The sequence below is a fragment of the Coptis chinensis genome, chromosome 7 (assembly GCF_015680905.1).
Source record: "Coptis chinensis isolate HL-2020 chromosome 7, ASM1568090v1, whole genome shotgun sequence".
Taxonomy (NCBI): Eukaryota; Viridiplantae; Streptophyta; class Magnoliopsida; order Ranunculales; family Ranunculaceae; genus Coptis; species Coptis chinensis.
In genome coordinates this window covers 77784931-77857019 of record NC_141462.1, presented here as the reverse complement: position 1 = coordinate 77857019, position 72089 = coordinate 77784931, and the positions used below count along the sequence as shown (strand labels likewise).

Below are 72089 nucleotides of genomic sequence, written 5' to 3'. Positions count from 1 at the left end.
AATGTCACCCACTTTATCCTTTACTGTATAATAGAGGTTATCACGTGTCGTGTTTCTCCTCGAGTATTACTATTTTTTGCTTATCTTTTAGTATTAATCCAAGTGTTTTAGCCTTAGTATTTTAGTAAGACTCTATTGTCTTGCCTATGTGGAGGCATCTTTACCTGATCACTAGTCAATCTAAGGTCATTTGAACAATTAATGTTCCCAAAAGTTTCACCTGTGACTTCTATATAGCAGTAATTGTCAAAGGGATTTATAATTTCCATAGCTCCTCATACTTACTTGTCCATGTGTTCAGCTTCTCAGCATAACCTGGAGTGTATGGAGTAATGTTGCCCCCTAATGGTTCCAAGCACGATGTTCCAAAATCCGCTAAAAGCGGCTTGAAGTCCTGTCAAAATACCAAAACAGTAAGTTCATCTTCTTCTATTTTGAATGCATTCTTATATGTAGTTTATGTAGATGAAGTGCTCACTGCATTAAGTAAGATGTCCTCTGACTTCAGATCACGAATAACATATCCTCTTCTATGCACATGATTAATGGCTGATGCAGTCTCCTTGATGATGCGTACTCTGGTTGCCCATGGTATGATACCATGTACTTCTGCAGCAATGGGTTAAAAGTGGTGTGAACTAAGCTGGATTTTATAACGTTATGGTCTGAAACAAGTTTTTTTAAAAAGCGAGACACATATATGCTAAAGCAAGAAGAGAAGTAGCATAGGAAGCATATATGTGTTATACCTTTCAGAATGTTATCCCACAAATTCCCGTAAGATGCATAGCTTAATATTAAAGCCTGGAAGCCTTCCCCAGAGGCCACACCCACGAGACGGACGATGTTGTCATGATGCCCAAGACCCTCAAATACACTGATTTCAGTCTATAGGTAACTTCTTTTAGTAACTTTCCGGTACATATATAACAATATGTAATATTATTGATAAAAAGTAGATTATGTACTTGTAATGTAGGGGCAGGAAGGCCTGGCTTCTCACTCTTGATAGCTACTTCTTCTGAAATCATACCTTTACAGTTATCTGGGGGGATAAAGCCATGGAAGACTTCGGCACAGCTACCTTCGGCAAAAGGGAGGTGAGCCATTATATCTTGGACCTCAGCTACAGTGAGTACAGCTACTCCAGTTGGGATTGGTGCTGTCCATGCTGAGTGACAAATGATTTAATTAAGCAGATATAAATTTGCCAAGTAAAACCGCTGGTAGTTTAACTTACGGGGGATGCTGGGGTTTGAAGATTCCCCACGTTCTAGTTTTTTTAATGGGGCGAGACACCCTGTCATCTTCTTCTTTAACCAACTCATCCTGTTAGTCATACAGTGAAATTAATTGAGACAACAGTATTGCAACTGTAAATATGGTTTTAACTGAAATTAATATGTGTTCCATCTGGTTAATTACTTGTAAAAGAAACAAGATAAATTAGCATCCAACAGTTCAACAAATGCGATTATTTTCAAGACCGTCATACTAAAAAATCACCTAGAAAAAAATAGTGTTTTGTTACGAGGATCTCGTTGGTGTTGAGATGAGATCAACATCTCCCAATGTAAAACAAAATTCCATTTCACATGTATTTTCAGTGATTTATGTAACGATTTTACAATTTTATCCCTAAAATAGTTAAGAGATATCCAGATATAGTGTTCCCCAACATAGAAATAGAAATGGACACTAACATTAAGTAGCAAAAGGAAACTATCATTTATTACTTGATCTGTGCTGGTGCCTTAGTTACTGCATTTCCTATCAATGCAACAGTTCCCAAGTACATGTGCTCAACACTCTTTTTTATTTTCGATAACCATATGTCCATATGCGCTCAACACTCAATATACGATAAGTTGATTTCGTTATTATATAGATGGATCTTTGGTTACTATTATAGACTTTTTTTATTCAGGTCAAAAAAGGCAACAAAATGATTAACATTTGTATGACAACAAATAAACAAAATAAACGGAACACATATACACAATGCTGCAGCTCTAAATAACATGAGAACGAGTATTAAAATGGAAGCTTTTATCATTATTACTTGAATCTGTTATGGTGACGGCGGTTTGCGGCTGATAGCTGAGGAGACTTGAGAGAGACTCTTCACACTGAGCTGGTAGAATCAATAAACCCTAGTATTATATATTCCTCTTACTTTTTGTCCTTACTCTCTTTTCCCATGCATGTTTTTCCACGCCACGATCAAATACCTTTTCTTCTAATCATTGGCTATCATTTCATCACAAGGAATGTTCTTTTAGATATTCTCCACGTGGCGTCATTTTCTACTGTCCGTACAAAACATTTTGTTCATTCAAATCATGATGATGACATGATTGAGCTCAAAAGTTGCACATGGAGTAAATCACTGTAAATAACGACACGTGGTCTTAGGGTCTGATGGGCCCAATAACAAAAGATCATAATTGATCGGCCCACAAATGGGATCCTGATGGGCCCGTGCCCAAATGTGCTTTTGCTTACATTACTAAGTCCACGCGGTATTGTAAAAATGCAATCCGGGGAAATGGGATGACAAATGTTGCCTATGCTTCAACTGAAATGTTGTGTTTAGACTTTAGTAGAGTGGGTTGTTTTATTAGTCCAGTCCCCAACCATTTTCAGAACAGAAACTTACTTGAACCTTCTAGACTACAATTTATTTTGTCGGAGGGAAATTAGTGAGCTCTTTATGGTTGTAGATCCCCTAATCAGTTTGCAGTTGTTATAGATGAATCAACAAAAGACTTTCATTCAGGGATGCAGTCGTCTATTATTCTTCTTTTATGTCAGACGACATAAAGGTAAACAGTAGAAATGCACATAGATGCGCCATAACCAAATAAAAGATGATTAAATATTACTAGGACTAAGGCCAAACATATATAATGTAACTTTAATAAAAGTTTATGTATTTGTCAAGAACAAATAAATGAACATTTTGAATGGGGGTGTTGGTAATTGAATTGCTCATTCAAGAATTAAGAATTAACCAGAGATGCAAGCAAAGGAGGATGCAGGATTTTGAACAATGGGGCTTGCTACCACAAATTTTAAATAATAATTTTTTTTGGGAGGTGAAATAGTGTATATTATTAATTTATTATAACTACTATTCTTTTTTTCGACTGAAAAGTTGTGTGGGGGGCTAGATCCGACCCTAGATACAAGAATGATCCCTCCTTTCTAAACACTGAACTGCACTTTCTGTCACGTCTCCACTTTTGCTAAGACTTAACTCCAGCAGCTTGAGGAGACTACTCCCACTCTAGCAAGTCTTTCTCAATAGTTCACCTTGACGCTTTTGATATTTTCATATTCCAATCAAACACACCCCCATTCTAAATATGATTCAATAGTGCAACCAAAAAATTCCCAGTGGATAAATAAATAATTGTAAAAGATAGGTTCTTACAATAACAAGTGCTCTGTCGCGCGGATAATTGTTTGGTTTATTCAAAATAAAACTGAAACGTACTTAAAAGTAACATCACATCCCTAAACAGTTGTGGACTGACAAAGTCACATGAAAGAGCAAGAAGCAAGCTGTTGTAGCTTGATCAAGTGCCGAAGCAGAATATCGTGCAATGGGTTCTACCACAAATGAATTGATTTGGCTCAAGACCACAACTTCCAATGGACATGTACTGCGACAATCAGTCAGCAATCCATATTGCTTCCAATCTTGTATTCCATGAGCGAACCAAACACATAGAAGTTAACTGCCATTTTATTAGGAATAAAATTCAAGCCAAGATTATTTGTACACAGTATTATCAGAGGCAGTGATCAATTGGGCTCATAGATGGAGACAGGGGGCAAAGGTTTTGAAGAACCATTATGTTCTATGTATTATTAGTATGAATTTTTTTGGATACGTAGAGGCTCGCCCCCCTCAAAATAAGTTTAAATATTTTACTACCGCCCCCTCAAAATTTTCGACTATATTTTTTAAACGTGAAGCCACAACATAGTCTTCTTATAATAGGTGTAGGAGCGTCATATCAAACCCAAGTGTTTTATCATTAATCTATTCAAGATTCCCTTACCAATGGGCATCATTTTTGAGTTGAAATTTTCATGGGTACAATTGATTCACAGCTGCAAGAATTAAATCACAGGTTTAAGGAAGATGTAATGAGATTGCTTGTTCTTAGCTCGGCTTTAGATCCCAGGAACAATTATAGATCATTCAAAATTAATGATATTTGCGAGCTTGCAAATAATTATTATCCGATGGATTTCACCGAGCAAGAAAATTTTCATTTGAGATACCAGTTGCAAAACTATGAGAATGACATTCTCATACACTCTGAGTTTCAAAATTTGTCACCCATTTCCAAGTTGTGTTAAGTTTTGATAGAAACAAGAAAGACAACAATTTATCATCTTATAGATAAACTGATTCTGATTCGTCTTGTGTTGACTTTACCTATTTCAATTGCTATATCGGAACATGCACTTTCAGCGATGAGGATTGTAAAGACCAGGCTACGTAATAGGATGAAAGATACTTATCTAGCAAATTATTTGATTGTGTTTATTGAGAAAGATATTGCTAGACAATTTGATAAAGATTCTACCATAGATGCTTTTGATATCTTGAAGAAAACTCGACGAAAGCGGCTTCAAATGCCTGACTTGGCTACTTGAGCTCCTTGTTCGATCTTTTTGTATAGGAGGATATAGGCTAACAAACCAATAGCTTCTTTTTGTTTGTAAATGTGGTATGTGGATACAAGTGATCATGATTAATTGTATATCCTCTTTGATTTTGCAATCATACTTTTTGATGACAAATATATGTATGCAGAAACTGTCATTCCAATTGTGGTGTTGTTTACTTACTGTCCATTACTATAGACAGTGTATAAGTCATTTTATGGTTAATTTATATGTTGGACTATAGTGTAGCATGAGTGAATTTGTAGTAGAAGAATGAAAAAATATAAGTGGTGAATTTGGGTTAACTAGTATTACCATATCCCCCTCCCCCTAGATGAGCCAATTACGATTTTTTTTTTTTTTTTTTTTTTTTTTTTTTGTACCTAGGGAGAGACCCTAATTTCCCCATCTAGGGGGGGGGGGATTGATCCTAATTGGCTCATCTGGGGGGATGTGGTAATATTTGTTTTCAGGCCTTGATGTGGTGATGACCATAATTGTTATAGTTACTTACAAACCATCCGATCGGATATGCCAATTCAACGATTTGGCTTAGTTTTTTGGAGACGAAAAGAGTCGAGTGCACGTAATATATGGAATAGACCTCTTAAAACAGTCTATATAAGTGACTGTGGGGAGCTTAAAGTGGCCAAGCCTTTGCTTTCTCCTAGTCTGCCTTGATTGTTCCTTTTCGAGATCCATGGGGTATATTCAGAATTTGAATGTTTTACTTCATCCACTAATACGTTTTGTTATCCCTTGTTAATTACATGGTCAAAGTGGTAAACACGCTTCAAGCTATTTCATTTTCTGAAGTAGTATAAGCACTCCCCCCTAGGTCAGATTTTTGGCTCCGTCTGGCCGTCTTGTATTTTGATTGTGTATATACACTCGCCCCCCTAGGTCAGATTCCTAGCTCCGTCCCTAATTAGGCTGATATAGTTACCAAAGAGTTGCCTTTGGAGAAGTTCTACGAGATTCTCTCCAAGTTGGGTTCGATCAATATCTTCTCCCCAACTTGATGTATTGTGAGGATGAGGATTTATGTAGAAGATTCTTTCTATATTATGGGATTGTATTTTTAGTAGTTTCTTGATAAGCAAGAATTGTATTCCTATTTATTGAGGAGCTCTAAAGATGAGCGACCAAATCATATTGTCATTGTGTGTGCTTGTGCTATTTTTCTCTACACCTATCATTGTATTGTTGACAGATCCCCTAGATTGAAGAGACTAATTATACCAAAATGGAGACCCGAACTTACAATTAATAGAATTGCTACAGCGTCTCTAAAATTGGAGTAAACTAGAAGCTATCTCAGGATGGGTATTTGATTGTAGTTTTCACTGTGGAACACAAAAGCATATGTTTTTAGAAAGGTTTATTGAAACAGATCGGTCTTAACTTTAAAAAGTTTAAGGAACTCAAATTATAATATTATATGGTGACATTCGTGGTCCAGACGCCTCGTCCACAAAGAACAACCTCCCTCCCAAACTCAGAATTTTGAATTTAAGCTTGTCATACTTATCCGAAGAAAGCCTCTCTGCCTTTCTGGAAAAATGTTCAAAGCTCAAGTACTTGCATATTTCACATATCAACACAAGTTGATGAAATGCAATCAATCCATTATCCGAAGTACGAGCAAAAGGTGTTTGACCCATAGGCCATATCGCATGCCGAGAGTAGCTTCAAATTTTTTTTTGGTAATCAAAGTCTTATTTATATATATCTATCAGGCTGAAGCTGATGAGATTACATATGTATTATCCTTTTCCAGGCATCTAGTTAGCCAAGATGGAGGGATAATAGTCCATAGAGTAGATAAAAGGTTTGTTGCATAAGCTGCAAGAAGATGTGCAGAACAGTTTGCACTACGTTTAATATATACAATAGTTGATAGAGGTAGATCATTTAGTTCTTCAGTCGCGTCACCGAGAATAGCTTCAGATTCAAACGCTAAGCTTCCTTGTTTCTTCTCCAAAAAGGTGACCATAGCTTGTACATCTATCTCTATAACTAGCTTTGATGAGGGTGCAGCTTGCACCAAAGGATTGCCCTGAGTAAACCCTTACATTCTCCTCGATTCACCATTTGATGCCCAGCCTCTATCAATTCCTACAGCAATGAATTTTCCATAAGAGTCTCTTAATAAGTACCCATAACCAGCTAAGTTTCCATTTTTTTTTAAAACAGGATGCCACATTTAATTTATAGAAGTTAGCTGGTGGTTTTATCCAAGATGATATCCCTGCAGTTCTTTGCTGCTTTCTCTTTTGTTCCTGCAAATGATTAGTTGGCTTGTCAAAATGGTCTTGCAAAAAGTTTTGAATCTTGAGTAGAGAAGGTTTTAAATTGTTATACAGTATATTGCATCTTTCCAGCCAAATACTATTATATAGCAGTAGACATATATTGGTCCAAGTAATTTGTTCAATTTGCCAAGCAGATGGTGGTATGAACCAGAAGTATATCCATTCCTTTGTAGTTAGATGTTGCGAACCTTCCAACCTGAAATGCCAAGGAGAGTTAAACCATACAGCTCTTGTGAAATTACAGTCAAGTAGAATATGATGCAAACTTTCTGTTTGAGTTCCACATAGCAAACAATTCCTGTCTTGGATATGAAAAAGGGTGGATAGGTGTTCTCTGGTTGGTATAATGTTGTGGTAACATTTCCAGGCAAAAAGGGCATGACGAGGTCGATAGGCGTTGTTCCAAAAAACCATGTTTATTTTTTGATGGTGGTGATTGTTGGTTGTAAAGGAACTCAAACTACAGTACATGGATTTCACTGTATGTTTCCCTTTTTTTGTGAGGTTCCAATAGAGCTTATCAGTTTGTCTGTTTTTGGATAGGTGGATAGCTTGGATTTGGCTCACTGTGATTTGATCAAAAAGTTCACAAAGAATATTTGAGTTCCAAGATTTGGTGGTTTGATTAATGAGTTGTGATACTGACATATATATATTGTTGATGGTGGTGTGAGTGGGTGGTTTCCCTCCTATTGTATTTGGTATCCAAGGATCTTCCCAAAATGTTTATGTCACTACCAGATCCTACTTGCCAGGTGGTATGTTTCATGAGGTGGGGCAAAATTTCCATCATCCCTTGCCAAAACCATGAAGTATCTTGTTTCTTGATAGTTTTATTTAATCTTGTGAAGGGGAAATACTTACCTTTAAGCTGTGTTGCTAGCAAGGATTGAGGTTTTGTCCAGATGTCCCAGAGGATCCTACTTAGATGAGCTAAGTTGTTTAAATGCATGTCTCATATACCCAGCCCACCCTTTCTTTTGGATTTACAGATGAAGGACCAATTTTTTAGATAAAGAGGATGTTTCTTGTCTCTGTTTTTCCCCCACCAGAAATCCCTTTGCAGAGCATTAAGTTTGTTGGTGACAGACAAGGGAATGAGGAAGGTGCTCATATGGTAGACGGGGATAGCTGAGGTTATGGATTTTAGAAGGATAGTACGAGTTGCTTGTGAGAGAATTTTACTCTTCCAGCCGGCTACTTTCTTGTTAATCTTTTGAATGAGATTATCAAAGATTTCAAATTTTGGTTGCCCCATAAAAAGAGTTGAACCCAAGTATTTCTCACCGGGGGTAATCCTTCTCATGTTGAGAATCCTCTTTAAAGAATCAGTTTGATGAGATGACATGTTTTTACTAAAGTGGACTCCTAATTTGGTGTAGTTTATTTCTTGTTTTGACCTGTTATTTGACAAAACTCATTGAGTATATCAATAACAGTTTCAGCTTCAAACTGATTAGTCTGATAGAAAATGAAAGCATCATCCGCAAATAGAAGGTGGGTGAGAGCCTCACTATTCCTAGAGATCTTTATGCCATTTATCTTTTTTTCCGCACTTTTTTTATTTATGATTCTAGTAAGAACTTCCATACAGCAAATAAAGAGAAGGGGTGATAGGGCGCCCTGATGGAGACCTCTAGATGACTTGAAGAAACCATGCGGAGAGCCATTTATGAGAACAGAGAATTGGAGAAAGGATATACAAAGATGGACCAAATTTACAAAGTGTGGGTCAATACCAATAGACTCAAGAATGAGAAGAAGAGATTTCCAATTGACCCTGTCAAAAGCTTTTGCCATATCTAGTTTGATTGCCATGAGACCTGAGTTCCCCTTTTTTTTTTCATAGTGTGAAAAATCTCATATGCTAGGATGACATTATCAGATATTTGTTTACCAGAAACAAAAGCACTTTGGTAAGGGGAGATACAAGGAAAGATGAGAATTTTTAGTTTATTAGAAAGAGTTTTAGAAATGATTTTATACACTATATTACACAGACTGATGGGTCTGAAATCTGTACAGCATTCAGGATTAGAGGTCTTAGGTATCAAAACTATATTAGTTTGATTGATCCTATCTAGGGAGAGACCTTGATAGAAGAATTTTGAGACTAGAAGAAGCACATCTTGTTTGATGATATCCCAAGAGGATTGATAGGACAAAGCCGAAACCTATTTGGCCCCTCGATGCTTTTAAGGCCAATGCTAAAAAGAATCTCTTCGATTTCAATCATGGTAACAGACCGATTAAGGTCACGATTTTCTTCCGGAGTGATGGACTATGGGAAAAGATCATGAATGGAACTTGTATTCACAATGCATTGTTCATTTAGGAAAGAATTGAAGTGATTTACAAAGGTTTTGCCAATCTGATTATTGTTTTGTTCCCAAGATCCATCCATATTTCTTATCCCTTCAATCCTGTTAAACTTTCTGTTTTTTAAAGTTTTGATATGAAAATATTTTGTGTTTCTATCGCCTTCGACAATCTCTTGATCCCTAGATTTTTGTTTCCATAATTTTTCCTCATGATCAAGGAGAGTGTCAAGGTTGATCAAGGCTTCTCTTTCAAGAGCGACATTTATAATATTAGGTACCCTAGATTGGATATGAGTTATTTTGATTTTGAGAGCATTTATTTGGTGGAAGATGTTGCCAAAAGTTGTTTTGTTCCAGATTTTGAGAGCTTTCTTTGTTGAGTTGAGCTTATACGAGATATGAAGAGGATTGTGTGGTAGTGAATGGTGAGGAATGCGTGTTGGCCAGCTATTTGAAATGATATGGTTGTAGTCTTTATGATCTGTCCACATAGACTAAAACTTGAAAGGTTTTGGAGAATTGATTGAAGTAGGATTGGTATTTAGGAGAATTGGACAATGGTCAGAAGCAATGGCAGGTTTGTTGTGAACTATGGACTCAGGAAAAAGCAGGAGCCACTCTTTATTAACTAGAACTCTGTCTAATCTTTTTTGGATGTTGTCTGGCTCTACTCTCTTATTGGACCAAGTGAAGGGATAGCCCATGAAACCAAGATCTATAAGTCCTAGGTTATTTACAATGGTATGGGCTTGTTCACCATCTGAGAATTCATAAGTTTTACCACCTGGATGTTCATGTGATGAGAGAATGACATTGAGATCCCCAATGATCATAGTGGGTGAATTGAGATATTCCAAATCCCATATAGGATTCCAACTGAGATCTCTATTTTCTTTGTACGGGTAGCATCCGACCCATTCCCCGTGGGCGCCACTATTTACAACAGTTGTGATAGAGTGTTTGGTGGAAGAGAGAATATTGATATTTATGCCGGCTTTCCAAAGAAGGCATAGACCTCCGGCGAGATGGACAGGGTGAACTATATGTTGATGAGGGTAGTTTAACTGATTGATTAAGTAAGTGATGGAGTTCGGTGAAGTTTTGGTTTCAGATAAGAAGAGAATGTCTGGGTTTATGTTATTGATTAGATCTTTGAGATGACGGATAGTTGATGGATTACTACAACCTCTACAATTCCATGAGATTGTCTTCATATATAATAACTACTGGTGACTGGTCTGGTTCAGTCACTAACCCAATGGTGTTAACTTCTAACTTACTGAGAACCAAAAAAGCTACACAAACCATGCACCATAGATATATATAGTAGTTTAAATACCCAATACTATCAAAGCAGCCATAATAGTCATCACCGAATTTTTTTACATACAGCTTAGTTTCAATTTTAAAGATAGATGAACAAAGTATAACTGTGATGAAGAAAAGATTTGGATATGATACACAAATATATTTAGGAAGTGAGACACTAACTTTCAAAGAGACATTTCTATACCTAGCATGATATATTTGGATGAAAAAAGTGTATAGGAAATTGGAATAAAGATATGGACAACATATATACAAAATGTTATAGAGGGATGGTTTGATGGTGTGTACCTGGTCAAAAGAATTGGCAAAAGGATCATTTGTTTCCCTCTGCTGTAGCCCTGGTGTGCTCATAGAAGGCAAGCTTTGGTCCACATACTGCATGTTGTCGAAGGATTGGTTGTAGATTGGCATGTCGACATCATAGTTCATGTAGTTTTGGTTGAAATTTGTAGCCGGTGGAGGTGGGTAGTGAATCAGTGGTAGTGTGAGATTTTCTATTGGATTTGACAGTGTGTTAATCTGATGTTCATTTCCATTACCCCTGCTTTGGGTTTTCCATATGGGTTGGAGCATATAGCCATGAGCTTGAAGGATATTTGTAAATATTGGGCTATTGAAGAGCTCCCAAACTATATCCTTTGATAAATCAGCAACTCTAGGAATATGAGCTAGATTTGCAAGAGCTTGTATTGGATCCATACTTGGAATAATTCTAGAGTTGAGATAATCGATGGTTTGTTGATTTATTGTTGGTGGTTGTGGTGGTGGGGAGTGTGGAATATAGAAGGTAGGCTCCTCCTTGTTGATGAGGTGGAATGGGCTTGGTGGTGCACATGTTTCAATTGTTTGTTGATGAATTTTCCTCTTTTTTGGTGGTTTCAGGTCAGAGAGCTTGCCTTTTGCTTTGGTTTTCCTTGTTGGTCTCTGTTTGGAAGAAGTTGGAGAGGATTCGATGATAGTTTTTGGTGGTGGAAATTGTGTAGGTGATGGCGGTGGATTTGGCAAGGAAAGATTGTTTTTGTTTTCGATGGTTAGGTTTCTTATTTGTTTTTTTGGGCCATATTTGGTTGGGCTTTTGGAGTTTTTGGTTCTCTTTTTCTCTCTCGGTTCCCCGGCCCGCCCACATTTGCTTTTGCAAATTGATATTTTGAGATATTTTGTGGGTTAACCTCGTGCTCCTCACCTGAAGTGGGACCTAGTTGAGAACCGATAATCATCGCATACACCAAAAAGAGTATCGCTTTTGGTGGTTTTCATCTGTTTCTGAGAGGATGGAGGTTGTTGTTGGTTGCTTTGCCGGTGGTGCATCAAGCAACATGAGAGTTGCCGTCTTTTTTGCCTTTTTTTGCTTGATCTGTACACTTGAATGTGTTATGGCCAAACTTATAGCACTTTTGGCAGTAATTGAACGGGATTCCGGTATATTCAAAGCCAACCCAAGTTGGCTCTCCAGTTAGGTTCTCTACCATGTCCCCTTGGACAAGTGGTTTTGTGATATCTGCCTCAACTCTCGCTCTATAACCGATCACATCTCTTGGTGTTGAGTTGTTTGGCGGATCGATTTCATCAACTTCACCTGCTACTACCGCAATTAGGCTGATGATTCCTGGATTTTGGTGTTCAAGATGAAGACCGGTGAAAGTGATCCATATAGGAGTACTGTTGAAGGATACTTGTTGTGGGATGAGTTCTGGCGGAAGTTCTTTCAGCACAGAGAGATGACCCATCAGCTGCCATGGTTGATTTTTTACAAGTCTTGCTTTGTCCATGAGTCTTTCAAAACTGAGAATGAACCCTTTTTCTGGTGTAGGGATGATGTCTAACTTTTTCTCGAGACCCCATTTTCCTCTTATTGCACTCATAACTTCATCCGGTTCATACTCTTTTTCAGTGATTAGTTTGTCGATCATGGTGGCTACCCATTTTGCTCAGGATTGCATTAGTAATTCTCTGGGAATTTCCATTGTTTTCTTCTCTTCTTTGGAACTACGGATATGGGACTCAGCAAGGATATGAGTGATGTTATCCATACTTTTTGTTTCTTCGATCGGTTTATACTTATGCAGATATTTTTTTTGTGGTTTGGCATAGCTGTTGGTGGGTTGAATGATGGGATTTTGTGAGGTGTCGTAGGGATGAACTCTATATTTAGCGGTATGGTAGACTTCTGAATTGGTTTTTTTATTGTTTCTTTGGTTAGAGCCTTTTGTTATGTCCTTTGGGATTATCAGATGGGTATGATGAGATCTTTTTTTGGAGATTGTGGCAGTGTTTGCTAGATTTGTTCCTATGCCTGTCGGTGTGCAACGGTAGTAGTACCAAACTTTTCCTTTAGAGCCCATGGTGCTTACCTCAGAGCGAAACTGTAGAGATATAAGAGTTAGAGCATTTTTAGGAATGATACCAACCTAACATCAAACACCAAATTTGGTGTTTTTTTAATTTCATGAGAGTCACATGTTGATGAAAACACCAAAAAAATACCAAACCATACACCAAATCGACCAATATTTGGTTCCAAGTTTGGTGTTGTATCAAATCACTTATGCGATTTTGCCAACACCGTGTGGGCTTGGGCTTCTAATTGGGCTTATATGGTGCGGTTTCCACGATGTCGCCAGAGATTGGGAAAGAAAAAAAAAAAAAAAAAAAAAGCGATACATGATACATGACGCGGCTTTCTCAAAACCGCGTGGGCTTGGGCTTGTCAGTTGGGCTTTAGTGGCGCGGTTTTGAAAAAACCGCGTGGGCTATATGGCGCGGTTTATCCAAAACAGCGTAATTTGATGTCGAAAATTTGATGTTGCTCCTAAAGTTGCTTAGTGTTTTTTTGGTAGCTCTCATAAAAATGCTCTTATAGACAAAAGATTTTGAAGAGAGGTTAGCTGAGTATTGGAGACCCAAAAAACAAAATTTAAGGGGAATAAATATCTACAGATTTGGTTTAGAGTATCATATAGCAGAATTATAGATGGAAAGATACTAGATCTGAGAGATCTGTATGATGTGACTATTAAGACTGCACAAGAATATTGGGAACAAAAACAAATACTTTCCATGGTGAGGGTTTCGAGAACTTCCCTGGTTTCAGCAGGAACAGGCCCTGTTGTAAGTGAAGGTCTGATTCCGCCGTCACATGGAGAAAGGATTGAGTAGTTGCTCTTCACTTCCTTTATATCTTGTCTGGCTGTTTTAGTTGATATCATACTTCTCTATCTATGATTGATCGGAATCTACTACTCTTTGGGTTGAACTATACTCTGTCCCTCTGTGGTAAACTTGATATTATATTATACTATGCTTCTAATTTAGATGAATTACACTCTTGCTCTAAGCAAATAAGAAATTCTTGTGAAACATGCGCGAGTAATCTCAACATTTGGATGTTGGCTGTCTTTTGATCGTAACTTAAAGAAAATAACCTCTAATGCTTCCATCTCTTATTATGCAGTTGCAGTTCTAACAATGCAGGAACAATGATTCAATCATCACTACAATGCGTGGTTAGAAAGTAAGTTCGTTCAGTATGGGTTGTAATGTGTTAAAAATGTTGTCGTGTTGTTGTCACTCTCCCTCTTTTGAAGCAGTACTTCTTGCTACATTAATTTATTTCTACCGTTTGAAGGTGAGGATCGGAGAAGAAGACAAAAGAAAAGGAGAATGTCAAGGCAAAGAGGGGTGTGGACGAAAAGAAGATTGAACCAAAGAAGATGTCTAGTCTCTCTCTCTCAATCCAATTAATTAGTTCAACCCCCCAATTGAAAGTTTTTTCCTTTAATCTGTTCTTGGTCAATAGACAATACATGGTAATGTTACATATTAGAGCATCTCTAGGTGGCTTTATATTTAGTCGCATTCTTCAAATTTGAAGAAATACGTCGGAATTTGTCGAAATTCCATCTCTAGGTGGTAGCAAATCCGGTCGCATCACCTGCTTGTTCACATTCTTGTTTGCAAATTTGGCAATTTGGATGCAGATGCGGAACGACATTGGTAATGTCGCGCCATTGCAAATGTCACCCCAATTTTTTTTTGATCTTTGATAGCAATAGCGCCAGCATTGCAATCCACACGTCACCACTTGTAATGTCATGCGAAGTTATTTGTTTTACCTTTTTAATTTGGTGCGGATAAATAATGTCGCGTGGTTTTTTCCAACTTGGGGGCGACATTGGTAATGTCGCGATCAAGATAATGGCGCCAAGGTTGGTCTCCTATTCCAAATTTGCTAATGAAATTTTTTGACCACCTAGAGTTAGGGGTGATAAAAGGGTGGCCAACTAGCCCCCTCAAACCATAAAAAGCCCCTCATGATTGAGAGTCGGGTCACCCGCCCTTTTGATATTGAGGGCCGGGTTTGAAAGTAAAAAGCATGAAAACTCAATGAAATTAACCACCCTCGACCCTCATTTTGAGGGCCAAATGAGGGCGAAGTATATATCTAATTATATACTTCACTAATTTACTATTTTTTTGTGATTTTTTTTTTTTTTTGGTAATTGATTTAATAATATGTATATAAGTATACAAAACTAATTATTATATCTTTAGAAAAAAAAAATAGATAGAGATGGTGGAAGAGACGATATTCTTAAAATATCTACATTTTGCATACTTAACTATGTTGTTAGGTTGGATTTGCTTTATGTATGACTTATATACATATCATTAAATCAACTACAAAAGTGCATATATTATATCATGTTATAATTTATCCCCTATTGAAAACTAATTTAATGATTTTTTTATACAATTTAGATAATTATAATATAATACATAAATATAATGTAAAATAACAAGAAAATGTGGTTTTCTTTTAGGGTTTACACAAATATATAGTATAATACATAAATTATCACTCCTATTTTGGGTTTACACAAAATAATCATAGTTCACTTTTCTTTTTATATTTGACTTCTTTTACTCAAATTACAAAATACCCCATATGATATGTGGTAAACTACTATTATTAAACATCATTTGTAGTGAAAATATTTAGTTTAAATAGGGATAATTGTGGTACCCTACATATATAATGTAAAAAAAATAAAATATATCTTATCGGAAAAAAAAAATATTGAGGGCCAAGTGAGGACTTGGAAGGGGCCAAATCTTGGGCGGGCCTGCCTACGCCCGTAACCTTTTTTCCCCTTAACAACCATGAGGGTCGGGCCACCCCCCCCAAATCTGTGAGGGCCAATTTTTTAGGGTTTTGACGCGTATTTTTGAGGGCCGGGTTGAGGGCCTGAGGGCCAAATTATCACCCCTACCTAGAGTTGGTCGAAATTTGCGACCAGTTTTTTCATACTTTTTCTTCAAATATAAAGAGTATGCTACCACCACCTAGAGATGCTCTTACTTTATATATGCTTGGCCATGAAGAAAGACGAAGGATTTTGGGAAGGAAGAGGTATGGTGGGTTTTCTCGCCAGCTCGTTTTTCTTTTTTCTCAGTAGTTTTTTTGCTCCTAATTTATCGTAATTAGCCTGTACACGTGTACACTCTAAAAATTCTTTCTCAATTCAAAAGATTAGAGCTATAATATATATCTAAGAATATGCTTGGCCATGGTCGTAGTAATAATCGCGTGGTTATGAACTTATGATGCATTTTTTTTTACGCACATGTCCATATTTTAGCTCTTGTAGCCGTTGTAGGGTAACTTTGTAAGTAGATGTACATTTGGGCCCAACTGATATCATCAGGTGTATCCACATGGGCCCATCAGGATCTTTGTTTACACCATGTGGGCCAAACTAGATCCTAAGACCACGTGTCGTCCATTATGCCATGTGCAACTTCTGAGCTCGTTGTGATTGAATGAACATGTACGGACAGCAGAATCTGCGCCACGTGGAGAACCAGGTGATGAAATGATAGGCAATGATTAGAAGAAAAGGCATGGGAAAAGAGAGTAAGGACAAAAAGTAAAGAGGAATAAATAATACTAGGGTTTATTGATTCTCTGCTAGTCCCTACCAGTCTCTCTCGAGAGTCAAGTCTCCTCAGCTACCAGCCGCAAACCGCCGTCACCATAACAGATTCAAGTAATATAATAATAGCTTCCTTCTATTTTCATACTTTGTTACGTTTATTTTGTTTATTTATTGGCCTAAATAAAAACCATCGTTTCTTGTCACTACTTTGCTGCTTAGTTTTGGACTTTTGGTTTCCCCGGCCAGGATCTATATAATAACAAATGAAAAACTTTGGATCTGGATGTTTGTTTTACGTTAGTATATATAGTGTATTTGAGTATTGACCACATGTACTTGGAAACTGTTGCATTGGTAAGAAATAAACATAGGGGTAAGAAATCAAAGATCCGGTAATAAATGAGGATTTCTCTAGTTTATTTTGCCTGTTGTAATAAATGACGTTTTCTTGCTACGTCATAATTCCTTTATTGTCCATTTCAAAGTTGGGGAACATTAGATCTATTGACCACAGCAACTGTTGCATTGACAAAAAATATGGTAACAATAAATCATTGAAAAAACATGTGCAACATATATTTTATGGAAGACGATCTAAACACCAACGAGATGCTCATACCAAAACACAACCTTTTTTCAACGTGATTTTTTAACATGATGATCTTAAAAATCTCAACTGTTGAACTGTTGGAAGCCAAGCCCTTATGTTAGTTGGTACTAAAACCGAATTGAGAGTTGCAATACGGTTGTTTTAATTAATTTCACTGTATGACTAACAGGATGAGTTGGTTAAAGAACAAGATGACAGGATGCATCCCCGCATTCAGAAACCCAGAACGTGGGGAATCTTCAAATGCCAACAGCGCCAGTAAGTTGAATTAATATAGCTGTTTTACTTGGCAAATTTATCTAACTTAACCAAATCATTTGTCACTCCTCATGGACAGCACCAACTATAGCAAATCTACTCACTGTAGCTGAAGTCCAAGGGATGATGGCCCACTCCCCTTTTGCCGAAGGTAGATATGCCCAAGTCTTCCATGGCTTTATCCCCCTTGGTAACATTCAAGGCATGAATTCAGAAGAAGTAGCTATCAAGAGTATGAAGCCAGACCTTCCTTCCCCTACATTCCAAGTACGTAATCAGCTTTTTATCAGTAATATTAATCATTGTTATATGTGATCTACTGGAAAGTTACTAACTGAAGTACGTAGAGACTTGTACAAATTACATACTGTTATGTATGACCTACTGGAAAGTTACTAACTGAAGTACCTATAGACTGAAGTCGGTGTATTAGTGGCTCTTGGGAATCATAACAACATCATCCGTCTCGTGGGGGTGGTCAATGGGGAAGGCTTCCAGGCCTTAGTATTAAGCTATGCATCTTATGGGAACTTGTGGGAAAACATTCTGAAAGGTATAACACATATGTTTCCTATGTTACTTTTTCTCCTTTTTGCTTTAGCATATATGTGTTTCGCTTTTTTAAAAAAACTTGTTTCAGATCATAACGTTATAAAATCCAGCTTAGTTCACAGTGGCTTTAACCCATTGCTGCAGAGGAACATGGTATCATATCATGGGCAAACAGACTACGCATCATCAATGAGACTGCAGCAGCCATTAATCATGTGCATACTAGAGGATATGTTATTCGTGATCTGAAGTCAGAGAATATCTTACTTGATGCAGTGAGCACTTTATCTACATGCTCTATATATAAGAATGCATTCAAAATAGAAGAAGATTGACATACTGTTTTGGTATTTTGACAGGACTTCAAGCCGCTTTTAGCGGATTTTGGAACATCATGCTTGGAATCATCTGGGGGCCAGCTTGCTGCGTACACTCATGGTTATGCTGACAAGAGGAACAGAGGGACAAGTAAGCATGAGGAGCTGTAGAGATTATAAATCCCTTTGACATTTACTGCTATCTAGAAGTCACAGGTGAAACTTTTGGAAGCATTGTTCAAATGACCTTAAATTGACTACTGATCAGGTAAAGATGCCACCACATAGGCAAGAGAGTAGAGTAAGACCTAAGGCTAAAATACTTGGATTAATACAAGTAAAAAAATAGTAATAACTCGAGAAGAAACACAAAACATGTTATAACTTCTATAATAGAGTAAAGGATAAAGAGGGTGACATTTTGTGTTTCTCAGTTTCATCAGAAACCATTAAGGATGTCAATTATGTCTGATCTATTGGCTTGAGAATTAAAATTAGAGTAACGTGTACTCACTCTTTAGGGTTAGCACCAAGCTACCTTCCGAGACAGCAGGTTTTCTGGATTCCACACTGCAAGAATGCCAATTTTCAGATTCCCAACTCAGCACGCTCAACAAACCTTTTCAGAAGTAAATGTAATAAATCCACTACGAGACATCATAAATTAATAGTTAAGCAACAAAGATACATACATTATAATCGAGGAGTAACTTTTGTACTGTGCAATAATATGCTACTACAGTACTACATCATAGACTATATATCACTTAGGCACAACCACCATTGTAAAGCATGACATGAGAACATCCAAACAAACCACACAAACACTAACCCAAGGCCATAAACTGATAAAAGGTATCTGTACCAGATATTGTCTGTTTATCTCACGAGAAAATAGAATATTTTTGGGCTGGGTCATCTAATGTAGTAAGGAACAATACCTCATTCTTGGGTGGAAGATTAGATCTTGTATTTGGGAAACTTGTAATGTGATTTCTTCATCATGTAATTCACATTACTAAATTAATGTAATTTTCTTATTGAAGAAGAAATAGGTCATTCATAATATATAGGCAAATACTGTTGAAAGGAAAAACTGACGCAATTATTTTTCAATTTTGCGGCGTTGTTATTTTTTTTTTCCCAACTTTTTTGCAACTGCCATAACTTACTCTGTTGTATGTTTTTGACTTCAAAATTCTGGACAGGGTTTGGCAGGAAATCCAATGATGTATACTCCTTCGGAATAATCATCCTAGAAATAATTCTAGGAGAGAATGGAAAGAGGAATACCAAAGATGAACAAACCCTTGACCGAAAATTCAAAAGGATGAAACGTCCTGGCAAAGACCTTACGCAGCTGGGTGATCGGAGAGTACTCGAGCAGATCAACAGGCAACAATTTGAAAGGTTATTTCGTCTGGGTATGAGGTGCTGTTCTAAGGCACCAAGAAAGAGACCTACTATGGCTGATATTGTTGGGGAGCTGGATGCACCATACTAGGTAATAATACCTAAACCAATCCACTCTCTAGCTACTCAGATCTAAAAAGTTCCTCCCTTCTATTTTTCCTAATCAAAGAATTGCATTGTGAAATCAGATTGGAAAAAGCATACCAGAAGCAGAAAACTGAAATTTTCCGGAGCCACAGTTCTGACAGGGAGATCACACTGACTGATTTCATCACAGTTTTTAGAATCTTTATAATCTGAAGAGCACAGAACACTTATCAGCTACTTCAGATTAATGCACTCTTTCTTTTCTTTTAAAACTGCTCAAACACCTCTTCTTTTTATTTTGCATTGGATTTCCTTGACTCAATCGCAACATCATCTAACAGATATTATGTATTTGTTAGTACTGTACTTTCTTTTCTTGTACTTCTGCCTGTTTGTGGTAATCTTGTAGTCTTTGTGCCATACTAGATTTTCAACAAGAATTGGGCACTTTGAAGATAGGAAAATGGGTTCAGCCTATCATGAGATATAATAATGATCTCGAGGCTTTTCAGGGTAACACAAGTTTGTCATGGTCACTTGTATCTTACAAATGACATGGATTACCCTCCATGTGATTGGGCTCCAAGACCAACGTTAGGAGATGGACATATAGGACTGTCTAACTCTTTTAAGCTTTAATCCTCAGTTCGACATGGCTTGAATGTGTCATCTCCATGAGTAAAGTTTACTTAAATGTTAGTCCTTTGACATAATTGAGCACAAACACAGCCAACACAGGTTTCTCATAATTGCCCCACTGCCATGCTTGTGCTTTTCCTCGGTATGTAAATTAGGAGTTGCATAGTAGTTTCATATCCTGCAATGCAAGCTTTCATCCGTATAGAACAAAACACATACACTGTACAAGTTATAAAACAGCTTGGAAAACCAACAGACAGGAGATCTATGTCATTGTTCGATTTGAGAGTCAATATTACAGAGATATAGAAACCCCTCAACTGTAGGTCTGAGGGAGTTGGGCTAAGGAGAGATACAGATCCTACTTAGTAACATGACTTGTGAGTTTTCTATTTTAAACCGAACACCACTACAAATTGACAGCGCAAATCACTCCAAGATGCCACCCCTAACCATTGAAATGTCGCAAACTTTGACTAGACATTCATAACCAGCCAAGAACATCGAATAACAAATTAAATATGCAACATATAAAAGTTATGGACTAGTCAGAGCAAGAAAGACACATACCTTAAAATCAAAGGACATTAATATTATAGCACTACAACATGGAGTTTGAACTGCCTACGCAAAAACGGGCTGCAATAAAGGCTTCATGTGCAGTTTAACACGATGTGCATCTTCGCCCGATGACCCTAACACAACAATTTCGTAATATGAACTAGATTGATTACTCGGATCTTTCTGAATTACGTTTTTTATACTACTAGAAATAATTATATACCTGAGAGAAGAGCGCTGAAATTCTCTGGCGTCACCAGATCTACGTTATTTTTCTACTTTCGTCTCTTCACTTTCTTGTACTTGTGTCGGTGACTCTGGGCTAAAACTAGTTTCTCAAACGCATTGTACTGCCTTCCAGAACATGGGCTTTTCAGGGTACTGAGCTTTGGGCGTTTTCATCACTGTCCCAAAAATTGGCTTGTTTGTTAAACCATGTGTTAAATGAACAAGCCCGAGTCGAGCCCAGGCAGCTCCACTCTTTTACTCTACGGATTGATACTATTCAAGGAATCGAGCTTTAGTAGAATGTGGAACTGTAGATGCAAAGAAGGATGTGGACCGAGAAAAGAAAGAATTGTGATTTTGTAGCCCCCCCCCCCCCTAATTACAACTTTGGGCATACGCCCGGAATCTATTAAATATTTTGTGTGCTGAAAAAGCTTTACAAAATGTCTCACACAAATTTTCGAATCAGAATATATTTTTATTGAAAATAAACCGAAAACCGAAATACGTTAATGAGCATCGATTATAATGCATAAGTACTTGGGAACTAATAAGGGATCAAATTGATATAGCCTATTCACTTTGTGGTTTAGGATATTAATCTATAATTTTCAAATAGAATTATCTTAAACTCGATCTAGCTTATATAATAGTTTTCTTAGATTTATGGTGATTTAGCTGCAAATTTTCGAATCAGAATATATTTTTATTGAAAATAAATCGAAATATGTTAATGAGCAGCGATTATAGTGCATAAGTACTTGGAAACTAAGGAATCAAATTGAGATAGCCTATTCACTTTGTGGTTTAGGATATTAATCTGTAATTTTCAAATAGAATTGTCTTAAACTCGATCTAGCTTGTATAATAATTTTCTTATATTTATGGTGATTTAGCGGCAAATTTTCGAATCAGAATATATTTTTATTGAAAATAAACCGAAATACGTTAATGAACAGCAATTATGGTGCATAAGTACTTGGAAACTAAGGGATCAAATTGAGATAGCCTCTTCAATTTGTGGTTTAGGATATTAATCCGTAATTTTCAAATAAAATTATCTTAAACTCGATCTAGTTTGTATAATAGTTTTATTAGATTTATGGTGATTTAGCGGTAAATCATCATCGTTCGGCTTACGTATTAATGTATACAAATCACTAAAATAAATTGATTGTTTCCATATCCTCAAAGAATACACTACTCCCACTTGAAAAGATTTATCACATGAATATGTCCTACGAACGGGTGCCGTTATATTAAATTATTTTAAAAAATATTCGCAACTATGTATAGCTATGAGATATGAAAATTGTATTAATTACTCATTTAAATTTCTTGTACCACTCTTTATAAAAAGGAAGTATCAAACCTTGATAAAACTCATCAATTTCTTTTTATTGTTAGGTTTAACAATAAAAGTTTAATTGAAATTTTGTGAGAATACCTAATATGGCGAAGATAATATTTAAGCTACTTGAATAACAAGACATTCTCAATCATAATAAATGAATTATGACTAACACTACTTAAAATGCAAAACTATATTTGTCGAGACATTTATTTCCTTAACATATAATACAAATATGTTTTAGGGGTTCAATGCATTTACATCAAGTTTATGATTTTCCATTAATTATTTTTTGAGGTTAGTTTAATGTAGTACATTGCATCCAGTTTCCAATTTTTAATTAATTATTCTTTGAGGTTAGTTCAATCTTTTGCATCAAGTTTCGATTTCCCCCAATTATTATTTTTGAGGTTAGTTCAACAAGCAATAATTGCATCCACTTTATGATTTCCTGTTAGTTATTCATTAAGGTTAATTCAGTACAGTTGCATCCGGCCGGTTTTCGATGTTTCGTTAATTAGTATTTGAGATTAATTCATTGCATTTGCATCCAGGTTCCAATCTCCCATTAATTACTCTTTGAGGTTAGTTTAATACATCTGCATCCAGTTTCTGATTTCTCGTTAGTTGTTTTTCTATGTTAGTTCGATAGTTTACAATTTCTATACAGTTTGCATACATGTAAGAGTATGTTTTTATAAACTGACTTTCGTTTTGGGTTCCTAATTACTCGTAATTACTCATGTGAGAAGGCTAAAAAAGCGGACACATTTATGCTTTGAGATCAGTGCGATGTAGTTACATCCGACTTCCAATTTCCAGTTAACTATTTTTTGAGGTTATTTCAATGCATTTGCATCCAATTTCTGATTTCCCGTTAGTTAATCTCTGATTTTAGTTTAATGCAGTTGCATCCAGTTTTTGGTTTTCCGTTAATTATTCTTTGAGGTTAGTTCAATACAGTTGCATCCAATTTATGATTTTATGTTAATTGTTTTTTTAGGTTAGTTCAATACATTTGCATCAAGTTTTCGATTTTCCATTAATTTTATTTTTAGGTTAGTTCAATACAGTTACATCAAATTTATAATTTTCCGTTAATTATTCATTTAGGTTAGTTTAGTGCAGTTTCATCCATTTTTCAATGTTTTGTTAATTAGTCTTTGAGATTAGTTCATTGCATTTGGATTCAGTTTTCGATTTCCCGTGAATAACTCTTTAAGGTTAGTTCAATGCATATGCATCTAGTTTATGATTATTTATGTTTTGAGGTTAGTTCGATGCAATTATATCCGGTTTCTGATTTTTCGTTAATTATTCTTTGAGATTATTTCAATGCATTTGCATTTAGTTTATGATTTCCCACCAATTATTCTATAAGGTTAGTTTAATGCAGTTGCATTCGGTTTTTGATTTTATGTTAATTATTTTTTGAGTTTAGTTCAATCCATTTGCATCCAGTTTCCGGCTTTCCATTAATTATTATCTGAGGTTTGTTTGATGTATTTGCATACCGTTTCCGATTTCCCATTAGATATTTTTCAAGGATTTGCATCCAATTTCTAATTTCCCGTTAGTTATTATCTGACATTAGTTTAATGCAATCGCATCCAGTTTCCAATTTCTAGTTAATTACTTTTTGAGTTTAACTTACTGCATTTGCATAAAGTTTCCGATTTCCCGTTAATTACTCTTTGAGCTCAGTTATGTATTTGAATCCAGTTTCCGATTAATTATCTAATGTGGTGTGTAATACTAACTTCTACTGATCCATCTTTAGTGTCCTTGCAAATATGACATAAAAAGTAAATTATGCTTGATTTACTATGTGGGATCATCGAAGATTATCCAGTTCCCGATTTCCTATTAATTATTCTTTAAATTATGCATGACTCACTATGTGAAATATTCAAAGATTATCTACGAACGGGTACTGTTATATTGATTATTCTGAAAAATATTTGCAAATATGCAGAACTATTATATATTAATATTATATTGATCACTCAACCAAAATTCTTATAACGTAAAAACCTTACTTTTCATTAAAAAGAAAAAAAAAAACTCACTTTTGATAAAACCCTTCAACTTCATTTTGTTGTTTAATAAAAGAAGTTTGATTGAAGTTTTGTGAGATTGTCTAATAAGGTGAAGTTCATATATATTGAAGCTACTTGAATAACAAGGAGTTCCCAATCATACGGAAAGAGATAAGATAAACACCATTTTAAATGCAAAATTATACTTATTGAGACATTCCCACAACATATAACTCAACTATATTTTGAGATTAGTTCAATGCATTTGCATCCAGTTTATGATTTTCCGTCATATTTTGAGGTTAGTTCAATGCAGTTGCATCAAATTTCCAATTCCCATTATTTATTTTTTGAGATCAATTCAATGCAGTTGCATCCAGTTTATGATTTCTCGTTAATTATTCTTTTCGTTTAATTCAATACATTTGCGTCCAATTTCCAATTTTCTGCATCCAGTTTTTGATTTCCCGTTAATTATTATGTGAGATTAGTTTAATGCATTTGCATCCAGTTTTCGATTTCTCATTTATTATTTAATAAAGTTGCATTTGCATCTAGTTTCCGATTTCCCACTAATTATTGTTTGAGGCTAGTTCAATGAATTTGCATCCAGTTTCCGATTTCTCGTTAATTATTTCTTGAGGTTAGTCCAATGTATTTGCATCCAGTTTATTTTTTAAGATTAGTTCAGTGTAGTTGCATCCGGTTTCCGATTTCCCATTAATTATTTTTTAAGATTAGTTCCACGCATTTGCATCATGTTTCCAATTTATAATTAATTTTTTTTAGGTTAGTTTAATGCAGTTGCATCCAGTTTTCGATTTTCCATTAATTTAATCTTTGAGGGTTAGCTCAATGCATTTGCATCCAGTTTCCGATTTTTCGACAATTATTTTTTTATGTTAGTTTGATGTATTTGCATCCAAGTTTTGATTTTCCGTTAATTATTACTTGGGGTTAGTTTAATGCAGTTGTATCCATATTCCAATTTTCTATTAATTACTTTCTAAGATTAGTTTAATACTTGCATTTGAATCTAGTTTCCGATTTCCCGTTAAATATTATTTAAAGTTAGTTCGATACATTTGCATCCAGTTTTCGATTCCCCATTAATTGTTTTTTTGACGTTAGTTTCATTCAGTATTATATATTTTTTAAAATATTTGTCATTATTGTTTTGTCGTTATTATTATTTTTTTATTTTCTATTATATATTTTGTGATGTTATTTTTTGTATAATTGTTTTTAACTATGTTTTGAGGTCGTGTTAAAGATATATTCGGAATAAGTCGGTGTTTTATCATAGATACTAAAATTGTATAATTTGTAATAGGGAATTAATTAGTTTCTACAAATCACCTATTTTTTAGCAAATTTTTTTATTTGATCAAATATATAAGAATTGGAACACTAAAAGTGTTTGATTCATAATAGGAAATTACTTTTTACAAATCACCTATTTTTTAGCAATTTTTTTTATTTGATCAAATATATAAGAATTATAAATACACTCAAACTCTCCAAAGAGGTTCCATGTACGTGGGATTATAGGCTATTAGAAAATACTATATTTCATATTATAGTGCCACATAGGTGAGAGAAAAAACTAACTCTTATATTAGAGTGCCACATAGGAGAGAGAAAATTCTCTATGAGAGGTCTCTGCTTTAGTATATAGATAGTAGATATCAAACTTGAATAGGTAAGATCAAGATCACCATCTTACGATCAAGATCAAAATATTTTTTAGCAGGACTCTTATATAGTTCCTGAAAAATAGGTAAGCTTTCTTGATTGGGTTCTAGTAGCTGATAGAGTTCTCATTTTATGTGAATGGAAAAGCTTCAAAATTCGTTCATAACCATCTTCAAATTTGCGGGATACCATGTCGGACAACATCCATGAATGGTTCACCCAACAAAGAGAGAGAGAAAAAGTTGGGCAGAATAAGAGTTATTTTAATCGAGAATCACCATTTTCTCAGAGTCAGAGAAAAGCGATTGACAGTTAAGCACGCGTCAAAACCGATAGTTTGGATGTGGAACACGTTCTCCATGCTGATCAAGTTGGGAACTCAAATTGAAGCAGATGAAATTTTTACAAAAGAAATTAAAAGTGCTTCACGACACAACTCTCAGTGTGGAACGTCGGAGCTGGCTGTTCCAAATGTTGTAGTGAGAAATCTTGAGAATCATTTTGGGGATCTTAACATGTCAGCTGTTCCAGATCATGTGGGAAATCTTGGGATTCATTTTGGTGATCTTAAGATGTCCTATAACCTTTTTTGAATGCTTCTGATAAATATGTGTCTCTGGTTTTGAAGCAATATATATTGTAATAAATCTATATATATATATATATATGCCTAGTAAAATTTGTTTGAAAAAATGTATTCAATTATAATCTCTTAATTTGCAACTGATAGATATTAGGATTGTTAGGGTATGGCAATTCTTTTAACTGTAGATCTCCTAGCTAGATACTCTGTTTGTCTCCCCGTAGGCTGTAGCAATGTTTATATGTTGGCACCAGTCCAATTATCCTCTAGTCCCTTCATTTGCATCAGCGATATTAAGGTAACGCCATGGAGGGGCATATTACCATTTGCTCTCTGCATTGCTATACCAGAATCAGACTACATCTGCACCCTTATACACCTATGCAACAAAAAACCAACTATGCAGACTTCAACGACTTTCATTTCTTGATGCAGGATAGACCACTTTTCGGTTTCCACTTCTACCATCGTGCATAGAAAAATGGCTTTACCACTATGATCTCGCCATCCCTCCATCCATACCAGCTGTTTTGCAGCTTATGAAACCATCGGAATTTACTATAGAACCTCCATTTTCTGATCTTCCATGCATAGTCAATAGCTTGTTTGCTACTATATATAAGCAGTAGACACTCCAATGTTGTGTAGTAATCGATCCGGTTAATCGGTCTTTTAACGATTAATCTATATAACCTCATCTCACGAGATGATCTTGGGAGTCAACTGCGAGTTGTCCTCTTGGCTCTAAATCTTATGAGATTCCTCTCTCTCGAAATGGCGATGATAGAATCCCAAAACTGCATCTGTATTGACATCGGATACTTTTCGTGTTATTGGCCTTACACGTCTCTCCGTTCAAGATTAGAGCTTAGAACTAAGTTCCCAATCCCTCGAAATCTTTTTAACTCTCAAAGAACACAGATTTGGAATATCTGATCATAGAATATGTACTTGGAGTTCTCCCTAAAAGCACCACCACGAAACAACAAGAGGTTGGAATACCATGTCTAACCGGCCCAAAACAAAACCATGGTTTGCAAATGTGATTCTTGGCAATGAATCACCATGGTTTGCAATGAGAATGAGTTAAAGGTTTATTCTGAAATCATCATAAAGATACAGGTACACTAACCTAACATCTCTCCTCCAACATGTCTCCCTAACCGACCAATGTGATTCTTGGCAATGGAAAGCATCAAAGGGGTAAGCTTTCATAATTGGGTTCTCATTTTATGTGAATGGAAAAGCTTCAAAATTCATTCATAACCATCTTCAAATTTGCAGGATACCGATGTCAGACAACATTCAATAACGGTTCACCCAACAGAGCAAAGAGAAAAAGTTGGAAGCAGAATGACAGAAGAGTTGCGACATTAACCGAATCACCATCTTACTTCTGAAGCGATTGACAAACATTGAAGTTAAGCACGTCAAAACCGATAGTTTGGATGTGGAACACGTTCTCCATCTTGATCAAAAGGTAGGAACTCAAATTCGGCCCTCAGCGGTCTCTCCTTCCGGGCTGGACCCAAGCTGCCGGATGGGTTAAACATCTCGGGCTAAATTTGTCGGATAATCATTCTCCACGATACTAAGAATGTCGAAATGGAGATACCGTTCAAACGGTTGTTCTTCCTTTTCGGGTTCGGTTTGCTTGTTTCATACGAGGGAGATCTTGTTCTCTTCTTTCTTCATAGGGTTCTCTCCTCCGGGTCGTGCTTTCGAGTTTCTTTAAATCCTTGGCAGTCCTAGGTGGAACCGCTTTCCGTCATAGTTGTCCCTGTTGGCCTAGTAGTTCCTTAGTCTTGTAACTTCGGCTCTTTGAACCTTAGGACAAACAAACTTTGAGAAGGCGCTTCAAGTTGATTTCTTCTAACTCAATTCCCTTAAGGGAGGTTGGGGACTCTGTTTCTTCTCTAGGCATTTAAAGTCCGTTTCCATGAGTGTTGTTGCTTTCAACCGCCCCCTGATCGATTTAAGGTAAGAGAATATAGTTGTTGGTAGATCTCCAAGTCCTTCTACGCTTGGTAAAAAAGTAAAAAACCTTTTCTCAAATAATGAGATAAGAGAACTTGATTAAATTCATATATTATATTCATATATTATAATATTCAATTTAATATAAAGTAGATTTTTTAAACCTATATTTTAGCAGATTCGGACTTGTATTCCTTAATTACATGTAGGAAGTGTTTCAATTAGTGTGGGAAGTGTTTCAATTAGAGATCCACGTGGCATAGTAGACTCAAAAGCTTTGATATTGGAGTGCCACATGGCATACCAGACACAAAAGCTTTGATATTAGAGTGCCACCTAGGAGAGAGAAAAATCTAACCTAGAGGTCTCTGTTTTAGTATATAGATAGTAGATATCTATTTTTATCCCAAGAGATTGTTGAAGTATGTAGTGTCGGTCTCACACATTCTATAAGTGTGAGACCGTACCTTATTTAGCTTGTTGCTATTTAGGTTATTCCATCTCTAGTATAAATATATGTATTGTAGGTTAGGGTAAATAGACTCTAAACCCTACCTTCTTCTTGTGCCTCTATCCTTTCTTCTTCTTCTTCTACACACTCAATCCCTTTAACCTAATAAGCTAACCACCATATGTATCTCCTAGCATAAATAACATAGTATCGGAGCCGACTCTGTTTAGAGAATGCTAGGAGAGAGATCCTTAGTTTCAAGGTTCCAGTTTTAGTATTAGTTGGTGTCTTAGTATTGTTTAAACTTCCATGATCTCTCGGTATTGATAAAGAGGAGACATCTGTCTCGCAGTTTTGCAGTTTCGTTTTTTTTTTTTCATCAAGTGAGTTTTTCTTCTCTTTACAATGACTGATGTTGTTCTAAAATCCGATGAATTTGGTAATATGTCTATTTTCTCTGTTGGTATGATCTCTGTCAAATTGGAGGGTGTTGCCAATTACCTTTAATGGGCAGAGGTAGTTACTGTTTATCTTAATGGAAAAGGTAAGGAAAATCATCTGACAGATCCCCCAGATGATAAAGGAAAGACAACCCGACAAAGATGGCGCTTGGTTAACAATTTCCTGTGGAATACTATGGAAAAAGATGTTTGTAATACTGTGCGGTTTTTTAAAACCTCAAAAGAGATTTGGGAGTATCTACAAGAATCATACTCTCAATCTCATAATACTTCTCGTATCTTTCAGTTATATGAGAACATCTTTGATCTCACTCAAGGAGATATGTCTATCTCTGAATATTACAATTCTTTTCGTAGCAAGTGGGAAGAACTGAATATATATCACCCACTTACTATAGACATAAATCAGTTGAAGAAACAAAGAGAGGAATTTCGAGTCTCCAAATTCCTATCTGGGCTACGTCCTGAGTTTGCTAATGTGAAAGCCCAAGTTCAAGCTGAATCTAAGCTCCCTACTCTGTCTGAGGCTTACTCTCGTTTGTCTCGTATTACTACACCTCCTCCAAGCCACAATAACAGTGCGGCTTTATTGATCCCTCCAAGCAGTAATAACAACCCCTCTTCTAGTCGTGGTAATGGCAGTAGAGGAGGTAGAGGGGGTCGTGGCCGTGGGGGTGGTTGTACCCAAGGGAGTGGTTGTGGTCGTGGTATTGGCAGTTTTGAGCCTTGTGAACATTATGGGCGCACAAATCATAGTGCTGATTTTTGTTGGGATATAACAGGACGCCTACCTTTGCACAAAGCCAACAATGCCACAGTAGTTGATTAGAAAGTGACTGATTTTCAACAAGTTCAAGAAGACTTTGCAGCCCTGATGAAGCGGATACAAGCTATTCCCAGTTCATCGAGTTTGTCTGACTACCCCACTGCGACCCTAGCTAATTCAGGTAAAACATGTCTTCATACAAGTGGTAACAACTCTTGGGTTATTGACTCAGGAGCTTCTGATCATATGACAGGTAATCCCCAGTTGTTTTCTAGTCTTGCGTATATTCACACACCATCATATGTCACATTAGCAAATGGGGCTAAGGCTAGTATTCTTGGTCGGGGTACTATTCAGTTAACTAGTAATATATCACTTGTCTCAGTCTTGCTTATTCGAAATTTCTCCTTTAATTTATTGTCTGTTCATCATCTCACCCAATCTCTTCACTGTAATGTCATGTTTTCTTCCACTCATGTTGTGTTTTAGGATCTACAGATAAAGACACTAGTTGGTGGGGGGTATGAGCAAGGGGGCATCTATTACTTTCAAGATTATTATGGGCACTCTCACCAGAAGCAGGCTCTTACAGTCTCAGTCTCTCCTATTCAGTGGCATAGACGTCTTCTTGGTCATCTTCCTCTGGCTAGTTTGCGAAGTTTAGTTCCCAGTATTTCTTCTAGTATTCAGTCTTTAGGTTGTGAGGTTTGTGAGTTAGCTAAACATCGTCGTGCTACTTACAAAAATAGGTTAAATAAGTGTTCTAGTGCTCCTTTTCAGTTAGTCCATTCAGATGTCTGGGGTCTTTGTAGAACCACTGGCCTTTTTGGAGCCAAGTATTTTATTACATTTATAGATGATTTTTCTCGTGTTTGTTGGGTCTATATTATGGAAAATCGTTCTCAAGTATTCTCTTTTTTTCAAAAATTATATGCTGAAATTACTAATCGGTATTTTGCACACATGCATATTTTTCAAACTGATAATGCCAAAGACTATACCTCTACAATATTCCAGAGTTTTTTAGATGACCATGGCATTACACATCAAACCTCCTGTGTGGATACACCTCAACAAAATGGGGTTCTTTGAGAAAAAGAAACACCCATTCTTGAAGTCGCCCGATGCTTAATGTTTCAAACAAATCTCCCAAAGTTTTATTGGGGGCGGGGCCCCACCCACGCCACATACTTGATTAATCGTATGCCCTCTTCAAGATTATTAGGAGGCAAAACACCACACTCTGTTCTTTTTCCGGTCAATCTTCTTTCCATCTTCCCCTCAGATTTTTGGTTGTATGCGCTTTGTTCATAATCTTAAGCCAGTCGTGATAAGTTAGACTCTCGTGCTATTAAGTGTGTTTTTCCTTGGGTATTCACGCATTACCGCGAGGTACAAGTGTTATAGTCCTCATCTGCGCAAATCATTTTATGCGGCTGATGTTACCTTTTTGAAGATGTCCCGCTTACTCTTCAAAGGGAAAGATGTCCTCTCTGAACCATTTGAGGATTGTGTTATGCCACCCGGTGGTCTTTGGATATGATCTTGGTGAAAATGAGGGAGCGAGTGAAAAAAAGCGCTACCTGCGCTCGATATAGCCTTCCAGGCGACTGACCTCCTCCCTTGATGGTCGAGTTCCGGTGATCGAAGCGCGACATCGCGCTTCATCGATAGCCTTCCAATAGCAGCGGCATCGCACCTTCGTTGCCATTCCGAGTTTGAGGCCGAAAGTTCAATCGCTCCGCGCCCTCACCTCTTCCCAACGTGTGGTTCCGTGGATCCTATTGCCATTCCATCGACCTTGATGTTCGATTGCACTCCGAAAACTTGAACGTCCACCGCCGGTAAATCTTCCTAGTAAGTATGCTCGATTATTCTATTTCTAAGTATGTTTTCCACCGATCATTTACCACCATCTATCAAGTCTTTTTGCTATGTCCTTGTTGTATGCGTCTGCCTCGCCTAACTTCTGAGGGGATGCTCTATCTCATCCCGGCCGGAAGCAAGCAATGGACGAGGAGTTGAGTGCCTTATATTCTAATGACACTTGGTTCTTACAGATTTTCCTTACGGAAGAAAGCGGTTGCTTGTAAGTGGGTTTTCACTATTAAGCATAACCCGGATGGTACTATTTCTCGTTTAAAGGCTCGTCTGGTTGCAAAAGGCTTTACCCAGACATATGGTATTGATTATTCCGAGACGTTTTCTCCAATTGCAAAGCTTGCCTCTGTGCGTATTGTGATTTCTCTTGCCGTTCATCATCACTGGCCTCTGTTTCAGTTGGATGTTAAGAATGCCTTTTTACATGGCGATCTTCTGGAGGAAATCTATATGGTTCAACCTCCTGGTTTTGTTGTTCAAGGGGGGAAAGTCTGTCGATTAAAGAAGTATCTTTATGGGCTCAAGTAGTCTCCTAGAGCTTGGTTTGCTAAGTTTAGTCAGGTTTTGATGGCTAATGGAATGACTAGGTGTGAATATGATCATTCCGTGTTTTACCGAAAGACCCAGCAAGGGATTATTGTCTTAGTTGTGTATGTTGATGATATCATTGTCCGCGAGGTCGACAAAACGGGGTATTGATCGACTTAAAGTCAATCTCTTAAGACAGTTCTAGACCAAAGATCTAGGAGAACTGAAGTATTTCTTAGGCATTGAAGTTACTAGGTTCCCTGGTGAAATTCATCTCTCACAGAGAAAGTATGTATTAGACACCGCTTCGATTGAGACGGAGTAATTTAGGAGCTCGCCCAGTAGAGACTCCTATGGATTCGAACGACAAACTCGAGTTGGATGTTGGAGAGATGTATGCCGATATTAAGGGATACCGTAGATTGGTGGGAAAGTTGATCTATGCTACTATTACTGTAGATATCTCCTTTGCGGTCGATGTAGTATCTCAAGATATGCATGCACCATAGATTCCTCACTACCGTGCGCTTATTAAGTATTCGAGGTTTTTGAAAGGTTCTCACGGTGGGTGGATTGGTCTATCGCTTCTAATGAAAATTTTGATGTTGTTGGATATTCGGATCGATTATCGCAGGGATCGATTCGGATAGACGTTCCACCACTTGGGTATTGTACTTTCCTTTGTGGAAATTTGGTGACATGGAAGAGTAAAAAGCAAACGGTTATGTCAAAGTCTAGTCGCGGTGGTGAGTATAGAGCTATGGATCAAAGGATGGTGAGTTAATGTGGATTAAAATCCGCGCTACATGAGTTAGGTTTCAAGGTACAACTACCGATCCTCTTCATTGTGACAATCGGGCACCATTCATATTGCTTCTAATCCAAGATTTCATGAGAGAACTAAGCACATAGAGGTAGATGGTCATTATGTCGGACATAAGGTTGAAACAAAGGAGATAAGTACTCCTTATGTGGCTTCTCGAGATCGGTTAGTCGATATCTTCACCAAACCGATGATTAGTCCAGGTTCGAAGTTATATTGGTAATAAAAGTTTCGGGCATGAGCGATATCTATGCTCCAAATTTTGAAGGGGGTGTTGAAGTATGTAGTGTCGGTCTCACACATTCTATAAGTGTGAGACCGTACCTTATTTAGCTTGTTGCTATTTAGGTTATTCCATCTCTAGTATAAATATATGTATTGTAGGTTATGGTAAATAGACTCTAAACTCTACCTTCTTCTTATGCCTCCATCCTTTCTTCTTCTTCTTCTACACACTCAATCCCTTTAACCTAACAAGCTAACCACCATATGTATCTCCTAGCATAAATAACAGAGATTAATATGACATTATGCCAAGTATTTATGATTTAGCTCTAATTTAGGTTAAGAAAAGAGATGGTTTTGGTTGATGAAAATGGTTGTTTTTCATGAGTAAGAAAATGTCTATAAGGTACGGTCTCACACTTATAGAATGTGTGAGACCGACACTACATACTTCAACACCCCCATTCAAGCTGGAGCATAGATATCACTCATGCCCAGCTTGTTACCAATATAACTCAGAACTGGACGAATCACTAGTTTGGTGAAGATATCAGCTAACTGATCTCGAGAAGCCACCTTGAAGTGAGACCGGAGTTAAGTATGTTGGGATCAAGTGTACTGGAATTAAGCCAACGTAGTTAGTTATGGGGTTGGCTTTTATAAATGTTGTGAGCAAGTAGTAGATAGGACACATGTGGTAATATGGATAGGTATGCTACTAGGATAAGTGACGTGTCCTCACAGGTTCCATGTGTGCGGTAACTCCAAGTATTACGTTGTTTGAGTTGGTATAGAAAGAGTATGGCTAATAATGTAATGATGATGAAAGCGTGGTTAAGAATGTAATGATTGTAATGATTTGAGTGTAGTAATGGATAAGAGTCTGATACGAATGATAGCAATAATGATTGTGGTAGATGATGATATCACAAGATAAAATCGAGTGACGAGTCATTGATATTAAACTGATCTTGACGAGTGAGCAAGTGCTTGTGTTCTTGGAATCAAATCGAACTGGTGGAGTCGTCGTGAGTGGACTGTATGCATATCACGTGTTTGGTAGGATGTCCCTTACAATAAGTCATTACGTCTCGTAACGTTGCATTATATATGATTGGATTTAGTCCAAGTAACAATCATCTTATGTGGTTATGAACTTGCGATGCATTTTTTTGTGTACATTTCCACGTTTTTAGGTTTACGGTTTCTGTTAGTGGCATCCCTGGCATAGGGCTTCCAGTTTCCTAATTGTGTGATCTTTATTCACGGGCCCAGCGGGATATCTACTATCTGTTTTCACGCCGTGTGGGCCCAACTCAAATGTTCGTGAGAACATCAGTTAGGAATTTTTATTCTTTGGCCCATCAGATCCTTTACACCATGTGCAACTTTTGAGCTCATGTCATGAATATTGAATGAACATGGCAAAATGTTTTGTACGGACAGCAGAAAATGACGCCACGTGGAGAATATCTGAAAGAACATTCCAGAGTGATGAAACGATAGCCAATGATTAGAAAAGAGAATAAGAACAAAAAGTGGTAGGAATAAATAATAAAAATAGTGATTCTTTAGTCCCTACCATTGTGAAGAGTCTCTCTCAAGTCTCCTCAGATACCAGCCGCAAAACGCCGTCACCAGAACAGATTCAAGTAATAATAAATAATAACTTTCCTTCCATTTTCCTACTTGTTCTCATGTTATTTCGAGCTGCATTACGTTACGTTTATTTTGTTTATTTGTTGTAATATTTTGGTTATTCGTTATTCATTACTTGGCCTGAATGAAAAGTGTATAATAGTGGGTTTCCCAAGATCTCTATAATAACGTGGGAACTGTTGCATTGAAATATAGTAACTAACACAGATCCCGTAATAAACGATGGTTTCTCTAGGTTATTTTGTTTGTTGTAATAAATGATATTTCCTTTATTGTCCATTTCTATGTTGGGGAACAATAAATCTGAATATCTGTAAACTATTTTAGGTATAAAACCGTAAAATCGTTATCTCAACACTGACTACAGGAGCCGTTGCATTGACAAATTTTTTAAAAACATGTGAAGTGGAATTTGGTCTTTCATTGCGATAACACCAACGAGATCCTATGATCTTAAAAATCACATTCGTTCAACTGTTGGTTACTAATTTACATGGTTTCTTTTGTAAGATATTAACCAGATGGCATACATATTAGTTAGTATTAATTAATTTCACTGTATGACTAACAGGATGAGTTGGTTAAAGAACAAGATGACAGGATGTCTCCCCGCTCGCAGAAAACCAGAACTTGAGGAATCTTCAAATGCCAACATCCCCAGTAATTAAGTTAAATTAATAGTTGTTTTACTTGGCCAATTTATCTACTTAACCAAATCATTTTGTCACTCAGCATGGACAGCACCAACTGGAGTAACTGTTCTCACTGTAGCTGAAGTCCAGGATATGATGGCTCACTTCCCTTTTGCCGAAGGTAGATGTGCCCAAGTCTTCCATGGCGTTATCCCCCCTGATAACAGTAAAGGTATGATTTCAGAAGAAGTAGCTATCAAGAGTGTGAAGCCAGGCCTTCCTGCCCCTACATTCCAAGTACGTAATCTGCTTTTTTATCAGTAATATCACACATTGTTATGTCTGATCTACTTGGAAAGTTACTAAATGAAGTACCTAGCCTATAGACTTACATATTTCATATTGTTACCTATGACCTACTGGAAACTTGGGAAGTTACTAACTGAAGTACCTATAGACTGAAGTTGGTGTATTAGTGGCTCTTGGGGATCATGACAACATCGTCCGTCTCGTGGGTGTGGCCTTTGGGGAAGGCTTCCAGGCATTAATATTAAGCTATGCATCTTACGGGAACTTGTGGGAAAACATTCTGAAAGGTATAACACATGTGTTTCCTATGTTACTTCCTTTTTCGCCATTTTGCTTTAGCATATGTGTTTCAGTTTTTTTTAAAAGCTTATTTCAGATCATAACAATATAAAATCCAGCTTAGTTCATACCAGTTTTAACCCATTGCTGCAGAGAAAAATGGTACCATACCATGGGCAAACAGAGTACGCATCATCAAGGAGACTGCATCAGCCATTGATCATGTGCATAGTAGAGGATATGTTATTCGTGATCTGAAGTCAGAGAATATCTTACTTGATGCAGTGAGCACTTTATCTACATACACTATATATAAGAATGCATTCAAAATAGAAGAAGATTGACTTACTGTTTTGGTATTATGACAGGACTTCAAGCCGCTTTTAGCGGATTTTGGAACATCGAGCTTGGAATCATCTGGGGGCGACTTTGCTGAGTACACTTATGGTTATGCTGACAAGCTGAACATGGGGACAAGTAAGTATGAGAAGTTATAGAGATTATAAATCCCTTTGACAATTAATGCTATCTAGAAGTCACAGGTGAAACTTTTGGAAACATTGTTCAAATGACCTTAAATTGACTATTGATCAGGTAAAGATGCCTCCACATAGGCAAGACAATAGAGTAAGACCTAAGGCTAAAACACTTGGATTAATACTAAAAGATAGGCTAAAAAATAGCAATAACTCGAGAAGAAAAATAGGACATGTGATAACCTCTATAATAGAGTAAAGGATAAAGAGGGTGACATTTTGTGTTTCTCAGTTTCATCAGAAACCATTATGGATGTCAATTATGTCTAATCTATTAGCTTGAGAATTAAAATTGTACTCACTCTTTAGGGTTAGCACCAAGCTACCTTCTGAGACAGCAGGTTTTCTGGATTCCACACCACAAGAATTCCAATTTTTAGATTTCCGGCTCAGCACTGTTGCAACAAACCTTTTCAGAAGTAGAGCTTCTCATTAAAGATTTGAGAGGTAGTTTGGTGCTTCTAATTGTTCAAGATGCAAAGGCCTATGCAGCCCTTGGGCCTACTTGTGCCTTGTACCTTTACAAATATTCGAAAACTAAGACTCCTAGAGATGATCACTCCTATGATTAAATTAAATTAGAAGACTCCTATAGATGATCACTCCTATAAATTCAGTCTCTTTAGCTATAAATTGAGTTGTAGGCCATTGGCCGGAGTTAGTGTTGATGAATAATAAAGTTTGAGTTTAGAGAAAGGTTTTCTGTGTGAATTCTTGTGTGAGAGTTCGCGAGGAACAAGGTTGTCGAACCCTAAAATCGACATAGACATTGGAATTAGGTTCCAAAGTCATATCTAGGTCATACGTGTGACCATCACATTGTCTGTTTATCTCACGAGAAAATATAATACTTTTGCGCTGGGTCATCTAATGTAGTAAGGGACAATACCTCATTCTTGGGTGGAAGATTAGATCTTGTATTTGGGCAACTTGTAATGTGATTTCTTCATCACGTAATTCACATTACTTAATTAGTGTAATTTTCTTATCGAAGAAGAAAAAGGCCATTCAAAATATATAGAAAATGGATATATAGGCGAGTACTGTTGAAAGGAAAAACTTACACAGTTTTTTCAATTTTGCGTTAGTATTATTTATTTTCCAACTTTCGCAACTGCCATAACTTATTCTGTTGTATGTTTTTGACTTCAAAATTCTTGACAGGGTTCGGCAGGAAATTCAATGATGTATACTCCTTTGGAATAGTCATCCTAGAAATCATTCTAGGAGAGAATGGAAAGAGGGGTACCGAAGATGAACAAACCCTTGACCGAAAATTCAAAAGGATGAACCGTCCTGGCAAAGACCTCAGGCGGCTGGGAGATCGGAGAGTATTTGATCAGATCAACAGGCAACAATTTGAAATGTTATTTCGTTTGGCTTTGAGGTGCTGTTGTTTTGCACCAGGACATAGACCTACTATGGCTGATATTATCCAGGAGCTGGATGCACCATACTAGGTAATAATACATAACCCCATCCACTCTCTAGCTACTCAGATCTAAAAAGTTCCTCCTTTCTATTTTTCCTAATCAAAGAATTGCATTGTGAAATCAGATGTAAGAAGCATACCTGACACAGATAACTGAAGTTTTCCAGAGCCACAGATCTAACAGGGAAATCACACTGATTGATTTCATCACAGTTTTTGGAATCTTTATAACCTGAAGAGAAACACAGAAAACTTATCAGCTACTTCAGTTTATTGCACTCTTTCTTTTCTTTTAAAACTGTGATTGAACACCTCTTCTTTTTATTTTGCATTGGATTATCTTGGCTCAATCGCAACGTCATCTGACGGATATTATATATTTGTTAGTACTGCACTTTCTTTTCTTTTACTTCTGCCTTTTTGTGGTAATCTTGTAGTCTTTGTGGTATACTAGATTCTCAACAAGAGTTGGGCACTTTGAAGATAGGAAAATGGGTTCAGCCTATCATGAGCGGAATTATGAAAGTTGCAGTCAATAGCCTCATTCTTTGGTGGATTATATCCTACATATGGTAATATGTAATTCGGGCAATTTCGTAATATGATTGTCTTTATTACATATAACACTTAATTAACTAGGTAATCTCTAGCTACTCGGGTCTAATAGGTTCTTTCTGATTTACGTTTTTTTATACTAATAAAGAAACAATTATATACCTGAGAGAAGAGCGCTGAAATTCTCTCGCATCGCCAGATCTAACAGGGAAACCACACGCACTGAATCACCGGTTGATTTATCGTGATTCAGTTTTTACTTTTTAGAGTCTTTTGTCGAGTTTTAACTTTGAAGAGAAACAGAAAAGTTTTTCTCTTGTTTTGGGCGCCCGGTGTTGACCCAAAATATAATGTGGGGTCTGGAAGACTTCATAAAAATGACTGGGGACTGTATTATTCCCTTTCTTAAAGCATTTCCAATGCAAGTCAATATATTCCCCCTATTATCACCTCTATGTAGACAGTATTTTCCCTTTTGATGAAAAATAAGGTGAAAAATAAGGTGAAGCTCTGCAATGTAAAGGTGAAAAAAAAAATTTATACTGGATGTTAGATTCTGTATGGAGGCTTTTTGATTGAGACATGATGTTACTTTTTGATTGAAACAGAATGTAACATCCCGTCCGGTATTTTGTCTGAAGTTAAAAAAAACCGAAAAAACACACGAGACGAATAAAACATTCCATTCAAAAAAGAAATAAAAAAAAACGAGACGGAATCCAACATCCCGTCCGAAGTTCACAAGTCAGCCACTATCTCGGTTAAAGGTTTCACCTTCATTTCAACTTGGGAAAATAGTCACCGGTTATTCACCTCTGCATTGGGCAGTGGTTTTCCACAATTAGAGGTGAATAATTTCACAAACCCCTCATATTATCCTGCATTGGGAATGCTCTTACGAATTTTTTCTCTACTGGGCACCTAAATCCTAGTTTCAATGAAACTTATATTGCTTTAATCTCTAAAGTGTCCAATCCAGACTAGATGTCCAAATTTAGGCTTATTAGCCTATGCAACTTTAGCTACAAAATCATCTTTAAGATCCTGGCTAATAGGCTTAAATATCACATAAGCAAGATTGTGCCACCTTTCTAAGGAGCCTTTATTAAGCGGAGGAGCATAAAGGATAACATTGGTTTGGCTTGTGAGGCTTTTCATAACATGAGAAATATGAAAAAATAAAAATAAAAATGGATGGATGGCTTTAAAAATGGATATGACAAAAGCCTATGATAGAGTGGAGTGGACCTTTATTGATGACATTTTTGAAAAATTCGGGTTTAGTGAACTTTAGAGGAATCTGATTTTGCAATGCCTTGCTACTGTTTCTTTTAAGGTTCTTTTGAATGGCTCACCTCTTGAAAAGATCATCCCTGAAAGAGAGCTTAGGTAGGGAGACACCCTATCTCCCTACATGTTTATTTTTTGGTCTCAGAGGCTTTGTCAAGGATGCTTGCACAAGTTGAGCATAGAGGAGAGATTCAAGGTATAAAGATCAAGAGAAACTCTCATGCTATCACTCACCTTTTGTATGCAGATGACTTGATCATTTTATCCAGAGCTATTCCTCAAGATAGCAGCCATCTTAAGGCTATCTTACAAAAGTATTGTGAGGCCTCCGGACAGTTAATTAACTATGACAAATTTAGCATATTTTTTAGTAGATCAAAATGTCAGATTTAAAGTTAAGTTTAAACAGAAATTTTTTTGGAGAATGAAGCTTTTTGACTCTAAGGATAAAACTGAGGATTTTGACTATCTGGTTGATAAGGTATATGGTAAGATTAAGGGCCGGAAAGCTAAGGTGCTCTCACAGGCTGGAAGAGCAACCCTTATACAATCCGTGGCTCAGGCTACCCCCTTATATGTCATGTCCACATATCTCCTCCCTGTCTCCACATGTGACAAGATAGACAAAGTCTACATAGATTTCTTCTGGAATGGATCTTATAATTCTAATAGTGCCCACACCATTGGGTGGGAGCACCTATGTAAACCTAAACAAGTTGGAGGTTTAGGGTTTCAAAAAGCTAGAGATATGAACATTGTTATGCTAGCAAAATTACCTTGGAAAGCTGCTACTGACCTTGAGTCTATGTGAACAAAAGTGTTCACAAGTATTTATGACAAAAATTGGATTGGGGATGTGCTCAATCCACCTGAGAAAGCATCCTATTTCTGGAAAAGAGTCCACAAAGTGTTCAATATGATAAGTGGGGGTCTTATTTGGAATATTGGGGATGGATTAACCACTTCAATACTTCATGACCCCTAGCTTTGCAAGGATGGTAGACCTATCACTCTTCAAGAGCTGGGAGTTGATCACCTAGAACTTGAATCTCATCATGTGGTTGATTTATTTATGTCTAATGGGAATGGCTGGGATACTGCAAAGTTTAATAGGCTGTTCCAACCTCTCATCAGTGAGAGAATCCAAGAGATGGTGGTCAGACCAACTGGTGCTCAAAAAGATAAGATGAAATGGGCATGGGATGGTAAAGGGGTTTTACTATGAAGACTGCCTACAGCTACCTCAAACAGAGGAATTGGGAAGGGCAGTCCTCAAGTTTCAGCTCAAAAACCATCTCTAGAATATGGAAGTCAAGCCTCCCAACTTACATCCAACTTTTTCTCTGGAAATTATATAGGATATCCCTGCCCATGGGGGATTTACTATTAGAAAGGAACATGCATGGGGACTTTGCATGTCCTTTTTGTCTAAGCACTATGGAAACAGATACACATCTCTTCTTTGGTTGTGAGTGGACTAGAAATGCATGCTTGGTTTGCCTCAGATCTTTGGATTAGAGTGCAAATTGGTAGGGCTGACACTGTCAAAACTTGGCTGGACCAATTTCTGCTTTGGTGTTCCAGTAAAGAAGAACCTATTAGTCAGACTGGGATCTTCTGTTGTGTGATGTTTCACTGCATCTGGGGAGTGAGAAATGAAGCTAAGTTTGAGAACAAGGTGCCCAGCAGGACAAAGTTGCTAAGGAAATGCTTCAATATAACAACAAGATGATGCATGGCTTTCAGAGAAGATTTCCCCAACCCTAATGATAATTTGCCTATAGAAAATAACTTAAGAGTATGTTTGGCAACAGTGAGAATTCCCACCGTAACTGAAATTGGTGGGTTTTACCATTCTCACAGGCCGTTTGGATAAAAAATTGCTAGAATTAGAATTGCCGTAAGACTTGGACTCCCACCCTCCAAGACTTCGAAGTTTCACCTTATCTCGTGAGAAACAGGAATTAGATTTTGGGAGAATTCTCGCAAAGTTAGTTGTGGGGTTGTTACGTGCCTATAAAAGTACAACTCAACTCGTCTTCTTCATATCAACTCGTCATCGTCCTCACTATTCAATCACTCGAGGTAACCATTCTCATAAAAATAGTAACTTTTTTTTTTGCTGATTTTAACCATGTCTTCTTCACTTGCTTCTTTTAACATCTTTTTCTTCACATTTGTTTTTGTTGAAGGTGACCAACTAACCAAGTTCGAAGGATTCCAACAGTCTCTATTTCAGGTATTTTTTTTTATGTATATGTTTGTGTTTTTTGCAATGAGATATGATTGTATACTCTCTAGTTCAGACAAGCTATATTCACTATAGTCACGACACTAGTTTCCTAGTAGGAGTAACCAAACTATCACTCTATTCTTCTTCTTCTTCTTCTTTTCTTGTTTTTTTTTGTCGACAAATTACTATTCTATTGATGAATAAAAGAGCACATGAAGAATACAAGAGGGAAAGACACTTTATAAATTAATACGAACTAAAAGAAATGTCTAGATCTCCAACCTGAAATGCTCTTAATTCTATTGAGTAATTAACTTGACCCAGAATCAGTGTGTCTATTGATCAATATACTGTTCTTGTTGAGATAGACAACAAACTTATTTGGTGCTTCAGTTAAGAATTCTGGCTGAAACTCAGGAGTATTATTGCTTTCTTCTTGGAGCATGTTGTGTTCCTTTATAACATTTGTGAAATCAAAATTATATTAATCATGAGTTCAATTTGCGGAGTAATGAAATAAATTCAGTTCTCTGGCAGTTGGGTGGTAGTAGTTGTTATCAAAAGATGTAGGAGTTTGAAGGTTTAGTGGTGCTAGGTTGTTGTCTCCTGTGGGTGAAGTCTTTGGACAATTTCTTTGCCTTGTCCTTGCAAAGGTTTCATCAATGTTATTGGTTTCATTGTAAATTCTGTCACTGAAGCTTGTACACCTTGCTTGTCCTATAGTGTGTGTAGATGTTCGAGAGTGAAACCGCTTTTAGTATTTTTAAGGTGTGTGTGTCAGTGTGTGCCTGTTTGAGATGTTGTATATATACCTGATAAGGCTACCAAGTCCCTGACAGAGAGACTTTGAGCCTAGAAATTCGAGATGAGGTTCGTAAGGTTGAAAGTTGGTGGAGGAATGCTAGTGTTAGTGGCACATTGACTTGCAGTTCTTGCATCCCTTCTCCTAAACTTTACATTCCAAGTTGGTCCTCCAAGCTGCGTGTCCTTAAAATTGTCAGGATTTAATCAAACTGTTTAAACTACGAGTTTAGTAGTAGGCACGTCATTAAGAAATAAATTTAGTTCTCTGGCAGTTGGGTGGTAAGGCTTGACAGAGACTTGAGTTGTCTTGTTGGTTCGTTGTAGGCTTTAGTGAAGGTTGGATTTATTATGTAGTGTTAATTAACTTCCCACTAGAGAGCACTGAAAGCAAATTCATCTGTTTTCTATTTCTTGTTTAGTCACCAAATATCATAAAGTATATTAGATGTGTGTTGGAAAGTCAGAGAACCCAACTGGGTTTTGGGGTTTATATCTAGCTGGACAAGATGAGGTTGTCACATAGATTTATATTGTTAGATTTTAAACAGTTGATTAATGCCTTGGTTCATGCCTTGTATTATTCTTGCGGCCTATCCTTTTTGGGAGTTATCCTTTTAAGTAAAATATTTGGCCTGGTTAAGTAGACTTAGGATTTGCTAAGAGAACTAGTGTGGACTTTGTATGAGTGAGAATGGATTATGAAGAGAGAGATGCATGGTTTAGAATATGAGGTAAAATTTTAAATGTTAACATACTTGAACTTGGTATGCCCCTATATTTTTGGTCTTCCCTCGACCATGGTATAACCATGAAGATTGTTTTTATACTGCCAATATCTCTATAGTCTATAATACTTAAAACCAGCATGGAACTTTATATCTTTTTGTTAGTATGGATCCAACAAGAGACATTGCTTACCTTAAAAGTTAAAATCTGATTCTCTACCTTCTGTTTATATTGGCATAAGGTAACTAATTATCTACTGTAATGAACTTGTTTTAAAAACCTTGAGATGGGAAAACTAGAAATCACATTGTTACTTACTTACTAAATAATAAGTAAATAATATTGCAGTCAAATAATTAGTGATGATATGCTCTACTGTTTACATTTTTTTTTTCTCATAACTTGTTACTTACTTTTGTATATGTACTCTGGAAATGTAGGAAAATGACAAACGATTATCGAGCTATTACATTAATTTGTTGTATTGTTGCATAGATTTATTATCAGATTGGATTGTTTATTGTATACATAGATCGAGAACCATCTAGGAATAGGGATTTAGAGAGACATCAAATTCTTAGGAGGCTTTACATGGAAAGTGATAACAATTGTCATGACATGCTCAGAATGAATATGTTTGCATTTCATAGGTTGTGTGCACGATTAAAGGGGAAGGGTTTGCAATCTAGTAGGTGGGTTGATGTAGAGGAGCAAGTGTCTCTATTCCTTCTCATTGTTGGCCACGACACACGTATTAGGCACAGTGCATTTGGTGTCATAAGATCTTCTAGAACAGTGCATCGACATTTTCACAATGTATTGCGAGCTATCCTAAAACTTGGAAAAGAAGTTGTGAAGCCTGCACGTGCAAGTTTTTCTCCACAAATGGGTCGTAGTGTACACCCAAGACCTTGGCCCATGAGATATTTCAAGGTAAATATTAGTTATGTACATCATAAAGTTTAAGGGCACTCAAATTCTTAGAGACCATTCATATTTAAATTTCTTATAGGATTGTGTTGGTGCACTAGACGGTTCTTTCATGCCAGCAATGGTACCCTTAGATGACCAACCACGTTACTGCAACCGAAAGGGTGATATTAGACATAACATTTTGGTTGCTTGCTCTTTTGATATGAAGATAACATACGTTTTAGCTGGGTGGGAAGGATCAGTTCATGACAGTAGGATGTTGAGATCCTCTCTAACAAGAGTTAGAGACAAGTTAATTGTTCCAAACGGTATACCTCTCAACTGTATATTTTTTTGTAACTTATTATATATAATCGATTTCATGTTCACATATATTTTCCTAAATTCGATTCGTATGCAAGTATTACCTTGGTGATGCGGGTTTTCCACACGCTCCTGGTTTTTTTACGCCTTATCGTGGGACTAGATATCATCTGGCTGAACGTCTAGGACGAGAACCAGAAACAGCCAATGAGTTATACAACTATCGCCACTCATCTTTGAGCAATGTGATTAAGCATGTATTTGGGTTGTTAAAAAAACGCTTCGCTTACTTGAGGACAACCCCGTTTTATCCTGTTGATACACAGATAAAGCTAATACTTACTTGTTGTATTTTGCATAACATAATACTAGATGATGATCCAAATGATAAGGGCAATGAATAGGTAGACGAGCCTGAGGAGCAACACAATGATTTAGTAAATGACCAGGGGGAAATTGCAGCACTTGAACCAAATAATGATTGGACAAATTTTAGGAATTAGCTTACAACGACAATATGGAATGAACGCCTCCCTCGTAGAAATAATTAGTTTGTCTTTATATGATATGATTTTATGATAAATATTTTTTATGAAATTTCATCTTTGTGGTATGTTAATAGTATTTTTTATTATTATTTTGAGCAACTTTATTGGTTTCATTTTTTATCCATTTATTTGTTGGGGCCGGGTAATAATTAATAGGACTAATTTTACGTTGTAAATTAGATGAATACATTTTAGACTATTTTATTAAATAGGTATGGAATCCCAATCTGAATCTGGACCAGAGTTTCAACAATCCGATCATTTATTTTGGAATGACCAGATGGACCAGGTGATGTTGGACACGTTGCGTGAACAATTGTCGCTTAGTAACAAAGGCCAAGGGGGATGGAAAGTTGTAGCATATACAGCGGTGGTTAACAATGTGTTGCACATATGCAGAATGAAAATCACGAGTATCCATGCTAGAAACCGTTTGAAGACATGGAAGAAAATTGCGAGTGGAGTGCAGGAATTACTAGGTTTGAGTGGTTTTGGCTGGGATGACTGTAAGAAAACTGTTACTGCCGATGAGTCTGTTTGGGTTGATGCTTTGAAGGTATTAGTTTTATGTATTACGTGTCATATTTTTTTTCCCAATATCTAATAAGAAGTAAACATTTAACACTTGTTATTTCATATTTGACAGGGAAGGAAACATTTAAAAAAACTAAAGGGCAAGGGAATTGAGAATTATGCATAACTTCTTGAAGTGGTAGGGAATGATCAAGCAAATGGCTTAAGAGAGACAACTACAAACATGGTTGATGAAGACACACATGCTAATGATGATACGGAAGATAATGTGAACATGGAGGATGCCGATGATAATGCTAAGGATGAGGACACAATGCTGCCTACTCCTGATTCGTCCTCATCCAATCCAATCCTTGCTCAACCAAATGACAAACTAAAAGGTCGTTAGTCTGTGATTGCAGGGGTGCAACGTGAGATGGTTGGAATGCGTAAGGAAATTGGTCGCATTGCAGGTGCTATGGACTCGACAAATGAAATGAATGATTCTCTCTGGGCTCCTGTGAGGGAAGCTCTAAAAGCCTTTGCTGATGTGGATGAAGACATTAAAATTGAAGCTATGGAGTGGTTTGCTCAAGATGTTGAGAAGCGAAGAATATTTCTCAATATGGACGAACAGCAACGTCAACGATGGCTCGTTAGGAAGTTTAGATGCCATATCCAACTCAATTTTAGTTGGCATTTGGTAGAAACTAAGGAACTACAGTTTAGTAGAATAAAGTAGTGTGGAAAACACTTGTTTAACATTTAGGATTTATGGTTTTTAAGTTCGTTAAACTTTTTATTCCTAGCTGGCGTTAGGAGATGGTTACATTGCTTAGGCTAATAAGTAGTTCTTTAATTTATTAAGTCTTTGAAATAATTGATGTACTAATGATGGTTGTTTATTAGTATTAGTGTTTTGCTTTGTTAAATATTATTTAGTTATATGAAATATTTATATATATAAATATTGGTGTTAATACTTATTTAGACAGGTATGCCAACTTTCCTACCATGTCGTCATGTTATGTGGACAACTGAAATAGACTCTGTTTTGGTGGACACATTGAGAGAATTGGAAGATGACATAAATAGAAGGGGCTTTAGAATTATTTCTTTTCGTATTGCCAATAAAGTGAGTTGCATATGCGGTGTTGACGTCTCAGGTCCCAGTATTACAGGTCGGGTTCGTCAATGGAAAAAGATAAAAGAGGATGTACAAAAATTGATATAAATTGCAGGGTTTACATGGGATGATGAAGCAAATCAGGTACAAGCCGAGGAAGCTATTTGGAGGTCTATATCAACAATGTCGGTACTACCAAATTATATATATAAATATTCTATCTACATGCCATTTTAGTTAATACACATATGATTAACACATTTTGTAAATTTAACAAGAGAGAAGGCACTTGATACGATATCTTGGAAGATCACTTCCCATCTGTACCAACACTTTGCTGAATTTTTTAACGATCAAAATAATGAATGAGAATGAACCCCCTATTGAAAACCAATTATATGAGGAGATTGGAGATCAAGTGCAACCTGATGATTGAAGACATACATTTCTATTTTTAAATATTTTTAGTTGATTTTTGAATTTCAGTCAGTTATTTTTTATTTATTTATTTTTTTCAATAAGTTTTTATGTATTTCTGTCTAAAGTACATAAAAATTCTATGACAGGACATTTGTTTCTTATTTTTATGCTACAACTATTTTTAAATAAATTGATGTTCTATAATTTTGACAATGCCCATTTTATATGTTAGCTTAGATAAATTAAGATTGACGATGTATAATATATTGTAATGTATGAAATTTGATCTTCACAATTATATATTGTGTTTGGAATGACTATTATTTTGGTTTTGTGAAATATTTGAGCAAAAAAAAGTAACAAAAATGGTCTGGGAAATTGATGTGAGAATTCTTAGTAGCCAAACAACATCTGGGAAATTGACAGTGAGAATTACCGAGAATTCTCACAGTTTGCCAAACAACCATAATTCTCGCATAATCATGAGAATTGGATTCCATTAGAATTCTAACTCTCACGAGAATTCCATTTCTCGTTTCCAAATGCACCCTAAATGATATATTTCCAATCATTCCCAATGATAGTATTTTGATTAGATATGATGCTGCATTCCATAGGGACACTGGATGGGCAAGTGTTGGATGCATGGCTTGGAATGATGTAGGAGAGCTAGTGGGGGTAGCTGTCAGGAGGTTCAAGGCTATTGAACCAGAGGAAGCTGAAATGGTGGCGACTGAAGTGGCTGTCTTACTAGCTTGCTATCTCGAGAGATACACTTTTGTGATACAAGGAGATTGTGCAGAGATTATTAAGACCTTCAATGGTGGGTGAATGCAAGTTGGAAGTTGTCTGCCCTACATTTTGCTGTAAAAAAACTGTTAAGTAATCTTGAGTCGGCTTCTTTTAGTTGGTTAAGTAGGATTGAAAGTTGATTTAATTGGGCACTCATCAAATTGGATTGGGCAACCCCCAAAAAAAAGAAATTTTACAAGTTTGCCATCAAAGCCCAGGCTCAACAACCAATTCAACCGGTCTCGCCATAACGAAACCCTCGGGTCATTTGAGTGTACACTCAAACGGTCTCGCCATGTCATTTGAGTATACGCTCAAATGATACCACCATGTCGTTCTAGTGTACATGCACGCAGTCTGAACTTGTTGTTTGAGAATTGGCTCTCTGGAATCTCTATGGAACGGTCTAGGGGTGGGAATTTGGCCCTAACGACCCTAACCCGGCCCTGACCGATCCGACCCTAAGCCCTATAAAGCCGTCCAATCTAGGGGCTAAGATTCTAAAACATAGGCCCGACCCTAACTAAGCCCCTAACCAAGCCCTAACCGCCCCTGCTTTCATACTTTCACTATAAATACACATACTATAATTGTCCAACTCTTTGTTAAATATTTTCAATTAAAATAACATTGTCCTTTGTAATTTATCACTTACACCCAAGTTTCCAATAACTTGTTTTATATAACAAAAACTTTAACTTAGCGACCATGAAGAACAATGAGCACTAGCCTAATAAAAAATAAGACTTTATTCCTTTGATCATCAAGTCAAAGTCCATAACTTATTATTCTCAATTTCTTTTCTCACTTATTTCTTATAAATTATATTTTTATTCACATCCAAGCCAAGTCTAAAACTAAAGGTTTCCTTCCACACCATTAAAGCAAAATACAGAGCAGACATTTGTAACATATATAGAAACCAAAAAACACCCTTTGTCAGAAAAATGACATTTATAATCTCAAACCTTTCTCCATCACTTGTTCAAAAGCCAATATTTTCATTTCCATATACAAAGCTTGAATCACTTTTAAATTAGAAGAAAGGTAATATGGTAATATTATATTTGTTTGAATCTATTATAGAAATAATTTATGATATTACAAATAGTTTAACAACTTCCATGACCCTTAACCAAAACTATTATGTTTCTTCTTTATATCTATTACTTCTTCCTTTAAAATGATAATATAATTATTTGTCTATGTATTTCAATGTTAAATGTAATTTTAGTGAGGTTTGAGTACAAGGAAGAACAAATTCGAACTCTCGATGTACTTGATTTGTTAGATTGTGGATTTTTTAAATTTTTGGACTTATCTGAGAATTACTAGATTGGTTGGACTTTGAGTTTGTAGATTATTGTACATTTTTGTAATATAAATGAGTTTTAAAACCGATGTAGTAAAAAAAAAGAAAATATATAGGCCGGCCCTAAAGCCCCGGCCTTAAAGCTCGACCACCTAAAGCCCTTAAAGAGGCTAGGGTCGAGGTCGAGCTTGAGATTTAGACTTGTGACCGAGTGCCCTATGCTGATTTTAGGGTCACTCAAAATGTTTAGGGTCGGGCTAGGTACCAATCCAAACCCACATATCGCTTGAGTGTACATTTAAACGGCTTGCCCATATCGTTTGAGTGTACACTCAAACGGCTTACCAACATCGTTTGAGACAGAGCTCTTTGTTTTTTCCATGGAACGGTCTGACCATGTCGTTTGGTATCACATGCAAGCGGTATGGCTAGGTCGTTTGGGGCTTCTATGGGGCAACATGGGGAAGTCGTTTGGACTAAAATAATTGAGAAGTTATAAACCAAGGAAATTCCTGATTAATCAATGATTAGCCCGATTAACCAATAAAAATTGATTACATAAACACCAATTACACTTTTTTTATACATATAAACACCGAACACTTTTCTTATAATACAAATAATTAATCGATCATAATTGTACAATAATTTATTTAAACAATGATATGCAAAATTGAATTAGTAATAATCAATTGTCAACACATTGGGTTAGCAAAATTGAAATCCGATTTAAAAAATTGAATTAGGAACAACACAATTAGTTGCACAAACACAATTACATGTAATGACATGTACTCTTTATCTATTATGACATAGTATATATATAACTAAGTTAAAACATGTAATCAAACATGCCAAAATCTAAAATTATAATTTGTTTTATATTTAAGTTTGTTATTTTTCATTTTTTTTTTTCAATTGTGAATCATAAACTAGTTTGGAGTTTGGGGATTAGGGTTTACAAATTTCGTATCAACATATTTCACTCAATTATTCAAAATAATAATTTGTTTTATATCTAAACTTGTTATTTTTTATTTTATTTTTCAAATTGTGAATAATAAACTAGTTTGGGGTTTAGGGTTTAGGGTTTACAAACATATTTCACTTAATTATTCGAAATATATCAAAATTTCAAATATCTCTACATATAATAATCAAGTTTCTCATTTACTCCTTACTCTTTTTTTCATACTCAATCAAATACTCAAGTTTCTCATTTACTCCTTACTATTTTCATACTCAATCAAAATCCTAAATGGAACACGAAGATGAAGAAGAAGCATTTGAGGTAATATTTAAGGTGCAACAACAAATTAGAGAAGGAGAAAATAGAAGAAATGTTGAAGGTGAAAAACAACCAATAGAAAATTAAAAAGTGGCTAAAAATGTTGAATGTGAAGGTGAAGAAGTTGAAGAAATAGAAGATGCGACTAGTCGAGCAAATGAGATGCCGAGAAATTGTTGACGACAAAGACAAGCCAAACCTAAATAATGAGGTAACCCTTAATTAGAATGAATACAAAACACTTGATTGATTGAATGAATGAATGCAAAATACTTGATTGATTGAATGAATGAATGAATCAACAACATTTAGAACCCGAGCCCAAATGACACCTCTAGGGTCATTTGGGGACTCTAGCAACCAACATGGCTAGGTCGTTTGGCATATCGCTATGTGCGTCCTCGTAGATGGCATATCGAAACGGACACCTCTGGGTCCCTAACACACACAAGCATCTTTGTAGATGGCATATCGCTACATGTATTCTTTCAAAATGTTACGATATTTTTCCAAGCACATAACTTATAGAGAGGCCCAATTTTTGTGGAACACTATAGTCAAATCAAAGACAGAGGTTATTTTCCAGCGTAGATGGGATGTTATGAAAAAATATTACAAGATTGAGTACTCCAATTTTGTTAGTTATTTGCGAGAGACTTGGTTTGGTTAGTTTTCTTACAGAGATCGATTCGTATGTTGTTGGACTGACCAAGACATTCACTTTGGGAGTACAACGACCAATAGAGTTGAAGGTCTCATGCTTATGTGAAGCGTGTACTAGGAAATATAAACTATCATGATTTTTTGAGTATGTTTAGCTTAATCCACCCAATTCTAGAGATCCAGATGTCTGAGATTAGAGCTACCTTCGAGAGGAGTATGATTGTAACTTAGCACCACCACCAGATTCCTTTGTTTTATGAACTCAGAGGCCTTGTCTCACGCAAATGTTTGGACTTGCTATTTGAAGAAATAGATACCCACGTAAAACATGTTAAAAATGGAGAGATCAGGTGTTGGTGATATTTGCGCATGAGCCATGGATTGCCATGTGATCATGAATTAATTGAGTTTGAAGAGCAAGAGTGGTCCATCCCTTTGACTGCTACCGACCCATTTTGGAAAACATTGTCTGCTTCTCCCAATGTGTCAGTGGGTGTTGGTCCCGATGTTAGACCTTCAATCGACTTGTTATGAAAAGGTTTGCAATAGTTTATGAAGAAGAGTAGAGGGTTATGATTAGGAAGCCTATGGAAATTGCCATACTAGAAAGTACATGGGTAGTACCGCCTCATGAGGAAACAAAAACCAAAGGTCGGCTGAAAGGTAGCTGCAAGAGAAAGCTTTCAACTGGAGATGAGAACTCTTCAAAGCGAGATCCATCTCATTTTGAACATTCTCAATGTGACCATGAGGAGTGGGTCTTGTCACAACAAAACACTCCGCCCACCCAAAACACCCACACCACACCAAGAAATAAGCCTTCTCCAAAAACACCAACCCAAAACAAGAAAGAAGCCTACTCCAAAAATACCAACCCAAAACACCCACACCACACCAAGAAAGAAGCCTTCTCCAAAAATAACCACCTAAAACACCCACACCACACCAAGAAAGAAGTCTTCTCCAAAAATATCAAAAACAACCACACCAAGAAATAAGGTTTCTCCAAAAACAACCACACCATGAAATAGGAAAGATGGGTAGACTTTGGAAAGACGAGGGGTCCTAAGGATTAGGGGTTGGATATTCCTAAAGAAATGCACAAATACATTGTTAGAGTCAATGACCCTTTCGGCAATGGCAACTGCGGTTATAGAGCTTTGTGCATTGCATTAGGAAGAAGTTAAGAAGATTGGTCGCAGATGAGAAAGGACTTGTACCAAGAGCTTATTGACCACCTCCTCCTTTATTGTACTTTGTACACTCAAAATAAGATTGTTTATGTGAAGAAAACAATCCCACATGAAGAAGGTTACACACCTTTAAATAAGTGAATGAGCATGTCCTTTGTAAGATACCTATTTACTTTAAGATTTAATGTTGTCCTCCAGCATTTAGGAAGTCGTCAGTGCTTCATTATCATGTCACTGAGAACCTAAGAAAATCCTAAGAGAGTGAAAAAAATGTTGGGCAGCGCACATGTTGGTGGAAGTCATTTTGTCAATGTTGAACTTGTTGAAGATTGTATGGTTTCTCTAGTAATGCGCCAATGGTTTAGAGCTCAATATGATATTGCTGAAAGTTGGAATTTGGTATTCACAACAAGACAATTACAATTTATGGCATTGAACATTCCTAATCTAATATGCGAAGACGAGCCCGTTGAAGACCCAACAGTACATGTTATCGACTAAGTTGTTCGTATGTTGTCGATATGATATTTTGATGTAATTTGTAAATTCATTTTGACATATTATTTTGATGTAATTTGATTTGATTTTTATGTTATTTAGAAATATTGTTTGGGCTTTTATTTGATTTGATTTGGAAATTGAGTGATCGACTAAGTTGACTCGGACAGCAATCGAGTGATCGATCGACTAAGTTGATTTGGACGGCAATCGAGTGATCGGCTAAGTTGTACAATGTTGTCAATATGATATTTTGATGTAATTTGGAATAAGTGTAATTTGTTTTGATTTGATTTGATTTGATTTTACCCCAAACGACATGGTGAAGTCGTTTGACCTTTGAACCAAACGATCTAAACTGGTCGTTTGACCTTTGAACCAAACGGTCTGAGCTGGTCGTTTGAGATAGAGTTCTCTATTTTTTCATGAAACGATCTAAGCTGGTCATTTGACCTTTGAACCAAACGATCTGAACAGGTCGTTTGACCTTTAAACCAAATGGTCTGAGCTGGTCGTTTGAGACAGAGTTCTTTATTTTTTCATGAAACGATCTGAGCTGGTCATTTTGGAATTCAAAGGAACGATGTGGATGGGTTGTTGAAGCATTCAAGGGGACGACATGGTTAGGTCGTTTAGACAAAAAAAAATTTTAGAATTTAATTTTGTTTTTACAACACTTTCATATCCAAAAAATAAACAAATTCCACTTTCAAAACATTAAATTCATATACCAAATATCAAATTCATATACACTTTCAAATTCATTTCAAAACATCAAATTCCACTTCAAACCATCAAATTGGATTCCAACACATCAAATTCATTTCCACATCAAATTCCACTTCAAAATACATCAAATTCAAAAATACATTAATTACAACAAAATCGGAAGACACATTCAAAAATCAATTATGATAATTGTACCTCCCACCACTGTACTTGCACCTAGTCAAGTTGAAAGCCTTTTCGAACAAGGACCTTTCTACGGGAATATTATTCCCACCCAATTGCAATTGACTCGAGACCTCTCTCTAGCAATTGACTCGTTTCATCGATGACGTTGTTATGTAAAAATAAGAATGCAAAACAATTATTAATTACTGTTTTAAAAGACCGTAACCAAAACACAATTAGAAAATCACAATATATACTCACAATTAGTGCATAAGTGGGAAGTGTTTGTAGGGAGAAATGGATAGGAAGCCGCTCGGGATTTACCAATCGAATGTGAGAATGCCTTACATACCACTCCATATAGTTTGGATGACACTCCCATGGATAAGTATAGATGGGTCATCGACTGTTGGGTTGGATCACGTGATTCTACCATGACTCCCAATATACAGGCCCAACAGTTATCAATGTCCATTTCACTTCATCCCATGTCCAGCTACAGTCCTGGTCGTGTAATTTGGTGTTGGAGGAGTTGCGGGTATAAACTGCACATGACCCAACTGACGTATGGCCCTTACAACGGCGTAAATCTCCACATCGTCAAAAAAGCAAATCACTCCCTAAAAAAAAGGCAATGTCATCGACTGGGTGTATAACTCTGACATTATCGTATGGACGCCAATCAACCTTAAACAAAATAAAATGTGTCATTAATCACATACTCAAATAATCAATTACTAAAAAAAAATTGAAACAAACTAAAATACTTACATTGAACACTGTCATATCATCAATTATCGCTCGATAATACTGCAATGCATGACATGGGTTCTCATAGTGCACATCGCTAATTGTGTGTCTAAGAACACACGACCCAGCCAACTTATACTCCAAGTTTGGGATTGGCTTGAATAGCGGAAAGTACTCATAGATCCACGCCTAGATATATACACACACAGTTAACATACTAATAGAATAATATAATTAACATTAAAAAGAGTCTGCAAAATATTTAAGTTTTACCTATAGAAGAGTCAGGAAGCCCGAAACACCTTTCACCTTCGCACATGTGGCAGTCCCAAGTCCTCTATACAGAAAGGCCAAAATTGATGCACCCTACGCATACTCGCCGATCTCATTGAATTTCAACAACAATCTCAAATAATAAACAAGCACTCCAATCCCAACCTTGTCGGTGAAAATGGTACATCCAATGAAAAATAGTAGATAAGCTTTTACAGTCGTTGTACCTCCACCAAAGCCGACACCTTCCCTTTACATTCCCATCTTTATCTCTATCGCGGACCTTCCTATCAAACTGGCTCCATAGGAATTATAGCCTTACCTTTGAAATGAACCGGCTCGCGTCCATCTCCGCTTTAATCACAACCAGCGAGACACCAAAAGCACGATGTAGGAGACTCTCCGATTGTTCACAGGTCAACTCCGTGTTCCCTCGCACTGCCCCTAATCGCAATGCCTAGGATTTGGGAGATATCATCCAAAGTCACAGTCATCTCCCCAAATGACATATGGAAGGTGTTGGTCTCTGGATGCCACCTCTCCACAAACACAGAGACCAACTCCGGATCTTGATGTTTGTAACACCCAAATACCAGATCATAAAACCCAGTCCTCTTAAGCTCATTTTCAAATTTGGGAGATCTTTTGAACTCATTCTTGAGATCCCATTGGCTTAACTTGGATAGATACAGAACACATTTCAACACTCTGCGCTCCGCCTGAAACAACAAGACTAAATGAGAAGAAGCAAAAGGTTTTGTAAAGACAAAGGAAATTCAAGTTACTAAGTCTACGATAATACCTTATTTTTCCAAACATCACGAGTCACATGCACCGAATAGTCATACAGAAGCTCTGACTTAGTAGGGCTACCACCATATATACCTCATGTATACTCCAAGTCATCCTTGGATTTTCTCACATAGTCTACCACTGGAGGTGCTTCGACTTCGACTAGTGTTTCCACTTCCATCAATTCTTCCAAATCATCATCCTCCTCATCATTGTCATCCTCTTCATCACCCTCCTCATCACCAGAATCTTCCCTATCATCTCCATCCTCACCTGAGTCATCCCTAACATCATCCCTATCATTTTCAACTACACTCTTCCCACGATCCATTGCTATATTTACATCTACATCTAAATCTTTATCTACATTAATATCACCGTCACTCTCAGTTTCACTATCACTTTCAGTATCTACATTACTCGGAACAACCTCATTGTGGTCCCCTCTAAGCACTGAGGCCGAGGTGCCCGCTCCCTTTTTTTTCTTTTTTTCTCCTTCTACATCACCTACATTAGTAGGATCATCATCTGCTTTTCTATCACCTCTACGGATTGAAGCCGTTGTTTTTGACACCCTATCTATCTTCTTCTTAGGCTCAGGCACGTCGCCGCGACCCGAAGAGGAACCGCTGCCACCAAACAACTTCTTTACACCCTTGAATGTAGATTTAGCTACATTCTTTAATCGAGGACCCATTGCTACAAAGAAAAATAAAACAAATCACTACAACATAAATGATATTTCCCATCACTTAAAAAGTGATGTCAAAAGTATAAGACATCACTTTTGAGAGTGATGTGAATGGTGGCGACGTGAAAAGTCAGGGTTTTCTGCATCACTTTTTAAAAGATGTCCACAAGTGATGTTACTTCACATCACTTTTTAATTGATGTCCACAAATGATGTTATAATTTTGCATCACTTTTTAATCGATGTCCACAAGTGATATTATAACGTTTAACATCACTTTTTAAGTGAAGTCACTAAGGCCGATTAACATCACTTAGGAAGTGACGTTTCATTCAGATTCCAAATTACTTGTAAAGTGATGTGAAATAACTCTATAAATCACTTTAAAAGTGATGTCCCATTTATCAAAATAATAATAATAAAATAAAATTGCCAATATCATCCCAATTTAATACCATTTTCTTGGTCATTTATCATCAAAAAAAGATGAGATGTATCTTAAAATCACATTCATCACACAAATATCATCTCAAATTACAAATATTACACTATATATAAAAAATTATAACGAACCAACATATACCAACAAAATCTAATCTGCAGTACCGAAATGAGCTAAAGAGAACCACAATCACCCAACCAAGAACCTATCACAGCCTGGCTTGATGCAATCAATTTAATCCAAGAACCTATCACAGCCTAACAAATCACCCTGTTTTCTTTTTTCTGCAATATGAAACATTGTACTAGAAAATCAATGCAAATTTTATAAAAGAAAAATAAACAGACGGAACATCCACATAATATAGTACCTGAATGACAAAGGAAGTTCTACAAAAGACAGTTACTTGTGTTCAAGATCAGGTCCAGCCCTGTGCCAAAAGCTGGTTGGAGGTTGAGTTAAAATAAAAACGTTGTCGTCTATTTTCCTGCATCACTAGCGAAGTAATATAAAACTTGTGTTTGCCCAGAAAAAAATATTTAAATAGCTGTTAATGATTTGGACAGTAACACTAATAGCATGTAAGCTTCACCAGTGCTTTAGGTGCACCAAACTCTTTTCCAATTAACAACTTTACCCAACAAACGATTATTACAAAAAAAGTCTCTTCAAATAATCCATCCCAACATCACAATTATTTAAAAAAAAGCCATTTCAAATAATCCATCCCAACATCACAATTATCACCTAGAATTGTAAGCATATCATCGTTAACATATGGATCATCACCATTTGTAATGTTTAGCAGAAAAGCGGAATAAGAAGGATAACCAACATTTAGACATATATAACTTTAGAACAGATAAATGTCTCCTAACCATTCTTAGAAAAGTTCTGCCACCTCCATATGATTTTATGCCCACATGCAAACACCTTCCATTATCCTAGTGCCTGTTTGAGACTTGTATCCCCCAACCAAACTGATAAAATGAAAATACACGTTTCTACCCTAACAATAATGAATTATGCTAGGAATAAGAAAGCTAGTTATTCTACGTTTACTTAAAATTTCTACTCTTAATTATCTTATAATAACAGGAGTCAGAATTCGTTCCACTCCTAGTTTCGTAGACGTAATAATTTCTCTAAATTAACAATTCTATAATATCCGTGAGAGTAATGGTTTAATAAAACTAATATATGGGAATTAACTAATTAATATATTCTAAATTATACTATGACAATTGAAATGAGAAGATGTGAATAAGAAGAAATGTATTAGGAGGATTTGATTCCACCTTGATTAAAACTTAATAGGCTAGCATAGATTTGTTGTAATCCTAGTCTTTATGTTTTCATATAAAGGTTGGGTCTTTTTAATCCCTAATTATTCATGACAATTTCTACCAAATAATAATTAGTATGTGAGGCAATTTAAACCCATTCTCATGGTGAATTAACTACCTTCTAGAGTGGAATATTTTACTACAACTTATTCTACACTAACACATCAAGTCTTCATTCAAGCTTCAATCAAACCCCTTTAATGGAGGTTTAACTGTGATTCATTAGACTATCATAATTAAAAGAATAAGAATAAGACATAATGAAGAACTAATTTATTAAAGATAACTTGAATTGAATTAATGGTGATTATGCTAATAAAATAATAACTAAGGTTTAACTAAAGAAGAAAACTAATTTATTATCTAATTCATTAACTAAAAGGTTAGCCCTTTTGAGTTTTGCCTTAGTCCTCTTTATATAGAAGAGGGCTAGGTTTATAATTTAGTGTATCGGCTTTGGATATATGGTTTAGGTTATTAAATCAAGCCCAAAACCTAATAACTTAAGTCCAAAAAGGGTTTCTCTGCTAGAAATTACTATAACAGCTTTTTCGGCCACTTTTACTCCTATGATTGGATCAAGGCTTAGACTATTAGAAAGCTCTTTTTGAGACGATTGTTTTGATATATAATAGGCCCACTTCTGAGGTATGCATCCAAAGATACAGCTGTGGAAATTCAAAGATACGGCTTGCGAAAGTTCTGTTGACTTTTATGCTCTATTTCTGCCCACGTTGATTTTGATTTTTCAGGTTTGACTGGGCTTTAAAAAGGTTTTTTCTCCTTGAAACTTGGGCTTTAATCATAGAACTTCTTAGCTACCAACCTTTGCTCCTTTCTCTTGCAAAAGTGACATATTTCTTCACATATTTGACTATAATACCTGAAATATACAAAAGCACGTAAACAGTACTAATTCTTATTTATTATAAACATAATTGGTTTAAATATAATTTTATTAGGAGGTTAAAACTACAATTTTAGGCTCTTATCACAAACTCATAGAGTTAACAATATGTACACTAATTAAGGGATATTAGTATTGACCAGAAATAACTCATAGGTATAAGTATAAAAGACCTAATTTGTTGAAAGGTAGAACTCTAAAAAAAATTAGACTGCTATGGTTTAAAAGTATCCCAACACTCTAAGAATCCTAACTGGACTACAAAATGCTTAGGAGAAAATTATAAAAGAGTTAATATGCAAAATAGAAAAGAAGACTACCTGCAGCCAAAAGTAACAATTAGAAAAAGCCATGCAGGATCATGAATCTTCAGAGTGAATGTATAGCTTTTTCCTATGAAAGAAGGTGGGGCGTTATTAAAAAAGAAAAAGAATAGAAGAGCATAAATATCATTTCATAATTAGAAAGAAACCAATTAATAAAATGACAGGACACCAAGACAACAAACTAACTACTACATATCTTGAAGCAAGTACAGTAAAATAAATTGGTGAAAGAAGCATAGAGATCCAAAAGAAAATGGACGCTCCGTGTTATTAGCGAGTTCAACATTAAGAAAGACCGCGTTCATTGAAGCATATAAATGAAAACCCCCAAAAATGTGGAATTCTTGAAAATGAAAAGGCCACGTGAGGAGGCCCTTTCAACATTTTACAAATTGAATGACCAACACATCCCTACACACATGGAAAAAAACTTCAAATCAAAATAAAAATGGAAACAACCTTTGCACAAAGTCTTTGAGTAAAAGCTTAAGGACTTGGTGAAGTACAGAGAAAAGTTGGCATAACATATTATTGACATGCGTCACATAATTAAGCGAGCCTTTACAACTTGGTGATGAAAAGACGATCGCAACCTTTCTAAGAATTTTGAGGAAAAAAAGCACAGTATTGAAATTGAGAATTGAAGCAGGAAATTAATAGGCAAAGTAGTGAAATAAAAATAAAACCAACGTATTAGCTAGTGAGAAATTAAATAGATTAATCAATGAATTCCATTATTAACAGATTTGATCAGTGAATTCCAATTTTTGACATATTAATATATCTTAAGCAGTTCATTTCTTAAGAATGTGTTCACCAAAGAATACGGTGTGTAATTCAACATAAATTACAATAGATAAAATCCACCACTGAAACGAAAAAAAGATTTAACTTACATGACGCTAGAGTAAAAGGACTAATGTGGTAGAAACGGTTGTTCCTTTCTTGTCAGTAAAAACAACATTGTTCACAAAACTTTGTTAGAAAGAGAAAGAGATTTGATGATGAAATTCAATGTCTAAATACGTACATGAAATTCAAATAGGAAAGAAAAAAAAAATGAAAAGTATGGAACTGAAAAAGTTAAGGAACAGTAGTACGTTATAATAATTAAATGACGGAAGTGCCTTAAATTATCTTTAGCCAAATTCCAAAGACCGGTTTAGACTAATTAATAAACTGGATGAACAGATAATCATAAACAGGCAAAAAAAAAAAAAAAAAAATCAAAAGAACAGAGAAAGCGGATGTAATACTCACACATTATCCAATCTCAAACATAAGGATGCAACTATTAGAAGCGCTTAAGACATCCAGTATGACTTTTGGCATTTTCCATTCTTGAGTGCTTAGTAAATAATGGAGATCCAAATGATGATAAGAACAAATGGAAAGAGAGTGACCGCGAACAGATCAGGACGAGAGAACCAAAGTCTTCAATTTGCAACTAAACATGGAAGGTCAAGAGAAAAAACCCCATTAAAATTCAATGTGTTGCATTCGTTGAATGAAGGAAAAGCCTGACGTGAGAGGGATAGATAGAAGAGAGAGAAAAAGAGAGGCGCGCTGTTTGGAAGGAAATAGTGTGGAAGAAAGCCCGCACCGTTTCAAGTCGAAGGGTAGCATCATTTTTGGGTAGATAATTTGGAAAATATTTTCAGGTGAATAATAAGGAAATGTTTTTTATCCTAACTTGTTGAACCAAAAAAAGAGAATAATTTTGTGGACATACAACTATTTGCTATCCACAAGACCTCATGTGTTGATTGGTGGAGAGGCTGCCCAGAAAAATTGTTTAGCAGCCCGAAAAACCTGTTTATTTGGCCCACAAAGTGTTTGGACCAATGAGAAACTGTTGTTTGTGGACAAGTTTGTCCACAAATTCTCTCCCAAAAAAAACGGAGTTCGCTTTCTGATTATTTATAAATTTATGGGTTGGACCTTGCTTATGGGGTTTAAGCCTTTTGGGTATTGGTTGCAGTTTTTTATTTTCTATTTTTCGTTTAAGGGTGGCTAGTCTAGCAAACTAAGTGTGCACCCTGTTTCATTTCTATTTAACCTAATTTTTTAGATGGTCTTTTTCTAACTAATTAACTTAATTAAGAGGTATATTAATAATAATACTTCTCGAAGTCACATTATAAGTGATTTTAAAAACTTGGCAAATTCACTTTTAAAGTGATGTTGAATATATAGATATTACGTATACATCACTTTATAAGTGACACGGTGAGTGGCAACACCTTTAAAAGTGATGTTGAATACATAGATATTACATCACTTTATAAGTGACACAGCGAGTGATGTAAAAAAGTGTTACTACATAACTATCTTGACATCACTAATTAAAATGATGTTGTACAACTCTACTACATCAGCTTCTGAAATAAGTGATGTTAAAAAAAATGTGATAATTATTACATCACATGCTAAGAAAAGGAGTAAAATTAGCGATGTCATATGTCATATTTGTTGTAGTGAGTATTAGTAACTATAATAAGTTTAATCAAGGGTCTTTTTTACTTAACCCCCCAAAAGTTGACCCAATTTTTGCGATAATCCCCCATTTTGAGAATCATTACAGATTGCCCCCCACTCCATCTGTTTTGTGACTACCATCAGTTGATATTTTCCATATTGGCCATTTTACCCCTATTAGATAGTGGGAATATTTTGGGTCCCCCACATTAAAACATAAAACATAAACACGACTTGTGTAAAACCCACTAAATTGTGCCCTAATTTTATCCGATCATTCTCTCTCTCACTGACACTCTCTAACACTATTGATCTTCTTCTCGTTCGATTGTGGTCACTTCTCCGTCTTTCTCTTCCGTTCTCACTTCACTAATTTAATTGGTAAGCTCACTCTCACTATTCACTTTTTCATATGAAATTTTTAAAAAATTGCACATTTATGTCCGTCGGGTTGTTTTGCACATTTATTCACTTCTTGTTTGGGTTGTTTTGTAGTTTGGAAGTTTATATTCATGTTTCCTTTGTAATGATGATTGTATGATCAGAAAAATATTTGATTTGTAATACTGTGTTTCCCGTTTCAGAAAAATGTCTGTTAGAGGGTATAGGGTTTTAAGAATATATTTTAATGGAGAATGGAGAGAAGCAACTAGGGATGGTGTTAGGCGTAATTTGTATGTGGGTGGGAACACAGTTGATACAGACATGATTGATGGTGATGTAGCAAATATGGTCGAATTGGTTGCTTGGATCACATGTAAAATTGATTGTCCCCCAAACCCTATACTTGAGATTAGTTGGGCTGATGGAGAAAACAGAAGACAAATTGTGTTTGATGCTGATTTGTTTTATATGTGGGGTCATGCAAGTAGAGATAGGAGAGGGTATAGCCATTTGTATGTCAAAGTTAATGAAGTGGAAGAACTGAGTAGTACTGATGATGAGGAAAATTCTAGTGAGTACCCACCCACAGACTATGAAGCAGAAGAAAATGATGATGATGTCATATATGTTGAAGGCATACCATGCAAGAAAGGACAAGATTTTGATCTTGATGAATGGCCAACAGTTGAAGAAGTTGATAGGATGATGGACTTGACAAGTGGCTCTTTTAAGGGTAAAAAATTGTTGGAATATAATACTGTTGGTGATGGGCTTGGGTCTAGGTCCAATACTTCCAAAGATCTTGGGTCCAATACTGTTGGTGTTGGTGATGGGCTTGGTGTAGGAGATGTAGAAAAGTCTCAAAGCTCTACCCAAAGGAAGAGGAATAGTAGGAGAAGTTCTCACTCCCAAAGATCTTGTTCTCAAGTTGCAGGTACGTTTTGTTCTTTATTATCTTTTTTCTTGAGGAGGGAAGCCAAGTACCTCCAAGTGTGGATGGGAGCCAAGTCCCTCCAAGTGTACCTGGAAGCCAAGGAACTGCAAGTGTGGAAAGGAACCAAGTTCATGCAGAGGTGGATGGGAGCCAAGGACCTGTAAGAGGGAGAGGATGAAGGGGCAGAGGTAGGGGCAGGGGCAGGGGTAGGGGCAGAACCAACGTTGAATATGAACCTATGTCTTCAATAGAAGAGCTATTATTTGGAAATTCACAGGGTCCCCCACAGCCCAGCCAGTCTAAACCAATTCAAACTCAAGAAAGTGTGAATATACCTCCAATGCCACCAATGGCACTGATAAGTACCCAAAATTGTGTTTTAAACCCCGCAGAGACATTACATTTGGGTCAATTATGTGTTTAATAAATATAAATTAATTGTATTTTCATGTTTTCCACCAACAAATCCGATAAAATACACACCTGAGACCTCGTTTTAGCATGAAATACTGACCGAATAAAGCTTGGACTTGAAATCTTCATTATCAGCTCATTTAAAGCTCCAATCTGCCGCCAAAGCTCATGGACTCGAAAACCATGAAACAAGTTGAAGAATCCAAACTTGAGTTCTTGAGCTAGCCAAAGGAGTCATGTTCGGGTCAAGACTTGGTCAAACCGACTTGTAAATAACCAGAAAATCGAGAAGAAAGTTCAAATGGTGACATCTTTCGCCTCCTAACTCCGATTGAAGCATATGACCTGTCAAAATGATCAGCGCAGAAAACTCTACACAACGGTATATTGCTTTTACAAAATGGACATATGATTTGAAATCAGAGATAAAGCCAAGCACGTCACTATTCATCGAAGACGACGTAGATATTTTAGATTTTTTATTATTTAACTTTTTATAAAGTCAAAAGATGAATAGTTCCGAATAGTGTCAAATAATGTTGAATAGTATCAAATAGTGATTACTATTCCTTAAAGTCAAAAAGTTGAATAGTGATCAAATCTCAGTCGTTGGATCAGATTTCTGAGATTCGATCATGACGGGCCCATTCAACTATAAATAGAAGGGTCTAGTTTTAGTTTTTCTCATGGAATGGTTAGCATTCCATCAGTAGGAGTAGAGTAGTTTACTGCTTTCCTAGTGTAATGAAGAATTTAATTTCTAGTTTTTAATTAAAATATTTTTAATTCAGTTTTATTTTCTGTTAATTAGAATAAAACTTTAGTTATGTGATCTCGAGGCGTAAACTCTCACCTGAAAGTGAGAATTATATCCGTTTGGGGAGTTAATAAAACTCATGTGAGGGAAAATCTTAGTTGTTGGTTTGGTAAGTTGTTTAGGAAGAACAACTAGACCTACATCCTATCCCAAAATGATAGTTGGTGTAGTGTCTAGTTAGGGATCAAAGTGATGAGCTTAGAGATAAGTCATTGCTTTGGTTCCACTTTGCTAGCATGTATGAGCTTAGAGATGAGCCCTACATGTTAGGGATCAAGTTTTCTTCTATTAGACTTGTCTATGAGTTCTAGGAAGAATAAAATGAATTTATCAAACAATAGGCCCAATTAAAATCATTGAGATGAAATATTTTGCAATTTTATTGAAATGTGAACGAAATGACAAACCCGACCCATTTGTTTTACCCGGATCAATGGCGCCAAGACTTTCCGTAAAATTTTGCAAAATAAATTAATTTGGTCACAACACTTCCATAATCATTTCTAATCCCTCCACAATTTTATATTTTTAATTCAAAAAAAAAAAAAAAAAATCATCTTCTCTTTCTCTTTTTTTCTTCAACTCATTTTTCTTTCACCCCATTTTTTTTTTCCCACTCCTTCCCTCATCTTTCACTTCTAATCATATAACTTCTTCACGATTTCCTCTTATTGTAGGTGGTGCCGCTGCCGCTTACACTTGCTTGCCGAGGAGATGTTCTTCTTGATAACGGGCGGAGTTCGGCCGGCCGTTTGGGGGTGCCCGGTGGTTGTGGTGGTGGTACCGATGAAGGACGGTGGTGGTTTGTTTTGATGGTAAAGCTTGCATCTGTTGAGGTGATTTGTTGTGTGTACTGGTGGTTCGATGGTGCAAGGTTGTGATGGTGGCGAGTTTGATGATTCGTTCGTGAGTGATTGTTGGGAGATGAGCATTGGTTTTTCATTGAAGGTCACGACTATGTGTTGTTGTTCGGTGCTGATTGGGGGTGATTCACGGCGTGGTATGATGCTGATGGTTGTTGGTGATGAAGAAGGTCTTTGTTTAAATGGCGTATGGGGTGACTCCGCGGTGGTTGGGTGTTGTTGTTTTGGATGTCCGCATGGTACGCCCGAAACACCGGAGTGAGTCCTCTTGGATATTGGAGCGACGACGATCACGAGCTTTGGCCTTCGAAAGTTCTGCTTTCGGTTTTCGAAGTTTCTCCGAGAGACTTGAGAAACCATTGATCTTTGCATCTCCGATTCGAATCGCTTCAAGAACGATTCCGACTCCATTCTTTTTCTTCTCCTTCTGGATACTAATGGAGTGTTGTGCAGATTGCTTGGTTATGTTCGGTGGTTATTTTTTTTTTTTTTTGGCGAAGTGCTGGTGGTTCGGTTTGCTAGAGGTGGTGGCTGTTTTGGTGGTGCAGTAAGTGTTATTTGTGTGGTGTTGAGTTTGAGCGAAGAGTGTGTGCACTGCCTAGTGCTCTACTGTTGGGCCTTGTCCTTCCGGCTGCGTACACCTGCCTTGTGGTTGCTATGATGATGGAAGTCATGAAACTAGTTGTGTTTGTTGAAGTTAGAGTGATAATGTTGAAGCAGGTGACCCGAAGCAATACTAAAAGTCTACGTGGTAGTTGTGAGTGTTAATTTTGTGGTTGCACCTATCCGAAGCAATTAAGATGAAAAAGAAATAATAATAAAAAAGAAATAAAATAATAATATGTAAATAGTAAATAGTAAATAAATCAATAATAATATTGTGTGTGTGCTTAGGACTTACGCTTAAAAACCAAACGGACTTTGGACTAAATGATTTGGGGACTGCACCTAATGCCTAATCCCACGTTTGATTGTCTTGAAAGCATATGGATTTGTGGACACCGATTTCCATTTGCCCTAGCACCACACCTAAAAAAAAAAAAAAATTAATTACTTAAGTGTTAAATATTTAGTTATAGATTTTTTTTAGCTCATGTAAATAATTTAGTTGTTTGTTTATATTTTTGTAAATGTATTCGTGTAATCAAGCCCTCGAAGGCAAATTCTGTAACTTAATTGCCTTGTGCCTCATTTCAGCCTGGTCTGTGGGCTTCTATTTGTACGTAATAATTTTCTGAATAACAGGTGAGTGGCATTGACCCCGAACTGTCAACAGATCAATGACCACTCAAGTCATCTTCGACCCAAGTGTGTGTAAGCACAACTTGGGAAGGTACGTTTTCTTTTATCTCTCCCTTGAATCTCCTGTCAAAGGGTTATATGCCATTTCCACACATGATTAGGCTACTTAAACGAAAATCAATTTTAGCCTTTTGGAAATGATATGATAGCATGTTTAGAATTGTGATTTAACGTTAATGCATGTTTATAACGTATGATTAGCAAACATGATTAGAATTCAAATTTTAGGAATGCTTAATAATTTTGCAAACCTGATCAACTTTAAACACATGCATGCGTTTATATTGGGTACCTGAAACATACTTTTATGGAATCGGCTACATAAAAAAAAAAAAAAAAAAAAAAAATCTACCATCACGGTAAATCAAAATGTAGACCAACCTATGAGTAACAAACCTTTACCCTTGCATACAAGAGATAAATCAATTATTTCCGTTGTTGAGACCAATCTTTCGAATGAGTATCTAAAAAAAAAAAAAAAAAAAAAATCCTGTCCTATTTTACATATCTAAGCTTCATGAAGGACACTTTCTAATGCAATTTTTTCTCGACCTGAGTGTAAAAATACCATTTTTAGGGGGTACTTTCGCTAAACCCCCAAATCTTTCAACTATTACCTAATAGTTCATCTAGAAACATGCCACCCGTTTTCATCTTGTTTGGGGGTGTGCATAGTCTAGGGAGGTGTGCATAGTCTAGGGGAATCGGCGTAAAAGACCCCACTTACCTAGTCTCGAATCTGACTTAAAAAAGACCCAACATAAAGTCTTGAGTATCTAACTTTAAATCGACTCATTTTAAATTTACATTCAAGTAATGTCATAATAAGGTAACTGCGCTATTCTATTTGGAGAGATAGTTGTAAGCGTTGGTTCCTTCGTCCAAATAACTCGTGTATTTCAATATAGTACCTGATGGGTGGCAAGGTAATGTTTATCAAAGACGCGAGTTTATTTGTTCAACATATTAGCGAATAATCTGTATTTGCTAAATCGTTCCACCATCTGGGTGCGAATGCCAAGGGTTTCTACAAACCCTTATATTTGATAAAAGTCTTAGGAATCTGACTATAAACGACCTAAATTATTATGTCTATATATGTGTGTGTATTTTGGTTGTTTTTCTTGATTGGTGTGCTATTTTCAATTTTCTTGTTGCATGCATCTTTGTAATTTTTGTTATAGAGATTCAAATGAATTTTTGCTCACGTTTCTCGTAAATTTCTTTCCCTATCTCTCTTGATACTTTGAGGACAAAGCATCCATCTGTTTGGGGGTGGGAGCTAAACATTTTGCAAAAATTAGGCACTTTCAAGTTATTCATTTTTCTTTCTTTCTAAAAAAATTCAAAAAAATAAAAATAAAAAAATTAGTTAGTCGTACTTAGTAATAAAGGTCTTGTTTCCTTGTATGTGATGAAAATTGTCTAGAAATCTCACATTAGCATTAGAATTATGATTGGTTCTTAGAAACTTATGTTAATACGTACGCAATAGTTTTTATATCTTTTCATGAATATTCATGCAATGAGTGTCAATGACTGTACATAGCAGTAATTTTTTGGGACTCATGGTTAGAATACTTAAATTCCAAATCCAGTGAGAATCTAGCCAAAAAGCCTCAACACAAGTGTATCTGAGTAATGACCCAAGGATGAAGCAATTCCGAGTAGAAAAAAATCACACGTCCACTTACTTGATCACTATACCATATCCTAGGCGAGAATTTAGGCATTCTTTGGACCGATATAGCCAAATAAAAAAATATATACAAACCCAAAAACTATATTTTCCCTAGTTTTCCCGTTGAGCCTTTATATTATCCATTTCATTTTTCAACCATTATTTCCTTACCCATATCCATATATGATGAGTTTGAGAAATATGATGAAGAGCATAAAAGAAGAGAAAAGACCTATACAAATCTGAAAAATTCGTTCTATCGGTTAAAAGATTGATGAATCTAGTTAGCCAAAACCAAGAAAAAAAAAATAAATTCCATGAAAGAAAATAATAATAATAATAAAATAAAAAATCAAAGTTATTAACTCCAAAAATAAAATCAAATGGAGTAGAAAAGCCAAAAAGGGCGAAGTATGGAACAGTTTTGAAACAGAAGAACACTAGGTTTTCTCCGAATTATTTGAAGACCATATTTTCTCTAACTCATTGTTTTGTTATCCCATGCATTCCTTCTAAACCACTTCCTAAGCCCCATAATACCTAATAAAAGTCCTCTAGCTCAATTAGGATAGGTTAGTGTGATAGTAAGTGGTAGACGTGATTGATCGACCTCGGCTTCCTTGGGCGTCATTGAGAATGTGAGGAAACGTGTGCCCAATGTAAGCAAAACTTGAGTGAAAAATATGAGAGAATTTGTGTTTCGACACATACCGTGAGAACCCTACTTAAGGACGCTCTCCAAAAGATCGAACGGCCCCGCTTGTACATTTCATTGTAAAGTTCACTGCATACATATTCATATGTAGATGTTTTGATTATTGTACATTTATTAACGTAGGTTTCAAAGGAATTAATCTGCGTTCCCGCTAGTGAGACGATATAGATATCGATATCTAATTTAGGGAACAAACCTTTGTTCTTGAGAAGTTGTAGTATAGGTGAAGTTTGTGGGTATCTTCTCTGGAAAACTCTCACGAGCTAAAACTTCGTCCACTAGGGAATTCCTAGTGGTTTAAGGCCTTGTTGCATATGGTCAATGCAATCGCGACTCTGCTTGAAATGAGAATTAGCTTAGGACTACACATTTTTGCCACTTATCTGTTTTTTTAAAGTATCTCTTCTTTGCTTGAGGACAAGCAAAGTCTTTTTGGGTGGTTGATAAGTACCCAAAATTGTGTTTTAAACCCCCAGAGACATTACATTTGGGTCAATTATGTGTTTAATAAATGTAAATTAATTCTGTATTTTCATGTTTTCCACAGGTTTCAACAAATCAACGATAAAATACAATACAGAAACTTTTTAGCATGAAATACACCGAATAAAGCTTGGACTTGAAATCTTCATGAATCTAAAGCTCCAATCTGCCAAAGAAAAGCTCATGGACTCGAAAAACCATGAAACAAGTTGAAGAATCCAAACTTGAGTTCTTGAGCTAGCCAAAGGAGTCATGTTCGGGTCAAGACTTGGTCAAACCGACTTGTAAAAATCAAAAATCGATTAGAAAGTTCAAATGGTGACATCTTTCGTCTCCCAACTCCGATTGAAGCATATGACTGTCAAAATGATCATTAGAAAAACTCTACACAACGGTATATTGCTTTTACAAAATGGACATATGATTTGAAATCAGAGATAAAGCCAAGCACGTCACTATTCATCGAGACGTATATTTTAGATTTTTTATTATTTAACTTTTATAAAGTCAAAAGATGAATAGTTCGAATAGTGTCAAATAATGTTGAATAGTATCAAATAGTGATTACTATTCCTTAAAGTCAAAAAGTTGAATAGTGATCAAATCTCACCGTTGGATCAGTTTAAGATTCGATCCGCGAATCGATCCATTCAACTATAAATAGAAGAAGGGTCTAGTTTTAGTTTTTCTCATGGAATGGTTAGCATTCCATCAATTAGGAGTAGAGTAGTTTACTGCTTTCCTAGTGTAATGAAGAATTTAATTTCTAGTTTTTAATTAAAATATTTTTTTAATTCAGTTTTATTTTCTGTTTAATTAGAATAAAACTTTAGTTATGTGATCTCGAGCGTAAACTCTGCCTTGTGAGAATTATATCCGTTTGGGGAGTTAATAAAACTCATGTGAGGGAAAATCTTCGTTGTTGGTTTGGTAAGTTGTTTAGGAAGAACAACTAGACCTACATCCTATCCCAAAATGATAGTTGGTGTAGTGTCTAGTTAGGGATCAAAGTGATGAGCTTAGAGATAAGTCATTGCTTTGGTTCCACTTGCTAGCATGTATGAGCTTAGAGATGAGCCCTACATGTTAGGGATCAAGTTTTCTTCTATTAGACTTGTCTATGAGTTCTAGGAAGAATAAAATGAATTTATCAAACAATAGGCCCAATTAAAATCATTGAGATGAAATATTTTGCAATTTTATTGAAATGTGAACGAAATGACAAACCCGACCGCTGTTTTACAGTCAGATCAGGCACCTCCAAGAAAAAGATCAATGAGGTCCTCCCAGGCTTCTTCTGTTGTAGAGTCTTGAATGCAGTTATTCTTGTCAGCCTTAAGTTAGATTTTGTCTGTCATGTCAGACTTGAAGTGCTATGTTGTATATACTTAACTTGAAGTGCTATGTTTTGCTATGTCATGTGCTCTGCTTTGTTATTTTGCTATGTTATGTGCTATGTTGTATTGTTTTGGTAATTCATTTGGCTTTATATGATATGTTTTGTTGCAAATTTAAGAATTT

General features: G+C 36.2%; 1 protein-coding gene and 4 long non-coding RNA genes across 12 annotated transcripts in view; 1 reads left to right on the top strand and 4 right to left on the bottom strand.

The window, feature by feature from the left end:
- The window catches only part of LOC147489060 (putative receptor-like protein kinase At1g72540), a 2949-nt gene extending 1840 nt beyond the window's left edge, over nucleotides 1-1109 (bottom strand). Inside the window, exons 1-4 of the mRNA XM_086574958.1 lie at nucleotides 969-1109; nucleotides 750-888; nucleotides 479-609; nucleotides 286-394 (exon numbers count right to left, since the gene is read on the bottom strand). Of these exons, the coding sequence (XP_086431084.1) occupies nucleotides 286-394; nucleotides 479-609; nucleotides 750-888; nucleotides 969-1109 (520 nt within the window). The remainder of the gene's footprint in view (nucleotides 1-285; nucleotides 395-478; nucleotides 610-749; nucleotides 889-968) is intronic.
- The window catches only part of LOC147489059 (uncharacterized), a 3784-nt gene extending 2363 nt beyond the window's left edge, over nucleotides 1-1421 (top strand). The window contains exons 3-5 of one of the 3 annotated variants that reach the window (XR_015203023.1): nucleotides 302-413; nucleotides 509-894; nucleotides 980-1421. This is a non-coding gene — a long non-coding RNA (uncharacterized LOC147489059). Of the gene's footprint in view, nucleotides 1-301; nucleotides 414-508; nucleotides 895-959 lie in introns of all 3 variants that reach the window. The other 2 variants (XR_015203022.1, XR_015203021.1) reach the window with 2 other exon arrangements.
- A 15894-nt stretch (nucleotides 1422-17315) lies between these two features.
- On the bottom strand, nucleotides 17316-21496 carry LOC147489058 (uncharacterized). The gene is made up of 5 exons (XR_015200935.1): nucleotides 21248-21496; nucleotides 21034-21158; nucleotides 18839-18894; nucleotides 18348-18451; nucleotides 17316-17711 (listed from the first exon to the last, which is right to left on the bottom strand). It is a non-coding gene; the product is annotated as an uncharacterized LOC147489058 (long non-coding RNA).
- Nucleotides 21497-35311: 13815 nt separating this feature from the next.
- LOC147489057 (uncharacterized) lies at nucleotides 35312-39792 on the bottom strand. Of its 5 annotated transcripts, none has more exons than XR_015200937.1 (6): nucleotides 39597-39792; nucleotides 39020-39111; nucleotides 37261-37372; nucleotides 37043-37165; nucleotides 35615-36912; nucleotides 35312-35505 (listed from the first exon to the last, which is right to left on the bottom strand). It is a non-coding gene; the product is annotated as an uncharacterized LOC147489057 (long non-coding RNA). The 5 variants fall into 5 exon arrangements; XR_015200939.1 differs by having other exon boundaries at nucleotides 35314-35505; nucleotides 35615-36629; nucleotides 39597-39791; XR_015200940.1 differs by having other exon boundaries at nucleotides 35314-35505; nucleotides 35615-36609; nucleotides 39597-39791.
- Nucleotides 39793-57914: 18122 nt separating this feature from the next.
- Nucleotides 57915-62130, bottom strand: LOC147489056 (uncharacterized). 2 transcript variants are annotated; one of them, XR_015201394.1, is made up of 4 exons: nucleotides 61758-62130; nucleotides 60492-60564; nucleotides 58289-58413; nucleotides 57915-58202 (listed from the first exon to the last, which is right to left on the bottom strand). It is a non-coding gene; the product is annotated as an uncharacterized LOC147489056 (long non-coding RNA). The 2 variants fall into 2 exon arrangements; XR_015201393.1 differs by having other exon boundaries at nucleotides 58289-58405.
- Nucleotides 62131-72089: the final 9959 nt, after the last annotated feature.